This window comes from Callorhinchus milii, unplaced genomic scaffold, assembly GCF_018977255.1.
Source record: "Callorhinchus milii isolate IMCB2004 unplaced genomic scaffold, IMCB_Cmil_1.0 Scaffold2, whole genome shotgun sequence".
NCBI lineage: Eukaryota > Metazoa > Chordata > Chondrichthyes > Chimaeriformes > Callorhinchidae > Callorhinchus > Callorhinchus milii.
The window spans coordinates 82,615,385-82,669,735 of NW_024704743.1; the positions used below are offsets into that span (position 1 = coordinate 82,615,385).

The following is a 54,351-nucleotide window of genomic DNA, read 5'->3' on the forward strand; positions in this document are numbered from 1 at the left end:
GCTAATCATCTCCTCAAGATTGTGTCCCAAAGTGCCAAGGATGAGAGCAGCTCATTAATAAATGCTGTGATCACTGTATGTTGGGTTGGGACTGGGAAAGTTGAGTTCTCATGAACAGGAGACTTGTATTTCATTGTTCTGCTTTAGGTTTGATTGCAAATGTTTGTGTGCTGGCTGACTGCACCACAATCCACACCAGGCAATTGAATCAATCAGAGGTTTTCCACTGAATTTTTCATTAACAGAATCCAGAGATAATCACAGAGAAGTAGTTTTTATATTGCATCTTTGATGTGCTTGAATAAAAAACAACTGTTACAAGTAAATATATGGTTACTTCAGCTCTTTGTTAACTCTACACTCTGAAAGGTCGAGGCTAGAGCCTCTCTCAGTTCCCAGAGCAGAATGACCAACCAGTTCTCTCTCCAGCCTGCTCCTCCCTTGTTTTTCCAATCTCCTCTCACTCCCACCCCTCTCCCGACTTTAACCAGAGTGTGTTTAGACCATTGTGAGACAGGTTAGTTTCACCCTACTGATGATGGACCCGATTTATTTGGGTCTCACGTCAATACACTCCAAACACACCCCAATAACTTGATCCATTGCTTCTTTCCCAGGGTCCTTTTCTACTTCTGGAATCTTTCCTTTAGGTTGTCCATTAATTGTCATTATTACTAAAGTGATCTTTCCACAAAGCGGTCATTCTTCATGTCTGTGATTGTATAGTGAGTGTCAGCAACGTATTTGCCTGTGGGAGCTTCCAGCTTAACCTGATCTTGTCTTCACCTTCCAGCAGAGGTCACTGGATAGTAATTGTGAGTAGACACACAGCTGGTTTCACACACTTCCCCCACCATCCCCCTCCCCCATACTTTTAGTCTAAGGATGCAGAGGTGAATTATAACATCTTTACTCCGCATGTTTCCAAGGCATCAAATACTTTCATCCCCAGATACAGTCATCAAAGAAACATGTATTGCAACAATGCCATTATTAATGTGTGGTCATGTCCCTCACGCAATCTAGCAATCAGGAGCAGTGAAACAGTATAGTTGACTTAAAAAACACTTTGACAAAGTTTGAACACAGGAAGAAGAGTTAAGTATATGATTTCTATTACATTTATGTCAGAAGCAAAACCTGTCCTGAGAGACTGTTTTGGAAATCAGAATCATTGCAGCTTGGACATCAGCTACTTTCCTCTCACATGACACTGTTGTGTTCTGGACAGTGTTAGGTTGAACTAAAAATAACCTGGGCTGTAAATTGAGAAGCCAACCTAGTGATCAGTCGTCATTCAAGCTGCCTTAATCTCACATTTATAAATAAATTTATGAAGCTGGTTAAAAAATACATCTCATGTCATTTACCACTGTTTCCTTTTTGCATGTTTGCCTATTCTATGGGATTCAGTTTTGAAGTTCAGAAATTCTGGCATGAAAAATAAATGCTTGCATTTGATACAGCATCTTATCATGTCTCAAATACTTCACATAATGTTGCTTTTGAAGGCACTTGATTAGAATCGTAGAATCATGAAATTTTAAAGCACAGAGGAGGCTACTCAGCCCATCATGGGTGGTCTGGCTCTCTGAAATAACAATACAGTTAGTCCAACTCCCTTGCCCTTTTCCCATATGCTTTAATACTTTTCATTTGATTTAAAAGCAAGTGTGGTAGCTGAGGTGTGCCAGTAGTGTCCCCAAGCCAGAAATGAGATATATTAGCTGTTAAATAAATCTGTGGCTGGGGTGGGGGAAATTGGTCAATTTAGATGAAAGAAAATTTAAAAAAAAATCTTTTTGGTTAGCCGAGTGTCTGACACATGCGGAAACCCACCACAATTCTTAAGAGTATCCAAACCAGACTGAGGATTCCATGCATCCCACCTACACGTGGAAATCCCAGAGATAGATTGTAGGAATGGAATACACATTCTTTCCCAGGAGGGACACATCCTGCTTACATAATTCTGGAAAATATTAGATGCAGGTTGGTAAGAGTCAAGGCTTGGGGACCCCAGAGTGTTCATTGGATACTGCTGGAGTCTAACCAGATAAATCCGCATAGCTTGCCATTGATACAGTACATAGATACATAGATACAGTAGAATCGATATCGATTTCACTGGGAAGTGCACTGAGCCTCTACACAACCCCAACTATTTCAAAGTTACATCTCTTTTGTCTTTCTAACTCCACCTCCCCTTGTCACAGAGACAGCCCCCACCCTTCGCAGGCTGCTTTGCACAGAGAGAGATATGGACAACTTCTTCCCAGGAAAACATGAAATGTAATCAGAAGCTAACCACAGCCCGTCCAGCAAAGCTACATTTAACCATTCAACTATCAAACCTTCTGGATCATTCGGTTGATGTTTGAAATATACCAAGGCACCCTGAGATGATCGTCGGTATATTTCAACACAGGAAAAATATAGACCAGGACATAGAGGAAACTCCTTTCTCTTTGAAATAGTGCCATGGGATCTTTATCCTCCTATCCTCTATCCTATCTCCACCGCTTGTCCTCCCACCTCAACCTTCAAGGCCCTGTCCTTGAGTGGTTTAGGTTGTACTTCTCCCACCGTCTTCATTTTGTTTCCACAAACGGCTTTTCCTCCAGCCCCCGCATCGTCTCATGTGGTGTCCCTCAGGACTCTGTCCTCGGTCCCCTCCTCTTCACCCTCTATATGCTCCCCCCTTGGTGACATCATCCGCAGACATGGGGTTAACTTCCACATGTATGCGGATGACACCCAACTCTACCTTTCCTCCTCTACCCTCAACTCCACAACCACCGATGTCCTGACAGCCTGCCTGTCCGACATCGAGTCCTGGACGAGAGACAACTTTCTTCAGCTCAAAGTGCGCAAAACTGAGGCCCTCCTGATTGGATCGCCTCCACTGGCTCCCCATCCCCCAGAGGATCGAATTCAAGATCCTCATCCTCACCTACAAGGCCATTCATGGCCTTGCTCCCTCCTACCTCTCCCACCTACTATCCCCCTACTTACCTGCCCGTACCCTCCGTTCCTCTGGCTCCGGTCTGCTCCACATCCCCCGCCCCAACCGCCCTACCACCGGTGACCGGGCCTTCAGCCTCTCAGCCCCTAGGCTCTGGAACTCCATCCCCCAGTGCCTTCGCCGCTTCCTCCCTTTCCTCCTTCAAGGCCGGTCTCAAGACCTTTCTCTTTGACCATGCCTTCAGCTCCCCTCTCGACTCACTACCCCCTCCTCGCTCCCTCCCGTCCCTCCCCTCACCCTGACCATTTCCCCCCTGCTCGGGTCCTGACCCAACTGTCCAGCGCCTTGGGATGTCCTCCCGATGTGAAAGGCACTCTATAAATGAAATCTTGTTGTTGTTGTTGTTAATGTCTACCCGAACCGGCAGAACAGCCAGGCAGAACCTCTGTTTAATCTTTCTTCCAAATAGAGCATTCAGCCTCGATATCAGCTGGCTTCTTGGATCTGGCACTCAGTTCCATAGACTTCTGATCCAGGTTAAAGAATTCTATCAACTGAGATATCAAGTGACTCTGAAGCTGTAGTGTTAATTCACACATAGATTAACAGCCATCAGATCATATCACATCCTCCCCTCCCCTGACAAATCAGCATGTCAGTATCTTACAGGGACAACAGATATCCAGAAAGGATGGGATAGGACTGACAGGAATTGGATTATTTCCCCCCCTTAGAATCTGGACCATCATCAGTTGGGTAACCTTGTTCACTAGTCCATGCATATAAGAAAAACAAATACATATATCCAAACACCTTTGTTTGTTGTTGCAGTGGCAAAAAGAAAATGAGAGTGTACAAACTGAGAAACTTTCTGCACATGTGCATTGTATCATTTTTTTAAAAAGTGGCAGTCCCTCTTCCCTCATATTCTTTTTTAAGTGTCAGCCTGACTTGACTCAGTTGATAGCACTCTCGCCTCTGAGTCAGAAAGTCACCCTGGCACGATGAACCCACAATCTGGGTTGACAATCCATTTCAGTGCTGGATTGCACTGAACTGTTGGAGGTCCCATCCTTCGGATGAGATGTTAAACTGAAGTCCCATCTGCTTGTTCAGGTGGCCATTAAAAATCCCATGACACTATTTCAAAAGAGAAAGGAAGTTTCTGGCCAACAATCTCCCAGATAAAATTGGTCATTCACTTCATGACTGTTTGTGCAAATTGGCTACTGTGTTCATCTACCACTACACAGTCATTATACTTCATAGTGATTCACTTCTGATGTGAAAGGTGCTATATCAACTGTAAGGATTATTATTATTAGTTGAGCAGAAAATGACCTGAACTGAGCTTTAAATTAACTTTAAATGTTTTTGAATTCCATAATGGGCTGCCCCAGCCCCAGAGACAGTGCAGAGGAGAGCAATGGGGATGATCCCCAGTGTTAGAGTCAGAATGTTAGTGTTAGAGCTATGACAACAGTTAGACAAGCTAGAGATCTTCAGTCTTGAGAGAAGATGATGCAGATGGGACCTCAGAAGTGTATAAATATTTAAATGGGATTGAAAAAGTAAACCCAGAACAATACTTTATCCAGATGCATCAAAACAGTAGAACAAGGGGACACAAGTTTAGAGCTGTAAAGGCAATTTCAGGACAGGAAGGTTTTCTTTACGCAGAAGGTTATTTAATAACTGGATCAGGCTGCTAGGAAAGATGGTAGAGGTCAGGACACTAGACTCATTTAAAAAGCAGATTGATGCCATAATGGGAAGGAGAGCAGGCAAATGATAGGGTGAATGTTCTGGAGGGTGGAGGGATGAGATTGGATAGGCTGAAGGGCCTTCTTCAACTAAAACAATCTTGTGATCTTTTGATCCAAAATATTTTTAAGTGAATTGAGGTTATTGCAGTCTGACTCCCACTGAGCAGCGTTTAATGAAGACAAGACAAATTGCAATTTAATCAAACAAAAAAACCTTTATTGTTACTAAGTTACAGCAAAGTAAGAAATGTTTGCATACAGAAGTATCATTTCCTATGGCCCTTACAATATCAAAGCTGTTTTTACTTGAAATACAAAAACAAATTATAAACATAATATAAAGAAAGTGACACTGAGAATAAAAACTGAATAGTTTTAATAGAAACTTAAAAAATACAAATATTCTTGACAAGATTATCTGTACATTTATATATAAACATCAAACTGCTTAGGTTTTCCTATGTGCATTTGCCACCAATTGTGCTTTGTAAGTCAATGGTGAAAGAATAGTATGGTTCACCACATATGCTCCTGGAATATAACCTTTAGAAGCTTGAAAAGGTGTGTGGGCTTGGTTGGGCATGGGATTGAAAGTACATCTCCTCTGAGAACAAGTGGGTCGAATGGCCTCCTTCTGCGCTGTAAAGTTTTATGATTGTGGGAAGGGCAAAGAGGGAATTAAGATGGATATAATTAAATAGAATTAAGATGGATCCAAGATCGCACGTTTAGCAAAGGAATGTCAGAGATCCGTCAGCTCTCAGTGGTGGGTTGCATAGTCTGTTTTCCGAGCCAGGTATGAGTCAGGGCACTACTGATGACAAGCAGACAGCCTGGCTCATCATCATCATCAGGGTAGACCAGTCACTGGAAGCAGGGATTCTTCCTACTCAACTTCTGATACCCTGCAAGTTCCCAGACATCTGATTTGTGATGATCTTGTGCTGCTGAAAGTTGTGTACTGGTGGAGTCAGCACACTGATCATAGAGCAAACCTACTCAGAAACATAACCTAACTTTGCTGCACTGGAAACTGTAACCCAACAATGTCAACATACAGCTGATGTAATGCTGAATGACACAGTAGCTGGGTGACATTGCATGTGGGTATATATGGGGCATACTGGGGTTTTAAGAGATTGCCCTCTCCACTAGACAAATCTCAGAGTTGGTTGGAGCAAAGTCCAGAGTTGGTGCTGAAGCCAGGCTGCATTCCAACAATTACTGTTCTGAATTCCAAATAACCAGAAGCATATGTTTCATGGTAACACATTGCTTGTTACTCAGGGAACAGTTTCCTGTCTTCTTTTATCCCACAGGTCCAGCAGAGTTGTAAGTATGCTCCCAGTATGTTTAACTTAAAAATGACTGAGAAAGTACATATCTAGATGAGTGTTGTACACCTTGGGACAAAATTTACATTATTCCCCACCCTCAGTTTGGGTGCCCATCCAGCTTTGTCAAACGCTTTGAGAAGTACTCCAGATGTTGAAGGTGCTACAGTATATAAATATAAATGTTATTATTCCTTAAAGTGATCACCGTGCTAATTAAGACAAGAAACACATAGAGGATTAATCATGCGTGCACTTTTAGTCCCCACTGGCCCCGTACTTAGAATCTTTTATCATCGCCTTACATAGTGCTTACAGAGTATGTGGTTTGTAAGAAACACTTTGCAGTGTAAGGCACCCATGGTCAAACAGCTTGTGTGGAAGGCTTCCTTTGGATGTCCAGGTATCCAGCTCAGGGTCATAACAATCAAATGAGTCACTGTCTTCGATGCTGTTGCCAGTAGTAATATAGCGGCCCCCAGTGACGTAGATCTTGTTGTTTATAACAGTGGCTCCATGGTGCATCCTCCGTTCCTTCATACCCGCACATTTAAGAAATTTGCTTGTCTTTGTGTCAAAGGCAATCATTCTTCTTGTGTACCCTGAGGGCAACAGATAACATAAAAAACAATCAAGAACAACAACAAAAATTGCATTATATAGTACCTTTCATGTCGGGAGGAAGTCCCAAAGTGCTGGACAGTCAAGGGTTTGCACTTGAGCTATGGGTTGGATTTGGGTGGTGACCAAGAGAAGTCGGGGTGTGGGGATGAAAGGAGACAGAAGGCATGGTCAAAGAGGAAGGTCTTGAGACAGTCCCTTTATAATTAATTTTTAAAAATTCACTGTTTTGCTTTATTTTTTACGAACATTAGAGCAAGCCTTCAGATAGCTTACTCCTAACTACTCTTTATATAGTGCCTAGGTTGCACAAAAAGCAATATATTAACATATTCAAGTTGCTGAACTGTAGGCATTGTCATTAGTTAATTAGCACATAGATCATTAGTTAATTAGCACAGAACTAGGTGAACAAACACCTCAAAATTGTTGCTATTAAAGTATTGCCGTTGTTCCTCTATCAACACTTCCCTGTTCTCAGGGTGCTGCTCCAGCCTCTGATCTCCTGAAACCCTTCAACAAGGTTGTCAGTGAGATATAAACCCAGGAAACCAACTTTATCCTTGTCCTTATGGTCTATCGTACCTCCAGCAATAATTATCTTGTCACCAATCACAGCTGCAGGAGCACAGATGTTTTTCACCATCCTGGTCTCCATTCTGAACCACATATTCCTAGATATGTTGTAAATCTAAATAAAAACACAGATTTATTATACTTCAAACAAAAAAAGTCATGATTTTACAGTATCTTAACTTTGTTGTTAACATTGCTAAGGCTATTAGCTGCTGTCAGCAGCAAGCCTGCTATTGGAGTTATAATGGCTTATTTTGTTTGCTGCCAAAAGCAGGTCAGGTTGTCTCAATCTGTAACTACAACCAAGATAATGTGTAGGAATGGGCACTTGGCTAAGCAGTCAAGAGAAGACTGGATATAAAATATTAACGTCTTTTAACAATCTCATTTCCCAATTCCTTTCTGCTGAAGCCATAACTAGTCCTAACAAAAGCAGTCAATAAACTGCTTCAGGAATAAAAATGGATGGGTGTTGCAGGATAAAGGGTTAGGTCAGGCCCAATGGAGCACTGTGCTGCAGGGATGGGGAAAGGGGAATATAATTTGTGAAGGGAAGGAGGCTCAGGTAGGAATAGCAGAGATGCGGGAGTGAAAGATTATTTCGTTTGGTTGGCTTTTGGCCCAGGAAGTCTCTAAGTGGAGCTTTCCCCATGCACTTGGAATGAAGTCCACGACAGGACGGGTTTACAGTTGGCGATGGATGGGTCGAATGGCCTTTTCTCGTCTCATCATTACCTGTGTGCAAAAGTCCCATGTGCAAAATACCCGTGTGCAAAAGTAGAACATTCAGCTGTTATTAAACCAGCTCAGCAGCAAGATCACTAATTTCTGCTCTGGTCACTGGTTCATTTTGCAATAAGCAAAACCAGGAGCAAATATCCTCATTCCAACTACATAGGTTTTAAACTCTTATCACTGGAATGGTAAACTAATTAAAAAATGATCCAACATGCAAGCTTAACCCATTTTAAAATGAGACCCAGCTTCCTCTTGAATCAAACCCATAAAAAGTGCATTCTTTCTTATGGTAAAAATAATATTCCAATGGAGTCCAATGCTGAAACAAGAGTCCCGAAAGTTGATTAAGCATGATAGACAATTGAGTGCTTTAATGATCTCAAAGTCCTAATTCCAGCATAAAGTTATTGTGTTCACTAGTACCAGTTATACATGAAACAAAATACAACAACAATTTACATTTATATCGTGTCTTTCATTTCAGGAAGAGTGTTTCACACAGCCTACTGGGCAAGTAGGGGAGGGGTGGAAGGGAGTGAGGGGTTTCTGTGGGTGTGAGGTGGAGGGAATTGACCCACAGATAGCTCTTAAGGCCTAAGTGATTATATAACAAAGTACTAAACAGAAATAACTGATATGTTTTACATTGAAATGTATCATGTCCACAACAGTGGCAAAGTTAGAGTTACAGGCATGTGTTTCTGAAAATCATCTACACTTAACTGCTGGTCTCTTAGTCATGGAAATTACAGCGAGCAGGAAGGCAGTCTGGCCTATCAAGCCCATGCTGGTCCTGGCTCCTCCTCTAAGCTGACTACTCTAGTCACAGTTACAATAATAATAACAATCCTTGCATTTGATAGAGTGCTTTTGACTTCTCAACGCGCTTCACAGAATATACTGCAAAGTATAAACATGTCTCAGGTGCTCTGAGATGCTGCCCGGCATGGAGGGCGCTACATATGTGCAAGTTATTGTTGTTGTTATTGAATTGACTGTATATTTTGTGGGCGAAACGCAGCAGCCAATTTCACACAGCAGTGTCCCACAAACAGTTGTGGATTGAGCGACCAAATTATTATTTTTTTAAAAAAAAATTCAGGCGTGTGAAGTAAGGAAAATTGCTCAAGGTTTCGCCCTGCCAGGAATCGAACCCAGGTCACTCTTGCGAGGCGAGTGCTCTAACCACTGAGCTACAGTTCCTTGTTAACTCTTCATTTTATTTTGTTGTTCCTCTTCAAACTTATTCAGTTCAAATTTAAATATTTTTATGGTCTCAGCCCCAAGGGCAAATCATTTGAAACTCTTCCTTAACACTTCCAATGACAAACCTGAGTTTATAATATATAAATGTTACAAACATAGATTTATGTGACACCTCCCCCCTCCCCTCCGACATGTTTACCAATTCATTAACCGGCAGAGATAATCTTTCACTACTTAACCTCTCAAAACCTATTTTAGGAGTATCAAATATAGGTGGGATGTACTAAATTCTCAGTTTGGTTTGGGTAGTCTTGCGTATAATAGATTTCCACATGTGTCAGACACCTGGCTGACCCCCAAAATATCTTTCTGATAAATACTTGGAGTTATTAAAAAAAATCTGCTGAGATTATGTGTATTGGACCATGTTTAAGGTTTGAGTTCTGAGTTGCAAAGCAGGAACTGTTTTGGGGAATAAACTCCTCATTGAACACGAAAGATCAGTGCACAAAGGGGCTGGTGATTACATACCTGTATAAGGCGAACAGGATTCTGCATGATGTCTTCTCCGCCAAAAACATAAAGCCTTTGATCTTTGGCGGCAATGGCTGGGTGCAGCACTGCCACAGGCATGGGTGCCATGTTTTCCCAGATGCTGAAAATACTGTCATATCTTTGTAACGTGTTCAGCATCATCTGATTTGAACTAACTCCTCCCAGTGAGAAGATACAGTTTTTATGAGCTATACTCTGATGAGAGTAGCATGGCACCAACATTTCTTCTGCAGTCCTCCATGCATTCGTTTTCAAAGAGAAGCAGTAGACACTGGCACTTAGGCTTCTTTTCTTATTATTGATGAGGAGCCCTCCGAGGACATAAACATTACTGTGTAAGCTCGCTGAAGAAGCTTTGTAGAGGCGCACGGGAAGTTTGGCCAGTCCCAGCCACTGCTGGCTGCTCTGGTCATACAATAGGGTCTCCCTCATTTGCTGGTTATCCTTCCTCCCTCCAACAATGATGAGAAACTCCTGGGAAGCATATCTACGTGGGACGTACCACATGGGCTTGATGTCAGGAGTGTCCGCAGGGCTCAAAGAAAACAGCAACCTGCTGGCTGATTCCAGGATACTTCTGCAAACAGGTGAGGACTGAATCAAAGGGTTATTGAGCATGAAGTGAAAGAGGTACGTGGGATGGACATATTGGAGCCGGACTTTCTGGAAGAGCTTATGGATGCACCCCTGCCTGGTCTTTGGATCGTGGTTGATCCAGACTGTCAATGTCTCGAAAACTTGCTCTTCCTCAGCACATAGTTCATCAGCACCCAGGTAGCCAGCCAGCTCACTACAGGAGAGCTCTTTCATGTCCTCAGATGCAGATGCTTGGGGGAAATTTTGCAAGGTAACAGCCCTCGCCTGTTTATAAAGACTTTCACAGTTGAATACTTCCCCTAGCCTTGCCATGCTGAAGCAGTTTTCAGGAGTTAAGTGATTTTGCAAGTACAAGGAGCAGGCTTCCAGCACCTTCGGATATTGGTAAATGTCTGCCGCTTCCATCAAAGACAAAACATTTCCCCCATTTATAATAATCTCACCAGTATAAGCGTAATCCACAATTTGGCCCAGAACATCCACACAGATGCCCAGTAGATGGATCCGTGACTGCAAGCGTTCCTTAAAGTTGCTGCAAAACATAGCCCTGAAGTAAGGGCTGCTCGATGCCAGGACGTTTCGATGACAGGGGATTTCCTTGCCACCAGCACAAAGAAGGACGTCTGTCAGAGAACTTTCTTGCCTTAAACTGTTGAGTTGTTCTAGTAAGTCACATGACAGGTCTTCTTTGAAGTGGAAATAGTCATGAAGATCAGTGTATTGACCATCTTCATCCATGCTGAAAAAATGAACAATTTTTTTTCAGATTATGGACTTTCACAAGATAATCTTATTTTTTGCAACAGAAAACATATTGGGGAGAAATTGCACCTGGGTCTAGATTTATTCTATTAACATAACATTTAATAGCTATGTAATAATCCTTGCATTTGATATAGGACCTTATTCCTATGTCAAGCGCTTCACAGAATTTGTCAAATTCTTAAATACAGTCTTTGGTTTTGAAGTCGCTTTTTTAAAGAACTTTTAAGGAACTGCAGAAAGCAGGATAGAAAGTTGAAACTGAATTAAACAATTTTTCTAATTCTGCACTCTCTGAAATGCTACATGAATAGAATTAATCCGGACCCTGGTGGAATTTTACAATTTTAATGAAATGGAATTTTATAATTTGTTGCTTTAAATTTTCAAATGCAGAAAAAAACATTTTGGTGTGTGGAAATTTTTGCCACAAATCGTAACTGAAGCAGAGTCCATTATTTGTTTTTAAAAGAGAATTTTATAAAGCTAAATGTTTGAAAAATAAAAAAAGGAGTGAATATTGGGAGTGAACAGGAAAGTGGATTAGATGAGATGGCGTTTCGTCCATAAAATACACAGTCAATCCACTTTACACTATATCCTGTGAAGCTCTTTGAGACATCTCAATGATGTGATAAGGCGCTATATCAAATGCAAGGATTATTATTAATTATTGTTAAGAAAAACATTTAAAACATATATTTCCCGTCCCTCGGCAGCCTGATTCATGCCCGCAGCCCTACCCACCCTACCCACAGCAGTCAGGCTATCATCCTGGGGTGAATTCCTTCAACTCTCACCGTCCCTCACATCTTTCAAGGTCCATCTTCAGATCTATCTCTTTGACCTTTGGTCATCTTTCCCCATTCATCCCCCTTGGCTCCCAGCTCAGGTGCAAGGCAAGATTGTCAAGCCCCTTAACACATCCTCTCAACATGATTGTAAATGTAAATTTATATTGTGTATTTATTTTTGTCATTAGAATAAAGGGTAAAGACCAGACTACCCATGAATTTCCTGAGCTTTGGAAGTGCCTTTATTTGTCTGGGCAATGTTGGACTAGTTTTGTTGCTTCAATATTAATTCTAGAGCTGCTACCACTATATGAAGTGGAATCCCGTAGCTCAGTGGTTAGAGCACTCACTTTGCCAGGGAGAGACCTGGATTTGATTCCCGGGAGGGCAAAATGTTGGGCAAGTTTCCTTAATCCATACAAGCCTCTGTTTACCTAGCAATAAGTAGGAATCTGGTTGTTAGTCGATTTGTGGATCACTTTTCCGGGGGTAATAATTCCTTCCAAAAAAAAATAACAAACTGGTTACTTCAATCCACGACTGTTTGTGGGACACTTCTGTGCGCAATTGGCTGCCGCGTTTCGCCCACAAAATATACAGTCAATTCACTTTACAGTATATTTTGTGAAGCGCTTTGAGATGTCTCAAAGACATGATAAGGCGTTATATCAGATGCAACGATTATTATTATTAAACCATGTATTTTAAATGAAAATATTATTAAGAAAACATGGAGAATACAATACAATGTTGTACCCGAAATCCTGTGATGTCAGGGAGAGGAATGCCCCCTTATGGGCTCAGGGGCCGATCAGCAAAAAGGTAATATCTGTCCGGGGAGAGGATGGTTTCAGTCCCTCTTCAGCAGATCAACCCTAGGAAATCAATAATATTACACACAAAAAGTTATACTGTGCTCTAAGGTATGCAATTTACAATAATGACAAGTAAGATGGTAACAATGTGGTCTAAAAGAGGGGGAATTGCGCTGCCACCTAGTGGTTGTTTGCATTCGAGATAGTTAACAAAATGCAGCTTTAACAAAATCCAACTTTATCCCTATAGTTTTGGCTGGTTTACAACCAGTCTCACAAGTATTAAATCCTAGTGTGTGCATTTTTTTCAAATTGTAAAAATAGTTTCAATAGACATTTGGGTGCTGACCTTTAGCTTTGTAAATGCCAAACATTTTTACATTTGCTTTATAACATGCCATTCATTTAATTTTTTTTGTAAAAAAACGTATTTAATTCCCCTTACCCAACATATCTGTCATTTGGATGAGACATTAAAAAGAGGTCCCGTCTCCCATTTCAGGTGAATGTTAAAGATACAGTAGCACTATTTGAAAAGAGAAGGGAGTTTCTCCCAATGTCTTGGCCAATAATCCCCCAAATAAAATTGGTCACTCATTTTATGGCTGTTTGTGGGACATTGCTGTGCACAACTTGGCTGCTGTGTTTCCCTGCAAAATGCACAGTTACTACACTTCACAGAAAATCCTGTGAAGTGGTTTGAAAAGTGAAAAGTGATACATCAAATGCAAGGATTATTATTTATTTATTATTATTATTCTACCACAGACTCCCCAGCCCAGCAGACTTGCTGGAGATCTACTTGTAGGCCCTGATAATGACAAAGAAGTGTGAGCTGTTTGTAGATGTACAAAGGTAACCCAAGAATTTCACATGAGCGGTTTGAATGGAGAAGACATTTAATCTTATCCTACCAAAATACCCATTTTACTGTCTTCCCATCACAGCATCAAGTCATTTCCTAAAGAAGCTCTATCACAGAATCATAGAAATTTACCTCACAGAATGAGATCATTTGGCTCATTGTGTCTGCAGTGGCACTCAGAGCAAGCTGTCCATTCAGTTCCACTGCCATACATTATCATCATACCAATTAAAGCCTTTTTATTTAATATACCTTTTCTGCTGCCCTCTTGAAACCTACAATGGACTCTGATTCTGCCACCTTACTTGATAGGTCATTCCACATCCCCATAACTCTTTGCTCTAATGAAACCAGACCCAATTTCTCCAGTCTCTCTTCATAACCACAGCCTCTCATTCTTGGTATGTTCCTCGTAAATCTCCTCTGCACCCCTTCCAAGGCCTTAACATCCAGTGAGGCCTATGTCCAACGTTTATTCCAAAAATACCCTTCCACATTCTGAACCCGTGCACTCTACTCCTCCTACCCTGACACAATTGAATGTATTGTTCATTTACATTTCAGTGTCGCATTTTCACATTTTAGATACTTCTGTAAAGTCCTCACTGAGATTTCTATGTTCAAGTCTGAAGTGCTGTATCTTACCTAATTGTTTCTTGCAACTCAACCCTCTTATCATGGGGTTGAGCTTCATTACTCTCCACTGCACCTTGTACTTATTGCTCCAGGTAGGTTATAGCTAGAGCAATGACTGGTGTTACCTGATTTTTCCCACGCTCACTTTGGGGAAGTGTCTGACCTCTGCTGGGTGCCTTACCCACAATGGAACATGTGAGAGAGGAAAGCACTGCGTGCTATCATCATCCTATCGTTTCGCCCACAAAATACACAGTATATTCTGTGAAGTGCTTTGAGACACCTCAATGATGTGATAAGGCGCTGTATCAAATGCAATGATTATTACTATCATTATTATCCCTTTTGCAGAACGGATCAATTTCATGATCCTCTCACTTACAATTCATGCCTGAACTCCTCCCTACCTCTCTGACCTGCTTACACTCTGCTCCAGGACCAGCCCACTTCGCTCAGCTAGCTCCGGCCTTCTACACATCTCTCATCTCCTCTGCTCCACCATCGGCGGCCATGTTTTCAGCCACTACGGCCCAAAGCTCTGGAACTCTCAGCCTCAGTCCCTTCACCTTGGCCCCTCCTTGCCTGTCTTCAGATTACATCTGAAAACCTTACACTTTGACCGTGTCTACGATTACCTCTCGCCTCTCCCTGGCTCACATCAAGCTCTGCCACTATTAAGTACTCTGAGACACAGCCCACCCGAATAGCGCTATATAAATACAAGTTAGTGTTACAGTGGGTTGCAATTGCTCTCTGTGCCAAACACCTTTTGCTATTCAAATTTTGTAGCAAAATGCATAACCAGAGTACTCAAATCTTTAACAATACATCATTTACCTGGTACTCTTCTGAAACATTAATATTCCTGTAATTTGATGCAATGGATTTCATATAAAACAACAATTTCAAGCATCAATTATTGATATAATTCATGCAAGATATTCCATTAACTGCAGTAAGCTTGATTTTTCTCTTATAAAACGTATGAAATACATTAACAGTAATCATTATTTCAACATATACAGTATAGTACGTATGACAGATGACCCAGTTCTTCACTCTCAACACATGTCTGACACCAGTTACCTACCTATATGAATCCAAGTGGCTCACTTGCTTATAGTCAGCAGCAGGCTTCTGTTCTGTGCTGCACTCTTTCTCGGACCTTCTTAACTGAACCAATGTCTTCAGCAATTGTCAGCAACAAACACATACACACACAGACACTCAAATGCACACACACACAAAAAAGAAAACTAACAGCCTTTATTTAGCTGTGGTGAAGGATATTTCTAGATAATGTTTTCAGGGGGTAGTTTGTAAGCAAGTAACCTTGATGGTGCTTGTATTTAGCTGAACGCTCAGACACAGGACATTGTATTCATTCCATGGATATTAATAGAACCACATGTACTTTCAGATCACTGCACTTGTGACTTCACTTGCCTCCTGCTCAGGGGGTAAGATGAACCATACACCACTTGACGCAGCCACTCGGGATGTTGTTTTGACTCTGTTTACAGACAAAAATAGACACCAACATGCACCTTAGCCTACATAAAGCAGAGGGGAAGTCCAATGGAAACAGGCAGATGCCCAGCTGCCCACTGTTGCTAAGTCTAATAATGTCTCCAAAGCACTGCTGTTTGTACCAGCACATTCAAACTCCAACCTGTTGTTGTTTATGCGTTGTGTTTCTCTTGTGTGAGAAATGCTGTCAGCAGTTTGTACCGTTTGTGAGGAGACTGTTCTTGCAGTTTGTAAATACGTTTATGCAATTTCACCTCTCGGAGTTCTGAAACTACAATATGTTGTTCTGCACTTTCATTGGAACATTCATAGATATCTAAAGAGGAGTTATTTGCTTGCAGGGATATAGTGTTGGTTGACAGTGAAGAATTGGGTCATCTGTCATACATATATGTTGAGATAATGATTCCCATTAATGTACTTATATAAGGGAAAAATCAAAGCAACCAAACGGGATTTAACAGATTGCTTTTCAAAGAGTCAGCGCACACAAAATGGGACAAAACTATGCTGTAATTTTTTATGACTCTTATTCAAAAGAACATTGATACGTCCTGGTTCTGTATTTAAGATGTCTCTAGTAATACCTCGTATTGTTCTTCTGAATTGCAGATGTTTCCAGAGATACCTCTAATCCATTCAGAGAAAGAAACAGAGCATTTGCAGTGGGGTATCACTGTAAGCCATGAGATCTCTTTACAGTTATAATGGAGATCTCTGATGGCTTGATGGGTTTATATAGTGAATAGCTGACCTCAGCTAATCAAAGGCACCAAGTCAGAGTCTAACCTCTACTCTGCACAACTTGTTGCTTCATGTTCAGAAAATCCGAACAGGTTTGGTAAAAACATTTATTTTGAAAACAAAAGAAACCCCTTGGTCTTATCATAGAATTACATAGATTGTACAGCACAAAATCAGGCCATTCAGCCCAACTTAATGTTGATGGTGTTTATACATCACATTATCTCCACCTTCCTATCAGCCTCTTCTATATTCTTCTATCCCCTTTTCCCTCATGTATGCATCAACCTCATATTTTCCAGAATACCAACCACACTGCCTTTCCATCACAGCATCAAACTATTTCTTAAATAAGTTCAGGTACTGACCTCCACTACCCTTCCTGGTAACCAGCTCCAGCTGTTAATCACCCTTTGTACACAGGTCTGAGGATCTTGAAATCGATCCATTCTACAAAGGGGAGCCAGTGTAGTTTGGCAAGAATTGTGATGATGGGGTGCAGAGGTTAATATGGGTGAGGATGAGAGCGCTGGTGTTTTGAATTGAATTAATTGGTTAATTCGATTTTATTGGTGGAGCTGGGGAGACCTGGGAGGTGGCATTGGAAAAATTGAGGTGGAAGGTGACGAATGCGTGGAGAAGGGTTAAAGCTGCGTGAGGTGTATGGTATGATCGGAGGTTGGCGAGCTGGTGGAGGCTTATAATACAAAGATTATTAATATTACTGTATTTAGTAAATTAGTTTGATGGAATATAATAGGATATTTCACTGATAAAACTCATAGCATGATTTCAATTTAAAAATTGGAATTAAGAAAGTCACTTAAATTTCTCTTTCATTGTCATTTTGAAATCGTACCTGTGGAAATATGAGTTTAATTTCCACTGTTACTGAATAATTCAAGGTTTCATCTCAAATAACTATTTAAAAAATTTACATTAAACTTTTTCTTTCATCTTTTTTCTGTATATTTCTCTTTCTTGCTCCCTCATTAATGGTCTGTTTGTATTTGTAAGGCTCAAAGTAAGGCTAGTATATTACCTGTCATCCCTGTGGTCATTATTTTCTATCTAAAGAAGCAAGTTGTGACAAATTTGGATTCTTTCATGTAATGGAGAAAGGGCAGGAGATAGACTACAGCCTTAACTGCTTGGCTGGATTCTCTGCTGTGCAGTATCCTCCTCTGTGGAACAGAATGTGTTTCTGTCTGCAAATTTGACTTCCACTGTTGCTGACCTCTGTTTCAACCTTGCTTTGAAATACGAAATATTGAGAGTGTTACAGTTCATGTCAAACATGTCATTGATAAATTTAACAGTTTATCATAGTTCAGTTTAGTTTTTCATAACTGCTGAAGAGCGTGTGATGTTCCTTTAACCTTGTCTCCAATGGAGCCATCGTTATTTGTGTCTCCATGAAGCTCAGCTCTATCTGGCGAGGGTCAAAGCCCTGATGTTTGGCATTGTCATGTATTGCAGTCAATACTGGGGAAGTATGTTTGTAATGGGATCATTTCTTTCAGATCCAAATTTAAATCCTTATATAAATGACAGCTCACCAATGCAATCAATTAAAAGCAAAATATTTGCTTAAAGTTTTATTTTCACAGATAACTTAATTTATTTAGGCTGTTGTTTTCAGTGATAATGGTTCAGTCACCGTTCTTAATGACAAGCTATGTGGTTTTAATATTAATTCTTGCATTTGGTATGGTGCCTTTCGTGTCAGGAGGATGGCCCAAAGCCTGATGTATTGTGAAGTGGAGTCACTGTGTATTTGGAGGTAAAGGTGGGAGCCCAATTGCGTAAAGTTATGTCCCACGAACAACCATAAAACAACTAACTAATTTTATTTGGAGGTTTGTTGGCAGGAAACCAGAAGAAATTGACATGCATGAAATTTAAGGTTGGATATACTCTTAAGCATAGTGATTGGTTTCCCGATATGTCAAATACCCAGCTGACCAAAACAAATCAGTGATATACAGTGTTTAAGGAGTAATTTCATTTGCCTGATTGGGAAAAGTATCAGGAAAAATATTCATAGATTTTTGGTGCTGCCTACTTAGAGGCTTTTTGTTAACATAGAGTTTCCCTTACATAAGCTATAAATATAGGACTTGATGGTCAATAGCTCTGCCCCATCTGTCCTATAATGAGATCTAGGTTTTCTAAGAATGTTTTAAAGCGATTCAGTAAACCTGTAAACCAATCAGGGTAAGTTTGATGAAATGTGTTGTGAAATTCACTGTTGATTCTGAGCTATCACTGATGTAAATAACAAGTGTTTTTACATTTTATATAAATTTCCCCCTTGGGAGGATGTCTCAAAGTGTTTCACAGGATTCACTGTAAAACGCAATAACTGTGTATTTGTAAGGAAATGCGGCAGCCAATTTGCACACAACACTGTCCCCAAATAGATTACCAGAATAAAATAAACTTCACACATATTGCAAACAAGTTTAGAATGGATTTTTCATTGAAGTAGGGCCCCTAAACGGGACAAGAGAAGCTCAAATTAACTTTCAAAGCAAAACAGCGCCAACTTTATACTTCTGTTTTTGCACCTCACAACAATCAAGGTAGAACATCCACACAATATACTTTTGAGGTTATGCAAAATATTTATAGGATTTGGAATAAAGAAAGAGCAGTAGTAGGGGGAATGGGTGGAGAAGGGAAGAGTGGTGGGATGGGGGGCTGGTGGAGAGACTTACTGAAGAGTATAACTTGTGGCAAAGCAGCTAAACAATTATGTCAAGGAGCTAGTGGCATTTTTTTGACTCTGTTTCCAATAAAAACATTAAATGATGGGAAAACATCCAAATTATGAAAGCTGAGAGGGTCAAACAGGACTGAAAAAGTTAAAATGCTCTTGGACATGTTTCTGTTAAGATCATAAGATCACCTTTGCGTTGTTTTGAAAAAATAGAAATTGGGGAGGGGAAAATCATAGTCAATTATTTTCATATCTAATTTCTAATAAGAGGTACCCATTCGATAATCCCAGTTGGTCACTTGGTAAACTGTCAATCATTTCAGGGACTCAGCTCTATGTGTGTGCATCGAGTGCCAGGAAAATTATTTGACTTGGCTCAGACGAAGCATAGCAGAGGAGACATGGAAAATAAAATCAATCACTGTGTACCTGCACTGTAATTGACCTGCATACAGAGTGGCTGACAGCAACAGAGCCCTATGGCACTGGCCCACATAATACTTTACAGTGTGCAGTCAACAACACATGTTGGCACACATTGACAATAGTTATATCAGAATGATCATTCAGCTCGCAGCCACCAGCAGAGGGAGCTTCGTTGTTAATCACACCAAATGGGAACGCTTCCGATAGCGCAAAGGGGCATCAGTTATGCCCCTCATCCGCGTGCTGTAGGATTGCGATCATGTCAGTATTGCAACAACCTGCAGATGAGTCATCAATCCGAGGTCTCTGTTCAGTTAGAAGTTAAAGATACAGTGACACTATTTGTGAAGAGCAGGGAGTTTCTCCCAGTGTCCTTGCTAACAATCCCCCAGATAAAATTGGTCATTCACTTCATGGCTGTTGGTGGAGCATTTCGGTGTTCATATTGGCTGCTGCATTTGCTTACAAAATGCAATCACTACCGTTTATTGTATTTTCTGTAAAGTGCTTTGAGATGTCCTCCTGAATGAAAGACAGACATTGTATCAAATGTAAGGATTATTATTATGATTAATGATAACACATCATTGGAGAGGTAAAAGTAATCTATCTCATAACAGTCTAAAATATTGATTATTATCAGGATTATTATTATAATTTGTGTACTGCATAAGGCTGTTGAGAAAAACATTGATTAGTTTTCCAGCAAACCACTAGAGAGCGCTGTGAGTATTGCTGTGTTTGTTACTTTCTGTATTGTTAGAGCAGATAATAATAATCCTTGCATTTGCTATAGTGTCTTATCACATGGTTGAGATGTCTCAAAGCGTTTCATAGAATATATTGTAAAGTGGATTATTTGTGTATTTTGTGGGCGAAATGCGGCAGCCAATTGCACACAGCAGTGTCCCACAAACCGTGATTTTTTTTTGGTGGGGGTGGTGGGAGGATTATTACCACCATAAAGCAATCCGGAAATTGACTAACAAATGGGTTCCTACTTATTGCTAGGTAAATAGAGGTGTGTGGAATAAGGAAACTGGCCTAAGGTTTTGTCCTGCCTGGGAATCAAATCCAGGTCCTCTCTATTGTGAGGCGAGTGCTCTAATCACTAAGTTATGGGACTCCACTTGTTGATACAATGTTTTTTTTAAAAAATTTCAGCACTTGCTTTCTTTATACCAGGAGTGGGCAATTATTTTGGCTGGCGGGCCACTTCAACGAGTTTTGGTAAGCTTTGCAGGCCACAAACTTAATATCGATGCAAATGCTTAATAATAGCTCAAAATCAAGTCTTACACTTGTACATGCATAAAATAAAGTCTATATAATTGACATTCATTAAAATTAGATTAGATTAAAAAAACTCATTGAGAAGACATTCATTCGATATTTATTCATTCATTCACATTTTGATGAGAATGTGAGAAGCTCAGTCAATGGGAAGAATGAAAGCGCTGATGTGTGTTAACCAGACAATTGAAGTCAGGTAACATTGCCTTTGTTGCAATGCGGAGTACTGCTGCAAGGTGGTCGTCAGTCAGCACAGATCTATGTTTTGATTTATTGAATTTCATCACAGAAAATGTCTCCTTGCATATGTATGTTGATCCAAACAGCACAAACATCTCCTGGGCATGAGCCTTTATTTTTGGAAAAGTATATTCATTAAGAGAAGCATAAAACAGGGAAATGGCACTGATTTGAATTGCTCCGCAAGCAATGGATCACATTGCAGGTCAATAAGCTCAAATTGGAGGTCAAATGGAGCTTTGTCAACATCAAATGAGAAAGGTGAAGTGACCAAAGACAGGTCATTTTTGATCAAATTGAAATCCTGAAATCGCCGAGAAAATGCGGCATGGAAGTCAAGTTGTGACAAAATATATTTCTTAAGGCTTTGATCGCAAACAGTAATCTGCTACAAAATTGGAAAGTGGGCAAACTGCCTGTTTCCTATCTGATGCCATAAAATAAATAATTTTGTCATAAATGACTTGACCCTGCAATACAAATCGTGCGCAAAGGCCACCTTCTGTTGCAGTTTTGAATTCAGTTCATTCATGTGGCCCATGATATCAACGGCAAATGCAAAATCAGAGAGCCAATTTGCATTATTCAGTTGTGGGAAATCCGAAACTTTTTGTTTCATGCCCCAAAATAAATCAATCTCTGTTCTCAGTTCCCACACTCTTTTCAAGACCTTTCCTAAACTAAGCCATCGAACATTTGTGTGATACATCCGTGTGCTCGGATTCCAATTCCTCAAGCAGAGTTACAAATTGCCTGTGGTTTAATCCTCTTGCTCAAATGTAGTTGACCACTTTCATGACTGTGTCCACGACATTGCTTAGTTTTAGAACACTCTTACAGAGGACCTCTTGGTGGATAATGCAGTGTAGAAAAACAATATTTTGTTCTGGATTTGTTTCTTTGACTTGATCTTGAATTCTTTTCAGTAACCCAAGATTTTTGCCTCTCAGATTTGGGCTTCCATCAATGGTCACATTCATCAATTTGTTCCACTCCACTCCTAATTTTAAGATACACTTATTTACTGCCTCCAAAAAGGTCTTCTCCAGTTGTCGTATCTTTCATTGACTGCATTGATGCAAATTCTTCTGTGAGCTCAAAATGTTTGGTGATACCACGAATAAAATTTATCAACTGGGCTGTGTCTTTGACATCACAACTCTCATCGAGTGCCAGTGATAAACATGCAAAATTGCTTACTTTATTTTGTAACTGCAGATACAGGTTCTCAGAGATATCCTCGACACGTCTCACAATAGTTCGCCTTGACTAGCTAATGTTCTCGAACGTTTTTTTCTTGTCTGGGCATAAAATCGAAGCAGAGTCAACCATACATTCCTTTATAAATTCTCCTTCAGTGAATGGTTTGCTGTTCTTGGCGATTTCGTGTGCAATCACGTAACTTACTCTTGTAATCTCATCCTGGGATGCAAATTGTTTTGTGAAAATGCTTTGCTCTTTTTGCATTCGAACAACCATCTCATCAACATTTTTTCCTTTGTGTTCAGCAGAAACATTCTTATATTTGCAAGCATATTTACTCTCAAAATAGTGATTCAAGTAGTAGTCTTTGAACACTACTATACTTTCTTTGCAAATTAAGCACACAGCTTTTCCACCCACACTGGTAAAAAAAAATGTAGAAGTCCATTCTTTGTTGAATATTCGGCCTTCAGCATCCACTTTCCGCTTTTTTGATAAACTCATTTTGAGTTAACTTCCTCTTCAGTGAAAAATATTGCTGCGGTTGCCGTGCATGTGTTTGAAAGTTTGCCGATCCGTACATTTCTGACGTCAGCCTGATTCAACACTTAAGGGAGCGTGCGCACAACTAAGCAGTGTGATTGGCTGATGTTTCCGGTCTGATTCAAATGCGAAATTTGTGGGACTTTCTGGGACTGAACAAACTATAATTTTTCCTATTGCTAGACACAACGACGGGACGGACAGAATCATTTGGCAGGCCAGATATGGGCCGCGGGTCGTATTTTGCCCACCCCTGCTGTTTTTGCTGTTACTAAATTCTGCAAGCTATTCTCCGAACACAGTATTTTCTATTCGACAAACAAAGTATGAAGTATTCACTTGGCTTTGAATATGTTTTTGTTTGGCTGCTTGTTTCTTTCGCCCTCTCCCTCGTATGCAGTGTAAAGAGACCATAAAACAGAAAGTGGTAATTATTAGAGAGAAACTCTGAGATTCAGTGTTTTGTTTTGGTTGTAGTCTGCGTGTCACTGCTGCTTTGGAAATCTGTATGCATATCTGGACAGTCAGTGTACGTATGGCTTCGCCTCTAAAATAAGGGACTTCTAATAATAATAATCCTTGCATTTGATAAAGTGCCTGATCTCAAAGCGCTTCATAGAATATCCTGTAAAGTGAATTGACTGTATATTTTTGTGGGTGAAATAAACAGTCGTGGATTGAGTGACCAAATAATATTGTTTTTTTGAAGGGATTATTACTCCCGGAAAGTGAAATCCCAATCGCCTAATAACCAGGCTTGATTCCGACATTCTGTTGCCAAGCATGTCCAGTTCAGACATGTCTAGTTCAGACATGCTTGGCAACAGAATGTCAGAATATCAAGCTAATTCATCTCCAAGAAGACCCCGCTTCCCCGACCCCAGGAGGATAGTCAAAGTAGAAGGGGGGTGAGGGGATCAGGTGGGATCTCTTTATCCCGATAGTCAGAGTGGGCCTGGGACAACAACAACAAGATTGCATTTATGGAGCGCCTTTCACGTCGGGAGGGCATCCCAAGGCGCTGGCGGGACATGGAGGTGCACCGAGAGTAATCAGACTTCCAGGGCTCTTTCTTTCTCTCAATCCCCCCTCCTTCCCTCTCTCCCTCCCTTTCTCTCTGTTTTCTCTCTCACTCGCTCTCTCTATTTTTCTTTCCTTTCATACTCTCTGTTTTTCTCAATCCGCCGCTCTTTCTCCCCCTATTTCTACTTTTTCTCTCTCACTCTTTCTCCCTCTCTCTATTTTTCTTTCCTCTCTCACACTCCATCCCTCTATTTTCCACTCTTCTACTCTCTCTCTCTTTTCTTTCCTCTCTCATACACTCTTTCTCCCTCTGTTTTTCTCTCTCCTCCCACTCTTTTTTTTCTTGCCTCTCTCACTCTTTCTCTCCCTCTCTCTATTTTTCTTTTCTCCCTCCCTCAAGCGCTCTGGGATGCTGTCCCACGTAAGGTATGCTATATAAATGCAAGTTGTTGTTGTTTTTCTTTTCTCTCTCACTCTGGATTCTCCCTCTCTTTTTCTTTTCTCTCTATTTTTCTTTTCTCCATCCCTCGTTGTTTCCCCCCCACTCTCACACTCTTAACTCCCTCCCTGTTTCTTTCTTCTCTCAAACTCTTTCTCTCCCTTCATCTCTGTTTTTCTCTATCTCCCTCTCTGTTTTTCTTTCCTTCTCTCTCTCTCTGCTTTTCTTTTACTCTCTCTATTTTTCTTTCCCCCCTCTCTCTATCTCCCTCCCTCCCACTCTATTTTATTTCCTCTCTCTCTCTCTCTCATTCTTTCTCTCTCTCATTCTCTCTCTCTCTCTCTTTGAAATTACAACCGGATCTCCTTGAGAGTCAGTTTCAATTCCAGGCAGATGATGATAGGAAATCAAAACTCTAGCTATATCTCATACTCACTCCACTAGTTGTAGTGGGAGGAGAGAAAGAGAAAGTGAGTTTGTTTTGCATTGTCAGTTGCCCGGAATTGAAACTGTTTCTTCCACGTTCGCCCACAAATATACAGTCAATTCACTTTACAGTATATTCTGTGAAGCTTTTTGGGACATCTAGAAGACGTGAAAAGAGCTATATCAAATGCAAGGATTATTATTATAAGGAGATTTTGTTATTGATCAGTGAGAGAGACAGAGAGAAAGAGGAAAAAGAGATCCAGAGAGGGGGCAGTGGGATTGGGGTAAGAGAGTAATTGAGAGCGAGTGTGTCAGAGAGAAAGTGATTGAGAGAGGGAAAGCAAGAGTCATTAACAGAGGTGGAGAGAAAGAGAAGGAGAGAGGGAGGCTGACAGACAGAGGGAGAGAGAGATAGAGGAAGTGAGTGAGGGAGAGCAGAACAATCGGAGCCTCCCTCGGCCGTCTCTGGGGGATCCGAGGACAGACAGCAAGTGTTGTGCGCTGCCACCAGGGATACAACAACAGCAGGACATCCCAAGGGGAGACCTTGAAACTTGCGCTGTGGGTTTGAGCCCAGTTGGCCTGACACGATGGGGTGCTGTGGCAGCAGGAAGGTGGGCAACTATGAAGCTCTGAAAACGGTTGAGATGAACAATCAGAGTTTGGGCCGATTTGGGAAATGGCATCAAAACGAGAAGAAGTTTTTCTGCATCTTCTTCTCAGCGATGGACAATAAGCCCGGCTTCCAGGGGATCCTGAGGCGCTGGCAGAGGGCAGATCAAGAGACCGAGCACATGGTAAATTGGCACAAGGTCTGGCAGAAACCGTTCGGCTACATCGAGACTTTGGAGAGGATCCAGAGCCTGGTGAACGACAAGCAATTGCAGAGCACTCTGAGGCAGTGGTCGAAGCTGGTGGTGAGGCAAAGGAAGAAGAATTACACACTCGCTCAGGAAAGGGGCACAGCTGACCCTGGTCATCGCATGGCTTTAGAGACTTGGCAAAAACTGGACAGAGCACTGCAGGGCTGGGGGTAGGGGAGGGGAGACACTCATCCCCTCCCCCAACCCACCCCCAGGGAAGACCGACCCCTCCCCCAAACCACCCCCAGGGGAGACCGACCACTCCCCCAAACCACCCCCAGGGGAGACCGATCCTGAGAGAGGAAAGAGCTCATCACGTGGAGAGTGAAGGGGACCCTTGACCGCGTATGTACTTACTGGTGTTGAAGCAGCGTACACAGTGCTCCTAAGTCCCATGCTGTCACGTGCGCTTACCGGCTGCAATACTGAAGGACCACATGCGCAGTACACAACAGTGAACAAGCACAGAAGACAAGGTTTTGACCAGCCATCATGACATCAGGCAATGCAGATCGCCCAACTAAACACAACTTAGTGATAAGGACCTAACAGAAGAAATTCAAGATTCTCCAATTTTGCCAGGCAAATCCTGAAATGAAAAAGATGGACATCGCTTCCAAATTTGATTTAAAACCACAGACTTTGAATGGGGGAGATCAGGCAGAGTGAATTAAGGGTTTATGCCTGACCTAACATTTTCTTAAAAAGTGATTGATAATTCAGCTGTAATGTTAATATTGTAGTTCTCTGTATGAGTTTATATTCTATGAAAACAGTTCTGTTTTGAAATCTGTTTGATTGTGTTATTCATTGTACAGTTCATGTTTTCTGCACACAAAATACAGCACTGTGCAGGGAGAGAATGGGCTACCATAGCTTTAATGTGCATGGGTTAAACATGGTACAGACACCTTGCCTTAATATCACCAGCCATTTCAGTACTTGTGTATTTGTGATGTGTAAGTCATATAAGATGCCATTTTTGTCTCACTGCCTATGCTGCTTCTCAGTTGGTAAGTGCACATGTGATGAAGGGTCTCTTTCGCTCTCCGCATGATAAGACATTCCCCATCCCCTCCACGTGATGAAGTACCCAGTAGGAGTATTTGAGAAAGATACTGTTGCACATTTTGCGATTTTAAAACTACAGAACTAAGTCTCAGTAAGAAACGAAATGTACATGTGGAAAATAGAGGACATTGGAGCTGTGGTTCAAGAGAAACATTAGGGCTATTCAATTATGTGCATTTTTCACCCACAAATCAATCCACTTTCATAACATATTCTGTGAAGCTCTTTCAACAATGTATCAAATAATAATAATCCTTGCATTTATAGAACTGAATCACTTAATTATTAATTTCACTTTCATTGATCACTCTGGATTTAATGATTATTCTTCCATATATCTACTCTATTGATAAAAGTATATTGTTGTTTTAAAATGTGTTTGTGTTTGAAAATGTGTATGAATTTTTACATTGCCTATCTAAAGTTTGCATTGCAATTAAAATATAGTGAAATTAAATAAAACAGTCACACAATTTAGAAACAGGATTTCTATATGATTTTACGGGTTATGTTTCTGGAAGGGAAACACACAAATATTGCTAATGTAGACAGAGGATGTCTCTCAAATCCGACATCCAGCCCTCAGGGTCAAATGGTTGGACCACCCTGGTCTAAGCTGACAGTCCAATGCAGTGTTGGGGTAGCGCTGCATTGCCGGAGGCGCAGTCCTTTGGATGTGACGTTAAACCGAGGTTCGTTTGCATGTTCAGGTGGACATTAAATTTCTTTGCGGCATTATTTGAAAAGAGAAGGGATTTTCTCTCTCTCTCCCCTGGTGTCCTGACTGACAATTCCCACAGATAAAATTGGTCACATGCTCCGTGGCTGTTGTGGGACATCGCTGCATGCAAATTGGGTGCCGCGATTTGCCTGAAAAATACAGTCACTCCTCTTTACAGTATATCCTGTGAAGGTTTGCTTATTGATTATGTGTGTAATTCAGGTGAAAAAATGGCAGATCGCAAAAGGAAAACATGTTTGTTCACTAAATAATACGTGCAAGCCTCTATGTGAAGTGCATTGACATGTATTGTGTGAGTGCGTGTCAGCTGTTTGCTGCTAAAGTCAGTGTCTATTGGGGAACACTCTGGGGTAGAGCTCAAGCCTCAGCTCTTGCAAGCTGCTCCTCACACTGTCTGGAATGGGGCATTATGAACAACGTGTTCTTGACGTAAGAAAGAGGGATTGTGCGAATGTGCTTCTGCTGTGCTGCATTGCTGTAAGCAACTGCAAATTTGCCAATCACGGTGTTCCTCCGGAAGAGCAGAGTGCGGTTTGTATTTGCCTGAAACACTTATAGTTTTCTAAATGTGCTTCCTCTTCCGGCCGTGTAGAGAGGCAAGGTGTAACCAGATGCTCTGTGTGTGCAGAGTAAGGCAAGGAAACGGTTCTGGGGGTGTGATAATCAAATGATTGTGTGGCTATGGATAGGCGAGGAATGTAGTCAGCAAATACCTATATTCAATACATGAATATAGTCAGCAAATTGACAGAATCGATTGATTCTTTAAAACACAGATTAGTTTGTTTTCTTTTTGGAAATAACATTATGGGATATAGTACATAAGTAGCTTGGGACATATGTGCGTGCGTGCGACCGCCAGGAAGGTGGAAGGCAAACTAGATGGACCTTGGTCTTTTTTTGGCTAACATTTCTTATGTTCTTATGTTGTAAGCACCTTTCTTTAATAATTTCTTTAAAAAAAATTGGTTACTTCAATCCACAACTGTTTGTGGGCCATTGCTGTGCGCAATTGGCTACTGCGTTTCATCCACAAAATAAACAGTCAATTCACTTTACAGTATATTCTATCATGCGCTTTGACACATCTCGAAGACGTTATAAGGCACTATATCAAATGCAAAGATTATTATTATCCTCGGGGGTTTGGGGAGTCATTGGAGCTGGGCGCAAGTGGCGGTGATAGGGTCACGGACCTTGTAGAGTCCTGTAGCTCAGTGGTTAGAGCACTCGCTTTGCAAGTGAATTCAATTCCAGGCAGGGCGAAACCTTGGGCAAGTTTCCTTACTCCACACGCCTACTAATAATCCCTCCAAAACCAAAAAAACAATAATAAAATTGGTCATTTCAATCTACGACTGTTTGTGGGACATTGCTGTGCGCAATTGGCTGCCGCGTTCGCCCACAAATATACAGTCAATTCACTTTACAGTGTGTTCTGTGAAGCGCTTTGGGACGTCCTCCCGACGTGAAAAGCGCTATATCAAATGCAAGGATTATTATTATTATTATTATGTGTGAGAGACACGAGCTGCAATGTTTTGAATGAGTTTGAATGGACACTTTGTACATATCACAGAACCAAGTGCCTCAAACTGAAGTGATGAGTGATGTTTATTTCATACTTTGACAGCAGCACAATTCATATGTTTGATAGTTTAGCCAATGGCTTAATCACAGAGCTGCTGACCAATGTCGTTCTGCAATAACTAATGCATCCTGACCTGATCTGAAGAAGGGTATTTTTGGTACGATAAACAGAACATAGGGACAAAGGAATGTACAGGACCAAGGCAGACCCATTGTAGTCCATCTGACTGATCTTATTTGTTTGTTTGAAATGAGAAGTGTTCAAGTTAAAATACTGCACACGTTTGATAATAACCGACAGCTCCTGGTTTAAGGAGGGGAAATAATCCAAAAATACAGAAAAAGCCAAAGATAGTTTCATTCCTTCCAAAGAACACAACTTAACCCTAAAATAAATATTAGATTTTTTTTCAGTAATTGATTTCTTGATGGTGAAGGATATCAATGGCATTTGTGTGCTTGTGTGTGTTTGTATGTGGGTGGATGGGGGGAAGAGAGGGAGGAATCTGCTCTAATTTTGGTCGCTCAGAGATAATACTAAGCATTCCTTTGTCAGCTCTGGCAGAATAATGTTTTGTTTATGCAAAGTAATAATGCTCTGAGTTACATGCAACTCAACGCACTATAGCTAAGCTCCATTAACCAGTGAGCTGCACACACGATTTGTTAAAAAAGTACAGAATGCACTCCGGTGAGAAAATATGCAAAATTCCAATAAAACTAAGCATTGTATTCAGGGTTACATTTTGCCCAAGATACATTTTGTACATTTTTTTTTGTGAGATATATACACAGCTTTAAAACAAAAATATCAAAAGTATCATATTGTGATTAACATCAATTGGGATAGATTGTATTCTAAAATTAGTTTCCATGTAAACGTAATCTATGTAACAGTGCTTTATTTCTTTCAATAGCTTCCTATATATTAAAATAATATTAGAGATTTTTTAAAATGAATGTGAACAGACAGTCTGGGAGTAGAAGCTTCACCTGGATCTAGATTTACTCTAAACACGTCGAGACCCTGTGTGAAGGATACTATATAAATCCAGATTGTTGTATTTTCGGAGTGACCACGATCTGGCAAATTTCCAAATACAGTTGCAATTCTGAAGATAGTTTTCTGTGTTTCTTTTAAGAAATACAGAAAACTAGCTTCAGAGTCCAACAACAACAACCAATTGCATTTGTATAGGGCCTTTCACCTCGGCAGGACATCCCAAGGCATTGTCCCAAACTCAATTCAACAATTTGCCAAATTTTACGCAATAGAGTACATAAAGACCCATTGTGGAATTTCTGCTACCAGATTTGTGAGTATGTCAAATACTACAACAGAGATAGGTTCACATGTTGCAAGTAACTTGAACGTGTTGTCACATGGTCTGTATCGAGATGCACAAGTGGATGGTTTGAAAAGCTCCTCGTATTCGGACGCCTTTCACTGAAGTAAGGCCAGCAGCAACTTCTGGAAATCACCTGAAGTCTCAGATTTGACTGCCTCAGCCAGAGACTTCTTGTTCAACTCCTTATACTTCTCCTTGATAAAGACAAGATCAACCTATTTAAAGAAAGAACATGGTTCAGCTCTGAGTGGCATTAAAGAGGGCACTGTCATGAGCTACTCCCATCTACAGCAGTTCATGCTCGATATTTCTGCTGCATTTGCTTTTCAGGTGGAAATGCTGTAAAAGAGGCTTGTGAAGGGAGAGAACAACTTTGATCCATTATCCATTCTTTCTCCTGAGATTTTTCCGTCCCTCTCCCCTTTCATTAGGGTTATGCTGTATAAAGCTGTATAAAGCTGGAGCAGAGAGCCCAGCAGTGTGGGGAGGGAACTGAGTGAGGTGGAGAATTCTGTCAAAGAATTTGATAAGAGTGGGAATTTGGTGCAGAGGGGAAAAGAGGTGTATAATTATAATATATATAAATTATATTAAAATAATATAAAACAGGTCTGGGAATATGGCAGGGCAGCTGCGACCAGTTGCATGCACAATGTGTGCCATGTGGGAACTCCAGGATGCTTTGTGTGCCCTGGACAGACACGTGTGTAGGAAGTGCCTCCAGCTGCTCGAGCTTGAGCTCAGGGTTTCTGTGCTTGAGGAGAGGCTGGTGTCACTACATAGCATATGGGAGGCTGAAGAGTTCATGGATCAAACGTTTCAAGAGAGGGTCACCCCACAGCCACATAGGGTTCACAAGGAGAATGAGTGAGTGACAACCCGGCATAGTAGGAAGAGGGGACAGGCAGTGCAGAAATCCCCTGAGGGGGATTAGTATTCAGTGCAGTGAATCAGTCAGGGTGATGACCCCACTGGAGAGGGGAGTCAAAAGCAAATGGATGCACAGGGGGACACAGGGAAGAGCGTTAATACAATTGTCTTTGGAGACACAATGGTGAAAGGAGTAGACAGACGTTTCTGCAACCAAAGATGTGACTCTCGCATGGTATGTTGCCTCTTCTGCCAGGGTTGAAGATATCAAGGAACGAGTGCAAAACATTCTACAGGGGGAAATGGAACATCCAGAAGTTGTGGTCCATATTGGGATCCATGACGTAGAGAAAAAAAGGTCTGAAATCCTACAGGGAGAGTATCAGAGCTAGGGAAAAAACTAAAGAGTAGGACCTCAAAGGTGGTGATCTTTGAATTACTCCCAGCGCCTCATGCGAGTGAGTATCAAAACAGCAGGATCAAACACATGAATGCATGGCTGGAGAATAAGTGCAGAAAGGAGGGCTTCAGGTTCCTGGATCACTGGGACCAGTTTAGGGACCTGTACAAGGTGTATGGGTTAAATCTGACTAACGTCCTCGCAGAGAGGTTAATTCATGCTGTGGGGAAGGTTTAAACTAATTTTAGGTCCAATTAAGGACCAAAGAGGAATCTTCTTGTAGAGGCAGAGGGCATGGCTGATGTACTGAATGAGTACTTTGCGTCTGTCTTCACAAAAGAAGAGGATGCAGCCAATGCCACAGTATCAGAGGAGAGGGTACAGAAATTGGATAAGATGAGAATAAACTGAGAGAGGTTTTAAAAAGGTTGTCGGTGCTCAAGGTAAATAAGTCACCCGGTCCAGACGGTATGCATCCTAGGGTACTGAGAGAAGTAAGGATGGAAATAACGGAGGCTCTGGCTACAATCTTTCAATTCTCCTTGGACACCGGGGTGGTGGCAAAGGACTGGAGGGTTGCAAATGTTACTCCTCTGTACAAAAAGGGGCAGAAGAATAAACCCGGGAACTAGAGGCCAGTCAGCCTAACATCAGTAGTGGGGAAACTTCTAGAGACTAAATGCGGGAAAAAATAAATTTTCACTTAGAAAAATATGGGTTAATAAAGGACAGCCAACATGGATTTGTTAAAGGCAAATCATGTTTAACAAACCTGATAGAGTTTTTTGATGAAGTAATGGAGAGGGTGGATAAACAAACGGGATACTAGGAAGTTATGATGAACCTTTATAAAACACTGGTTAGGCCTCAGCTAGTGTACTGTGTTTAATTCTGGGCACCACACTTTAGGAAGGATGTCAAGGCATTGGAGAAGGTGCAAAGGAGATTTACCAGGATGGTACCAGGAATGAGGGACTTCAGTTATGAGGAGAGGCTAGAGAAGCTAGGATTATTCTCCTTGGAGCAGAAAAGGTTAAGACGAGACTTAATAGAAGTTTTCAAAATTATGAGGGTATTCGATAGGGGGAACAAGGAGAAACTATTTCCACTGGCGGGTGGGTCGGTAACCCGAGGACACCGATTTTAAATAGTTGTTAAAAGAAAGAGAGGGGAGGTGAGGAGAAATTTTTTTACACAGCGAGTTCGAATCTGGGATGCAATGCCTGAAAGGGTGGTGGAAGCTGATTCGATAACAACTTTTAAGAGAGAAGTAGATAATTATTTGGGGAGTACAAGTTTGCAGGGCTATGGGGAGAGCGCGGGGGAGTGGGATTGGATTGGATAGCTCTTTTCATAGAGCCAGCACAGACACAGTGGGCCAAATGGTCTCCTTTTGTGCTGTATAATTCTATGGTGCCTGATGGCTCCTGTGGTACCTTTGCCCAAGTGGCTATTACTCATGTTTGAGCCTTGACAGTGCGTGTTGGCAACCCACTCCTGTCATCACCCACAGGCATCTCTACATAGCAAGCAGGACCAGGATTATTGGCTTATTTTCCCTTCCCCTAAAGACGGTCACGAAGACCCATTGTAGCACTCCTACCTCTGCCTCAGCTGAGATTGGGCTGACATGTGAACATAGATTTACACTCGGCCCAACAGTCCTCCATGTAAGTCTCCAACCACTCCTTACTCCCTCCCGAACACTTCTCTTTCCTTCTTCCTTATGTGTATGTCTCGCTTCCTCTTCTATACATCTGTACTATCTGATTCAACTACTGCTTCATCCAGTGAGTTCCACATTCTTCAGCCTTCCAATTTGCAAGGGCGAGTGCTGTTTCCAGCAGGGCCTTTAACCACTACACTATTAGGGAAACTCACCAACCCCATTTTATGACATAATGTTTTCGTAGTCAGATTCAAGTTTCGGAAGGCAGGCAAACGGCCAGTCCTGGGGTGATGCAAATTATCTTCATCTTCATCAGTTTTTCTAATCTCTTTTTGCGAATATCAGAACTGAACTGCCACTGAAGAATTAAAACTTTTTCACACATGTCTCACAGTATTGCAGGATTATAGTTTTACCTCTGCATGGGCTACTATGATGCGAATCAGGGTGTCCTCTTTGGTTCCTGAACCTTTCATCGCCTCATGCAACTGCTTCGCAAAGTAACTGTGGGAATCTCTGGTACATTGAACTGCAAGATAAAAACACACAGCTGAGTTTTAGATTGAGTTATCAGGAGAAAGGGTCTCATATTTAATACTGTTTCTATGGCTTCACCATTCCATTCTAATCCTCAGTCTGTGTGTCAGTGAGGAATGAAACCCTTCCGGGCTCACAGTCATGAAGAATTGAGTGGTGAGGCTCACTCTAAAAACAAACATAGCGTGGCACTTCAATCAGCAGAACCAATTGGTAAACCATTCTCCTGGTCGGGAAGGGGGGTGTTCAGTCCTAAAACTATTATTAAAGACAGATTTTAAGAACAAGTGTAAATTATTCTCTGCTCTTGTCATTGACCACATAATATATATTGTTATATATTATTATATTCCCTCTCTCCTGGTTATGTAACAGCAGCAAGAACAAGAGGTGAGGTCAACTGCAACTGCTGGTTCAAGACCATGAAGAGCAAGTTTAGGACACCAGAAGTATTTCTTCTTCAAACAGAGGGCAATTAATAGCTGGAATTGTTTACCAGAAATTGAGATTCATATTCAGATGCTGGACTAATTTAGGAAACAGCTTGAGGCCTGAAATTCCACCTAGTTTTAGCCTGTAAGACCATTTTGTCTTAAAATTTAAGATTGGCGTAATTGTGGAAATGATCAAATTCAATTTTAATTTAGAAGCCGGTTTGATTTAAGGACTGACTGCAGAAAATTGGCTTCCAAATCAAGACAGGTGGAACCTCATAGGCTAAGACTCAGGAGACTTGAGGCCACTGATAATGTAATGAGAGGGGAGTAGGATGAAATGGCCCTTCTTTATCTGAGCCTTGCTTGTGAACTTGTGAAATAACTAATTTCAGAATTCCTAAATAATAATTTTCTTTGTAAGTGTTTGACATGTGCAGCACATTAGAGCTGGTGAAAAACTCTTTTTACTTTACCAATAGTCAGGTAAGCCTTCTCTACATCGCCCGATGTTTCGCTTTCAATCACTTCCTCAATGTCTTTACCATGGAGCTGTGCAGAAAAGAGAAGGGCAAAAGTTCATATGACAGCCACCATCACCACAAGTGTTACAATTCTTAGGCCCTTCACTGCTGTCACTTCTGGGTACAGACCAGCACCAGTTCTCACAAGCAGAACTTTATTCTTTGCATCTTGGAACCTGTGCTTATGTTAATGTTTCTGATGCAAGGATTCCTAAAGACATACTCGAACATAAGAACATGATTAGACCGTTTAGCCCATCAAACCTGCTCTGCCATTGGCAATTCTCTAAACCCATTTCCCCAGCTATTCTCCATATTCCTTAACATTCTTATTTACCAAATTCTTGTATCTAGGTGTCTGAAGAAGACCTGCAGCCACCATTGGGCTGGTTTGCACTGCAAGCTGAGCTTTAAGTTGAGTTTAGTTACGACCTTGGAGTTGAGTTCATGTTACCAGAAGTCCTACTCACGTTGTATATTGCTGTGGTTGGGCTTTGAATCAGGTATTATCTGAGATATTGAGAATGGAATTTTTGCCAATGTGATAATATCTCCTGTGATAATTATAATACCATGTCACATTTTTCAACCTGATATTATAGAAAATATCCAATAGCCAGCATGTAGTTTCAAGCAGTGTTTCAATCTAAGGCCTCTATGGATGAAATTCATTTTTGCAGAACCATCTGATTGGAATAATTGGTTAAGGGCTACTAGACCAATATTTTACTGTACCAATATTTTACTCAAATAGAGGCTCCCATTAATTTAGTGGGAGGGGAATCACACTCACAGAAAGAAATAATAAACTGACTCAAGTCCAAATTTTGCCTGGTCATAAATGTCACCCCCCACCTTTTCTGGCTCGGCGTCAAGATACACCGCAGCTAATCACTCCGTGACGCTATCTGTGTAAAGAGCGCTGTACAAATGTAAGTTGTTGTTGTAATTTTCACCCTTATGTTGTTATTGAACACAATGATTGAAAGGTATGTGCTATTTCGATGTAATTGTCCTGTGAGTGAAGTGCAGACCACTTAGTAAGTGTCAAGACATTGGCTGCCATACAGCACGTGAGGTGTCAGAAATACTCACGATTGAATAAGCTTTGAAAGTAGCCCTGAGCTGCATCCAGTTTCTTTTAGCTAGGACAGTATTAAATGGCAGCTCATCAGTGCCCCAGCGGTTCTCTCCAGCCTGTGAAGACAACCATTTGCTCAGTTTGAAAATGACTGCTGAATATTTAGCTTTTTTAATCTATGGAAAAAATAGCACCATGATAAATGTTTGGACCAAATCCTGTTTCAGTTACCTTGTACAATTCTTTTGCATCCAGTTCAGCCAGGTTTTCGTTTATATCATTTTCCTCGTCTCGATCAGCCTAGATTTAGACAATAATTATCAATGAGGCTAATAGTAATAATAATAATCCTTGCATTTGATATAGCGCTTTTCACGTCGGGAGGACGTCCCAAAGCGCTTCACAGAACACACTGTAAAGTGAATTGACTGTATATTTGTGGGCGAACGCGGCAGCCAATTGCGCATAGCAATGTCCCACAAACAGTCGTAGATTGAAAATGACTAATTTATTATTGTTTTTGGTTTTGGAGGGATTATTATTAGGCGTGTGGAGTAAGGAAACTTGCCCAAGGTTTCGCCCTGCCTGGAATTGAACTCAGGTCTCTCGCTTGAAAAGCGAGTGCTCTAACCACTGAGCTACAGGACTCCACTAAATAAGACTGAGAGATTTCTTTAGCTATCTAAATCAGGGATGGCCAACTTGTGGGCTGCATTACGAATGCTTAAAATAGTTGTCCATTCCCTGTTCTAAATAAATATCTTAATCTTAAGTGAACATTGGGGGGGTGCCAAGGCAATTGGTAGAGAATAGGGAGACCAGAGAGAAGGGAAGAAGAGAGGCAGAAAAATGAGTATAGTTTCTGTTAGGATTTTCACCTGAGTTAAAATGATTGTAGCAATGTCTAGATTACAGGATGAGTGTCCAAAAACAACTTGGAGGGAGATGTGGGGCAATGGGGGAGGGGGTGGAAAACCTACAGAGTGCAGGACTGTGTGTATAACTGCACTGTTGTAAAGATATGCTATTTACAGTATTTTTAAAATTAGATTGATGTCACTCCTTTGAATCTCAGTACTAGCATGTATCCAAATTATCAGTTTCATATTCCAAACTCTTGTGCTTTTGGTCATGAATGTATTTGGCTCCTGCCTCAGGATTAAAACTCCTAACTCTGATGCCCCCTTTGGTTCATCACTATCGGTGACGCTCAAGCAAGCACCGTACATGTCCAGCAAGTACTGCGCTACCAATAAGGGCCTTGACTCATATTTCCACACCAACAAGTGCCCTTAATGAGCTGATTACTATTCACAATGTATCTTCACAATGTGATTTTGCTGCTGAGGTTGAGGGAGTCTTTATTGTGAAGCTTTCCCCCAGGATATGGAGTGTGTGCAGTTGAAGTCCATGTTAGGATAGGTTTGTTATCAGCCTATGGAGGAATGCATACCTGGAGCAATAAAACCAGTAGATTTTTCAGAGTGCCTTTCGTGTCACTCCGAACCTCACTTTCGAGATCCTTTTCAAAAACTGTGCAGAAACAGAAATGACAGATTTACTGTGAGCAATGGCCATGTTCTGGGGTGAAAATTGCGACTTGGGATTTATTCATTACTATTTGTGATAATTATCACACTGTTAAACTATTCCACCCAGTTGATAACTAAGCGTGTCAGTCTTGGTCAGTTGGTAGCATTGTCTCCTGCTCTAAGTCAAAAGTTGTGGGTTCAAACCCCACAATGGGACTTTGAACTCATAGACTAGACTGACACTTTGAGCCTCGATAGGCTAGGAAGAATAAATTTAAAAAAGTCTAACCAGAGTCACTGATTATAATGTTTTGTGTATTAAATTAAAATGTTATCATTCAATCCACTGCTATTCATAATTGGCTGATGCATTTCATCCACAAAATATACTCAATACACTTTACAATTCATTCTGTAAAGAGTTTTGAGGCATTTCAACGATGTGATAAGGCACTATATCAGATACAAGGCTTACTATTATTATTATATAAACTGAGGTCCTGTCTGCCTGTTGAGGTGGATGTTAAAGTAGATGGCATGATTTAAACAGAGAAGGGAGTTTCTCCTGTTGTCCTGGTCACTTGGTCATTCTGTTTGTGAGACATTGCCAACAAAATGCAGTCACTACACTTTATAGTAAATCTTGTGAAGTGCTTTGAGATGTTCCCCTGACGAGAAAGGTGCTATCTCAAATGTGAGGATAATTATTATTATGTTTGTATAATGACTGTTTGTAGTTGTGTTCCTACCACGCTTGACTCCAACAGATTAGTTGGACCTCTAGCTACTCTCTTGACTTGCCGACCAAACCTCACAGGTCTGCAGTGCTGGATAACGGAGTTAAGTTCAGTATCCTGTTAACCAACACACCACCAAGTTCACTCTCTGTGACAAATTCACACAGAGGTAACAACACAGCCTGCCTTGTGTACTGAGGAAGGAGAGGTGAGAGGAATTTGAATTGTGTTCAATAATAATTCCAGTGGAGGTAACAAATAAATGATAAAATTTAAGAATAATTCTCAAAAGACTTACTTTTCTGATATGCTTCCTTAATGGCCATCATTTGCTGAAAAACATAATTGTAATTATAAATATTAGTACACAATGTTTTATTTGCACAGGGAAGATTTCCTGCACAGGTTTACAGAGGATCAGCTAGTCTTAGGTCTGACATCCTACATAAACAACAAGTGGTTCTAACCTAACTTCCTTCAACTGGTTATCAACAAAACCAATGCCATCCTGCTTTGCTCCCATCTGTACCTCCTCAACTTCAGCTCTTACTGTATACAACTCCCTACTGTGCACTCCAGCTAATGGCTCCAGGAGAAACTCCCTTCTCTTTTGAATAGTGCCATGGGATGTTTAACATCTATCTGAACAGTCAGACAGGACCTCATTCAATGGCTTGTCTGAATGACATACTTATGACAATGCAGCTCACCCCCAGAGATGGCCTGCATTGTAGGCTATGAGCTCAACGTCCTGACATGAGGCTTAAACCCACATCTCTCTGACTCAGGTGAGAGTGCTAGCAACTGAACCAGGCTGACAAATTCCAAATAGAATTAAGTAATTCTAGAAAAATACATCCAGATACACCAAGGCAGCAGGACAAGATGGTTCAGAATCAAGATTGTGAATGGCAATTTTAGGACAGACACTAGTATTTCTTCATATGGAAGGTAGTCAACAGATATAACGGGTTATGATTATTTCTTTATATAGAGGATTGTCAACAGGTAGACAGGTCACTTTGAGGCATCTTTCTGAGACTGTAAAAGAAACTGTATAAATGTAAATTGTGTTGTATTGTATTTATTAACGTATTATCTTGAGGAGTTTTAACGTGTCTACTTTTGGTGCTTTGGTGTGAGGCAGCGTGTCCCCAACTCACACGGTGCAGCGCTCTATCCACCTCACCTCTGCGGAGTCCACACCTATTTTTTATAAAGTCACCTTTGTGCAGCTTACTGTTGTCGAGCTATATTTGTAGCACTGGTTTCAATATTCAGTTGTGAAATAAGCAGCTTTTGTTTATCACTGCTATGGTGTAATTCCCATTCATTTTGGATTGAACAGAGGAAGTCAAAATTACTGGGCGAAATAATAATAATAATAATCCTTGCATTTGATATAGCGCTTTTCATGTCAGGAGGACATCCCAAAGCGCTTCACAGAACACACTGTAAAGTGAATTGACTGTATATTTCTGGGCGAACGCTGCAGCCAATTGCGCACAGCAGTGTCCCACAAACAGTCGTAGATTGAAAATGACCAATTTATTATTATTTTTGGTTTTGGAGGGATTATTATTAGGCGTGTGGAGTAAGGAAACTTGCCCAAGGTTTCGCCCTCTGCCTGGAATTGAACTCAGGTCTCTCACCTGCAAGGCGAGTGCTCTAACCACTGAGCTACAGGACTCCACAAAAAGTGTGTAACAGATATGAGGCAATGCGATGAACAAACAATGACTGCTAAATTTTAGTTTGTATCTGAGAAAGATCGAGCTCAGTTTAAAAGGGCACCATCTTTATCCAAAGATACATAGCAAAACTGTTTTTGTGTGTTAAGGCACATGATACTTTGGAACATTGGATTGTGCAGGGCTATATAGTAGGGCTGTCAAGCCAATGATAAAATCATGCACTATTCTATCTCTCATATCTCTCAATCGATTTATTTGTCATTTTGCTATCCAATTCCCTTTTAAATTTGCCATCACCCTCTCCCCCAAACCTGGTTCACCTGGTTTGAGTGTATTTGAATATACACGTATATCTGTGTAAAGTCATTAAACTCATCATCCCTCTTTTATGCTTGAGTAAATGATCACCTTGTTGTAGAGTTTATCTGTGCCCTGTAGGACCTTCAATACTTCAATAACACTTATACATTGATGATTGAAATGTATCACATTGCATAGCACATATCAAGTGCAAGGATTATTATTATTATCATCATTATTGTAATTGCATGGACTATTCTCCTTTCCTAGGCGAAAAAAAGTTTGCTTAACACTTTTTCATATTTGGTAGCCCTTTAAGGGATTGAAGAGAAATACCTTATTAGATTGTGTGCAGAGGATCTCGATAAGAACATCTTCATCAGTTCCAGCCCCTTTCAATGCTTTGTGAAGTGACTTGGCATTAACCTCACAGGGTGGCTCCAGCAAGCCCATTATTGCTTTTTCAAAGTTCCCGCTGAGTTCGTTTTTAAGCACTTTTTCCAGCTCCTAGAAAAATTAATCAAAGCAACTCAGATACTGGTGGGAAGGAGGTGGGGGGCGGGAGTGATGGAGCGGGAGGAGAGGAGGGTAGGTGACAGTGGGGAGATGGTTGAGGAGGTGGGAAGGATAGAAAGGGCAGAAGGAATGGGGAAAGTGGGAAGGGGGGGAGGGGAAAGGAGAAGCAGAAATTAAGGATTTTATTGGGTTTATCATTAAGTGAGGCACCTTCACAGCAAAACAATGACAGTCATCATCCCAGTCTGCTCCTCCACATCCTGCTAATGAGCCAGACTGGCAGGTATGTTTTCACAAATATCACATAAAATGCACACTGTATACATATGTACTGTTGTTTCAATGTACATATGTGTGTTTTATGCATGTATTTATGTGACTATATTAGTATGTGGGTGCGTTGTGTAGATCTGTGCATGAGCTTTTGCGTGTGTGTGTATGAATGGGTGAATATGTATACGAATGCGTGTGCTTGTTTAAAACACAGCTTGGAAAACCTGATGTTGAACCTGAGGAGATTTGATGAGAATGTATTAAATCCCAGTTTTCATGTTGGATTTTTATTCACAACCCCCAATGTGCTCAAACATATTGCGAACTTTATGCAATCCTTACTGTCAATGTACTCACTTTTCCATACAGAGCCAGATACTTCTCTTTATCTTTTGTCTCTGTTCCATTGTCCGACGTGCTAGGATTTTAATAATAGCAGTTTCATCTGTGCCTGGAAGATTCAGTGATATGGTAGATCAGATAAATAGCAACACTTGTCACAAACACCTTTCTATCCTTATATAGCTGGTCAACTGAATGTGTAAAATCCCTTCCTTCCCGTACTTGTCTCCACTTCCAGTTATTAAGAACTCACAGAGGCAGAGTTTGCTTGTTCTGGAGTGTGCAATCCCTCATCATCACAACCAGCAGCCACTTATCCATACTGTCTCCTTTGAGACAAAGTGTGTAAATTGGGATGAAACACAATGTCTGCTTCAATGCAACAGCTGCAACTGATACAATGCAACAGAATCAGCTGACAGTGTCCTAACACCCATGGGAACTGCCCTCTGCCTACACTGGGCACTTTGGTTGCCCTGAAACTCACAGTGTCTCTGCACATCTGCAGGCAAACAAGCAATGCTTGACTCAATGAGAATACAAATGGGCAATAGTACTCTGAAATTTGGGTTGCACGGAATTCTCAGTTTGATTTGGATACTCTAATCCATGGTGATGGGTTTCTGCATCTATCAGTTGCCAAAAAAATTAAAGTAAGGCAAAGTATTATCTGAGTGAGGTGGAGTCATTTATATGCTTGCCTTGTGATACCAGGTTGGTTCAATGGTAATGTGGCTGTAAATAAATCCTCAGAATACAGAACTCATGATGGAGGGAACACTGAGGGATCACCACCTCGTGCCCAATATTGTAGTCATAGCATTTTCTGCAGCGGAAGCAGTTCAGGTTTAACTCGACTTAGTTCTCAATGCTAAACCCTTCCAATTAAAGGACTTTCCACTTTGCTGGTAAAATAATTGTTCACAGATGAATAGGTAATCAACCTACAGTTAATTTGATTGGTCTAAACATTGAATTGTTCTCATGATTTGTGGACATAAGGACTGTTAAAATGCAAACACAAATACATTCAAACAAACCCAATCACAACACATACACACAAATGCACATACATAAACACAATACACAAAAACAAGAACACAACTCTTCAGGTCAGTAAGTTTATCAATCAGCAAAGAATCACTGGGTGGTTTTGCACATCTTCTTGGAGCTAGTTTAACTCTCTGATCACTTCTCCCCTCCACTATAATAAAATATAATAATAATCCTTGATTTGTTATAGCGTGTCATGTCTTCTAGACATCTCAAAATGCTTCACAGAATATACTGTAAAGTGAACTGACTGTATATTTGTGGGCAAAACGCGGCAGCCAATTCCGCACAGCAATGTCCCACAAACAGTCGAAGATTGAAGTGACCAATTTATTATTGTTTTTTTTTCTTGAGGGATTATTATCAGGTATGTGGAATAAGGAATCTTGCCCAAGGTTTCGCCCTGCCGGGAATTGAACCCAGGTTCCGAGGTGAATGCTCTTACCACTGAGCTACAGGATTACCACAGGATAATCGCTTATAGACCTTGAAAAGGAGAAGGAAAAGTTGATGGGGCCCACACTTAATTGCCAGGGTGTGAATGTGATTATTGGCTATGAGACCTTCACAATTTATAGGCATCTGAGACATAATTAAGATACTCTCTCTGTCTTATAAATTAACCAGTGTTCAACTGTGTCATTTATCCACCATTATAATTGAATATGATTACAGAATGGAAGTCAGTTGAGATAACATCTCAGTTTGCTCACCTGCTCCTTTGCAGGCCTTTTTGATCCTCTTGGCATCTTCGTCTTCACTGAAGTGAATGTGATAGTGAACTGCGGGCTGTAAAATACAGTGCAATTGTTAGCATTCATACTCCAAGTACTTGCAGTACTACAAGATTGACAAGGCAACAAATAGGTGAGTAGTTCAGAGAAGTAACAACATAGATTTCAGATTAAAAGGTTGGTCCTTGCTGTCTTGTATGGCTCAGAACCTAAGACATGCCTGAGTTGGACAGGATAGGCTTGTCACCCATTTCCAATAAGTAGGGCCTGGTTGACCTTTGCTTGGTGTATCTCTCTGGTTGTATGAGAAAATCCCAGACTTGATTTCACCTTCATCCAACTACAGCATGGCATAATGTATCACACCCTAGACATTGGGTAATTTACTCAATGAGTCATTTAAAGGAGCTACGACTGTTCCTTTGAAATATTTACCAGGATTTACAATGGAGTAGAGGGAGATGTCCTGGTGTCCAGCCTGACCAAGTCATCGTGTTCAGCGCTAATGCCATTAGAGAACCTGGAGAAACAATGTAGCTAAATATATCTACTGAACAATCTGTTAACACTTTGATATTGAAGTAAAGACCAACTGGTATGAACATCAACCAGTAAAAGGTAACATCACAATATCTGGGACTCACTCGTGCATACAGATAGAACAGTCATCTGTAATAAACCAGATATCATTATCACTTTTTGAGATTTTTTTTAAGCAGTGGGTTGTTAGGATTGGAATACACTGCCTAAAAAGGTGGTGGAAGAGGATTTAATAATAACTTATTAACAGTATCAATGATGTGGCCATTCCAAGTGAGTAGAATGTACAAAATAAGGAACTAGAGAAGATCAGGTAGTATGTTGAAATACAAATAGACCTAAATGTGGCAATACAAGACATGCATAGCTCCTATAATCATTGGTGTAATTGGGACTGTTAATCGACAATTCAGAAATGGTTTGACAAGATACCCTCGCACAAAATGTCCATCTGATGCAGAAAGTAGTTTTTTTGGCAAATTCAAATATAACATCCATTGAAGTGTAACGTGTAATGTGTCTGGCTGACACAACACTGAAAACTTCTTAGAAACTACCTCCATGGAATGATCTAAACTGAAATAACATAGTAATAATAATCTTTGCATTTGATATAGTGCCTTATCATGTCAAGATGTCTCAAAGTGCTTCATAGAGTTTTCTGTAAAATGCGGTGACTATCTTTGTAGGCGAATGTAACAAGTAACACGATAGATATGTCAACCAACCTCTTTCCATTGGAAATAGGTAAGGAGCTGATCTTGTCTCACTCATAAATGCCTCCTGTTCCCTTAGTAGCAATGTAGGATTGCAGCAATGTGGAAGCAATAGGTTGCCTGCTTCACCTGCAATGTTCTTATTGGGGAAATGGAGAGAACAGCTAAGTGTCACATCAGGAAGATGATTGTTCCATCTTTTTACAGTCAAACAGCCTGCCAACACTCACTGTGATGATTACTTTATAAATTAATTGATTAGTGTGAAGATGATGGCTCACAACATGAATAATGGCAACTTGGGCAAAGAAGCAGAGGGTGTCTGGCACCTATGGAACTGTATCCCAGTTGAAGGAGATAGGAGTTGAAGATCTTCAAGAGAGAAGCCAAGGGAAATAGGAAGAGAAACATTATTGTAGGATGTTAGCTGCTTGACACTGACATAAACTCCAGGATGTAAAACTCAGTTAATCCTTTATAGAAATGGTAGTTATACAAAGCGGGAGACCCTCTCCTTTGATGTTGATTAGTTTGATTAGTCACAATGCAAGGTGTGCTTCATTGCAAGATAGTCACTTTGCTCTGTATGTGATATGTGATCTGCATATAAATATGACTAAACACACCACGAAACTCTACCAGTCATTGATAACACTTCTCTCCCTCAGGGCAACAATGGCATGTTTGCTAAATTGTCTTGCTGCTTGGTATCAGGATGCAAAGCACACAAAATAATTCAGTCCTGATAACCGTAGGAAATGATTAACTTTTAGGAATGTCTGTCTCAGCCATATGGATCAGATGGGTGAAATGCCAACAATTTGAAAACCCATGTTTGTTGCATTGTCCAAATCAAAAGCAAAAAGTTTTACTTTAAAAAAAGGTATAAGAGTAGTGATTTCCACTTGCTGAACAGAGGTATGAGGAAAGCCAGATAAATTGGACTGAAAACATTGCTCTTAAAAGAACCAGCACAGACACGATGGGGCAAAAAGCCTTCTTCTGTGCTGTAATTTTCTATGGTTCGAGGGGAACAAAATAAATTGGTCTTCAGCTATATAGAGCTCTTCAGAGAGCTCTATATTGGGTGTGGTCAAATACATGGTGCAGTGAAGGAAAAAGATCTCCTGACTCGATATTACAAGGATATCTCGAAGCACCAGGATTCACTGTAAAGTGTATCGACTGTACTTTTATAACAACAACTTGCATTTATATAGCGCCCCTCACGTAGGATAGTATCCCAGTGCGCTTGACTGTGGCAGAGCATGACGCCTAGCTGGGGGAAGGGGGAGGTAACCGTGGGCATGGTCAAATAGGAAGGTCTTCAGGCATGACCTGAAGATGGGGAAGGAAGGGGCAAGCTGGAGTGATAGAGGAAGAATGTACCAGCATTTCAGTGTGGAGTGGCTGAAAGTGCGGCCTCCAATAGTGAAACGGAGGGTACAAAGGATATGCAGAAGGCTGAATCCAGTCGAGTGGAGGCAGTGGGTTGGGGGGTTAGCAAGTCGGAGAGATAAGGAGGTGCCAGGGCATGAAGGGATTTGAAAATGGGTGTGAGGATCTTGAAATCGATGTGTTCAGCGATAGGGAGCCAGTGGAGCCTGGCTAGAACTGGTGTGATGGGGCTACGGAGTATAGTGCGGGTGAGTATATGGGTGGCGGAGTTTTGGATCAGCTGGATCCTGTGCATGGTGGAGCTGGGGAGATTGGCAAAGAGGGCATTTGAGAAATCGAGTCAGGTAGTGACGAACGCATATTCTGTATTCTCAGGGAGGGAGGGGGAGTTAGTGGATCACAGCCAAGTCTGATCCTATCCTCACTCAATAAAAACAAATACTTTTCAGCAAGTGTCACTGGATATCGAGCACTGAGCTCCACAGCATTGAGATCAATTTTTCGTATGACTACTATAGATACTATGAATACTATGAATAACTAATATGCCTAGTTGACATCAGTTAACTTAACATAGATAAAGAATCAAACCTGATTTTGATCACACTTGAAACTAATTGGTTTTGAATGCCTTTACCAGTATATAAATGCAAGTTGTTGTTGTTGTACTAGGCAGTGATTCTACCAACTGAGACGTGGAAAGGGCCCACAGTTTAAATTTGAAGAGAACTGTTTCTTTCAGTCACTTAGGAACAGCAATAAAACATTCAGTGCTTATCTCACTTATTAACAAACAGCAAATATTTCCCAACACATCCATGGACACCAATGCGCAGGATAATTAAACAAACCAATTAAACTGGTCTACCCATTGATAGACAGGATAACCCCCATAGACCATTATTTGTGTGTTTGAGAGATGTCAAGTGCCCATTGCCTCTATTTGTGGTAAATTTGTATACATTTTGTTGCTATTTACTTTTATTACAAATTAATCTCATTATTATTTTCCATTCATGTAAATGGAAAGTTTTTTTTCTCTCCTGTAGGCACTGAGTCACGGGCATAAACTCAGGATTGTCACTTGAAAACTTAAGGGGAAGGTTAGAGAATAACAATAGTTTGGATGTGATGTTAAACCAAGATCCCATTTGCCTGTTCAGGTGAATGTTAAAGATCCCATGACACTGTTCGAAACGAGAAGGGAGTTTCTGCCAGTGATCTAGCTAACAAATCCCCCAAATCAAATTGGTCATTGACTCCGTGGCTGTTTGTGAGACACTGCTGTCTGCAACTGGCTGCCCCATTTTTCCCGCAAAATACATTCCATTTTACAGTATATCCTGTGAAGTACTTTGAAACTTCTCAAATGACACGATAAGGCGCTATACCAAATGCAAGGATTATTATTAGAACATAGAATGATTTGCTTCAAAAGAGCCTGAGACCACAGCAACATAAGTAAGGGAACTTGATGGTCTGTATGGCTTCATGAATATGCTATGATTTGCTGACAGGGAGGAGTAGGGTCATTGACTTTAACTTAATCTTCCACTGACAGCCAATGTTTACTCAGACTATCTTCAGCAAATCCTGGGTTAACAATGGGGTAAACTGCAAATTTGACTGTAACAGTAAACACTGGCTATCACCAAGTGGAAGATTGAATTAAAGACAGTGGCCCCTCTTCCCTGATATCGAATCACAGACAAATTCATGACCCTGATATTAGTGCTCTGATTGAACAAAATAAGTTTTCAAAATATTTCCCGTCACATAAATTTCACAGAGTGGATTGTTTGCGTGGATGGATTGCTGCTGTGGGCAATTGGCTGCTTCTTTTCGCCCACCAAGTATAAGGTCAAATTCACTTTACATTACATTATGCAAAGCACTTTGAGACGTCTCAACAACTCTCGCCTTCAAACCTCTTCATGCCCTGTCCTATATCTCCGATCTGTTTACACCCCACTCCTCTACCCACCACCTTCGCTCAGCTAGCACAGGTTCCTTGTCCCCTACGCTTCACAGTTGTGACTGAATTTCTGGAACTCCTGCCTCAATCCCTTCAGCTTGTTCCCTCCTCCCCTCCTTCGAATCACGCCTGAAGACTTTCCTCTTCGACCATGCCTCGGTAACCCCACACCTCCTTTCCAGCTGGTCATTAAAAAAAACACTGAAGTTAAGCATTCTGAGACACTACCTGCCTGAAGGACACTAAATAAATAAGTTGTTGTTGTACCTAAATCCTGCTGCACCACTATTGGAGCTTTGAGCCCAATGTTTGATTCCAATGAAGATTAAAAAGTTCAAAGAATGGATTTCCAAATCTATTCAACCTACCCAAGGAATGAGCCACAATTATTTTAACCTTAAATATGTTGACAAATTACAGCTGCTTTCAGTAATTTGGCGACTATCACTGTTGGGAGTATTTAACAGCTTATATTGATCAGTCTACAAATCAAATGTATTTTGCCTAGGACTTACGTGAGTGTTGCCCATCTTGTCCAGTGACTAGTATCCTTTCCTGAAGCTCTGACAAGTAATTGTGGTGGGATTTTTTTTATACACTGAGATTTAAAACCGATGCAAACCGTTGCTGGGCGTGACTTTATTGCAATGGAAACGGGTGATAAAAGGTTCAATAGCAATATCTAACACAACAATGTAACATATTAACTTGACTGCAATTGGTGTGAGTGTACAGAGGGTAGGCATCAGATTATTCAGGCAGAATTTTTAAAGCAAAAATAACATTGTTTTACTCATAGGGCGGGGGAAATGCAATCATTACCCTGTACTTCAATTATTATCTCTAATTCAAGATCTTTGTCGTCATGTTTAAATCCTCCTGTGGCCTCGTCCCACCCTACCATTATGATCGCTTCTAACTCTACTACCTGATGACTTGCCCACTGATGGCATGTCAGTTGGGTGGTGTTCATGAGTGTTTCATGAACCCCACCAACCTGACATACCATCAGTGGGCAAGCTTTCAGCAATTCAGCCACTGCTCTCTGGTACTCCATCCCAGAGTCCATCCACCTTGCCCCACCCCCCCACCGAAAACCTTTAACTGTTTTGCTTTCAATTGTGATTTTGATCACCTTTTCCCTCTACCTTACTCAGCTTCCCCCAACCCCAGAGTGGACTCCCAGTCAGCTCTGTGAAGTACATCGAGATCTCCTCCCGCAATAAAAGCAATACATAAATGTGTTTGTTGTCTACTTGGTTTCAGTGTCGTCATTAAAATAAAACAAAATGTTTAAAGATATAAGAGACAATTAATGTAGAACACTATATAATATGTCCTGTTGACTGCACACAGTGCACTGTTATGCTGTTCTCTCTCTGAAATCCTGCAGTCCTACTACCTCACCCTGCCATTCAGGTATGATCCGTGTGCCCTGCCCCTTCACCCCAGCATAGCCTCCAGCCACCGTGGCCCCACTCTCTGGAACCCTCTCCCTAAATATCTCCACCTTGCACCATCCCTCTCTGCTTTCAAATCCCTTTTAAAAATCTACCTCATTTCCCTCTTCTTCTCTTCCCCATCTTCCACCCTGCGCAAGCTACCACTCTATCTCTGTAAAGATTTTTGAGACTTTTAACTGGGTGAAAGGCGCTATATAAGTGCAAGTTGTTTTTCTGTTAAGTCTCATCTTACAAAGCAAGTCATATCTATTTGCAAGAATCATAGTATGGCTTCAAGATTGATGATCCTTTTTACAATATTACCTGACTATTAAAAACAGTGAAACTGAATAACCTCATGCACTGTCAGGCAATTGTATGCAGTTATTCAATCACTGGCTTCAGATAATGAGCTTTAGTTTCTCAATTAGATTATTGCAATTTACTGATAGCCATTCAGTTTCTTTTAAATATAAGTGGGTGAAAAATGAGACATTCAATGTCATAAACATCAGAGTATAATACGTTCCAAAATTAAGTTTAGCTATTGACAAGTTTGGGAGTGACCACCACTGATTTTGGGCCCAATGGTTTGGTCTGAATTCTAATTTCCAAAAACAAATTGGAATCCCTCTTGGATCCACTTTAACATTCTTAAACCTTGAAAAGAAAATCTCAAAGGGGACCCCATCGAAGCACATAGATTCTAAATGAGATCAAAAAAGGAAACCTAGAACAATAGTTCGAGATACATCAAGGCAGGAGGGCAAGGGTTTGGGGTTGCAAAGGGCAATTTCAGCACAGATACCAGGATTTATTTCTTTACACAGGGTAGAATTGATGACAGAAATGGGGTACCAGGATAAGTGTTTGAGGCGCAGATGGCAGACTCATTTAAGAAACAACTTAATGCTGCAATGGGGTGATGATTGGATGATGGGATCTAGAAGAATGAGGCCAAATAGAACAAAGAACATTCGACCAAACCTCTCTTGCTTCAGATGATGAATCCCAAGTTAGCAAAGTCTGGAAACATTGGACTTGCTTGTTTCTTTTCAAACGTTATCAACTTGTGTGCCGACTTGGCTGGTATTCTTTTGTCTCTGATTCAGATGCTGGTATTTTCAAGACCCACGTTGGGACTTTGAACTTACAATCCAGGCTGTGGGAACATTGAGTTGTTGGAGGTGTCATTCTTTAGATGAGACATTAAATGAAAGGTCGCATCGGCCTGTTCGGATGGATGTTACAAATTCAGTGATATTATTTGAAAAGAAAAGAGAGTTTCTCTGTTTCACCGGATACCTGAGATAAGCCAATATCATAAGAACATAAGAACATAAGAATTAGGAGCAGGAGTAGGCCATTCGGCCCTTCATGCCTGCTCTGCCATTCAATAAGATCATGGCTGATCTTCTCACCTAACTCTGATTACCTGCCCTATCCCCATATCCCCTAATCCCTCTATTTTTCAAGAATCTATCAGTCTCAGCCTTGAAAATGTTCAAGGACTGAGCATCTATAGCCTTCTGGGATAGTGAATTCCATAATTTCACTACCCTCTGAGTGAAGAAATGTTTCCTCAACTCTGTTCTAAGAGGCTGACCCTTAATTTTAAGACTGTGACCCCTGGTTATAGATTCTCCTACCAGGGGAAACAGTCCCTCTGTGTCTACTTTATCCAGCCCTTTAAGAATCTTATAAGTTTCAATAAGATCCCCCCTAATTCTTCTGTACTCTAGAGAATACAGCCCTAGTTTATTCAGCATAGAACCATGAAAATCTACAGCACAGAAGAAAGCCATTCAACCTCTTGTGTTTGTTTGTGCTGACTTTTTGAACATGTAATCCATTCAGTCCCATTTACCTGGGATAAGAGTTTTTTCTCCCAGGGTGCTGGCCAACAATACCCCTAGATAAAATTGATTATTCACTTCATAGCTATTTGTGGGACATTGCTGTGCACAAAATGACTGCCGCATTTGCCTACAGAAAATACACAGTCACTTCACTTTACAGCAAATCCTATGAAGGGCTTTGAGACATCCTCCTGATGTGTAAGGAACTATATCAAATGCAATGTTTATTATTTTCCCCAAATCCCTGTATATCACTCCTTTTAGGTATCTATCTAATTCCCCCTCGAAAGCTAATATTGATTCTGCCTCAATCATTGTCCCCAGCAGGGCTTTCTACATCCTAACAACTCTGTCTAAAAAAATCCTCCCAATCTCCTCCTTTGAAAATTATCTCAATTTATTTTGATTTTTTCTTAATTATTTGGATTTCAAGAACCTCACAATGGTGTAAAACTCACTTAATTTCCTAGCAGCTCCCTACCTCTATGACCTGCTTACATCTCACTCCACTACCCTGTTGTTTCTCAACAGATTTAATGTCACAATTATCACACATAATCTGGTTTGAAACATCACATTTTTCGCTCTTTATTTCAATAGTATTTAAACAGAAGAAAGCCATTCAACCCCTTGTGTTTTTTTGTGCTGACTTTTTGAAAGACTAATCAATTCAGTCCCATTTGCCTGGGATAAGAGGTTTTTCTCCCAGGGTGCTGGCCAGGGAATTAAAGAGCTCATTAACTATGTAAGTGCACATTGAGGTTAGGGTGAACCTCTTTTTCTATATTTCTTTTTATTTTATATGCTCGTAGCATAGAGCCCAGTGATGGAGCAGAGCCAGAAACTCCTTGATGGCCTGGATGCTTTGCGTAATGTGCAGTAACACCCTGTGTCTTCTCCTCAGAGAAACAATGCTGTCACTCTGGTGTAATATTTGCGTAATGTGTACTTCACTTCCTCTTTGGAGGCTTCTCGGGGACAGATTGCTGAAATAATAATCAGCGTGCAATTGGGTGTGAGTGTACTTCTGCACTATGCTAAATATATTTTGTTTTAATGAGGGCAAATATTTTTATTGCAAGCAATTTTAAACAGCACCACTCCTTCCAGTTGATAGACTTAACCATTAGACTCTCATAACAGGATAATATTCTACTAGGGTCAAGGGAGTTGCCAAAGGCATGCATGCAACACCCACTTTATCTGTGAGCCATAGAAAACTAGCAAGGAACAATTCATTATCTGCATATTTGTCATACATATAAAAGGACGGGGAATTCCTAGGTTTACTGGTACTGCTTTTTTCAATTAAGAGTTCTCATTCTAATGTTAGACAGTCCAGGTAGTTCAATTTGCCGACCACGAAACTTGGAACTAATAGGTTCTGTGCTTGAAGCTGATGCATGACCTCAGCCCTTTACACTTTGAGGTTGATAAAATGAGCACCACTTCCAAAATGCTTCTCCCATGGAAGGGTGGGGTTACCATGGGAATGAGTTGAAATAGAGGAGATTTACCAAAGTCAGGCACCTCTGACATCTCTGCTGCTTTAAAGACCAGCTTGTGAGGTGAAAAAATTACGGGATTCGCTTGTTTTTTGACATTTGATTGGTTGGTTTTGCTAGCGTTTCATCCACAAATACAATCAATCCACTTTACCATATTCAAATCTTGTGAAGCGAGTGACCAAACCACCAAGGCTCAAACTTGAGTACTGGAGGCCAACCAACTCCGTGAAACCGCACCCCAGCAATTGGGCAATCCAGGGCAGTATACACCAGCAAGTGGACAATTGAGGGCAGAACACCCCAGCAAGTAGACAAGTGGAGCTGGTTCGGGAAGCGGAGAGCCATATTCTAATGGGAAGAAAATTAGAAAAATAATTGGACATAAACTTAGACATTAAAAAAGGTCATTCATTTCATAACTATTTGTGCGACAATGACTATGCAAATTGCTGCCGCATTCAACTATCAATACAGGCATCCCATCTGTGAAGCACTTTGAGGCATTTTCACATAAGGTACTATATCAAATGCAGTTATTATTGTGTGACACTCACTACCCAGTTCACACATGAAGAATTGCCACTAAGGTGAGGTGCTGGAGAGCTATCATTTACTGTGGTCATGTATCCAAGTCTGAGTCACCTCTTTTAAACAGGAGACAAGAGGCCAGGGAAAGGGATCATAATCATGTTTGTTTCTATTTACTGGTTGTTTATCAGTTTAATTTGATATGACTAAGATGCAAATAGATTGATTCCATTGTGGCTAAGATCATTTTCCATAGTCATATGCAGTGACTATTCAAGGTATTAAACTCAATTTAATTTGAAAAAAAATGGTATAATACGCTATTGACAAGTAATGGAAAGATTGATACTTTTAACAATTAGTATATAAGTTTCGATAGCTGAGTTTTTCTGATGATTGATTTCCTCAAATGCAGTGGCACATATTTATCTTTACATGTTCATTACCTTACTACTCCTGTATGATAAATTGGGTCTTGCCTTGGCAATTATAGGAAAGAGCAGTTGTTTTGAATGTGAAAGCAAGTGTGCTTTGATGGTCATTTGCAAGAGAGAAAGAACATCTGGCACCCAGGGTCCCTGCTGAAGTGCTCTGTTTATTTGAGGTAGTTGTAAGGGGGTTAAAATAGCTGTATTCAAAGACAGATAAGTGTGTGTGTGGTGGTGGGGGGGGGGGGGGGGGGGGGGGGGGCGCCAGGGGCGGTGGGGGCACGGCAGAAGGGAAGGAGAGTGTGTGTACCAGACGTTAGAGGGAGGTGTAACAGAAGGCTCAACCATCAATGATAGTGTGAAGTGGGGGGTAAGCATTACAGAAACAAATTAGCTCAGTGGAGGGATGAGCAGAGGAATTGGAGAAGGAGTAGATCAACAACAACTTGCATTTATATAGCGCCCTTCACGCTGGAAGGGGTGAAAGGGAAGAGGACTGGGTGTTTGGCGTACGCCTAAATTGATGGACATGCTGAGGGAAGGCCACATGCATGAAAGAAACAAGATCAGAAGAACAACTTAACTTGTCGATGAAGGCCTTCAAGGTCAGAAGTCCAGTTAGCTACAAAGATTTCAATAATGCGTCCATTGTTCAAGGATCATTAAAGTTTGCTGTAACTAAGGATGAAATTGATTTGTGGCATTGTTGATAGAGGTTAACCAGAAACTGAATCAAAGGATCCTTCTTGTGTAGGGGGGGCAAAAGGATGGAGGAGTGACTTTGATTTATGTGATGAGTGTAATTTAAAAAAAGTTATATTTTC

The 54,351-nt window shown here is 40.9% G+C and overlaps 2 protein-coding genes and 1 non-coding gene across 5 annotated transcripts; all 3 read right to left on the minus strand.

Moving 5' to 3' along the window:
- Nucleotides 1–4,926: 4,926 nt before the first annotated feature.
- Nucleotides 4,927–15,620, minus strand: LOC103183215 (kelch-like protein 38). Of its 3 annotated transcripts, none has more exons than XM_007900562.2 (5): nucleotides 15,321–15,620; nucleotides 12,671–12,789; nucleotides 9,738–11,097; nucleotides 7,272–7,377; nucleotides 4,927–6,667 (listed from the first exon to the last, which is right to left on the minus strand). In XM_007900562.2, exons 3-5 carry the CDS (start codon nucleotides 11,094–11,096, stop codon nucleotides 6,378–6,380), a joined length of 1,755 nt encoding a protein of 584 aa, XP_007898753.1. In that variant the 5' UTR covers nucleotide 11,097; nucleotides 12,671–12,789; nucleotides 15,321–15,620; the 3' UTR covers nucleotides 4,927–6,377. The 3 variants fall into 3 exon arrangements, with proteins under 3 accessions (XP_007898753.1, XP_042188488.1, XP_007898754.1); XM_042332554.1 differs by having other exon boundaries at nucleotides 12,661–12,789; XM_007900563.2 differs by lacking the exons at nucleotides 12,671–12,789; nucleotides 15,321–15,620 and adding an exon at nucleotides 12,349–12,369.
- Nucleotides 15,621–29,101: 13,481 nt separating this feature from the next.
- On the minus strand, nucleotides 29,102–48,353 carry LOC103183216 (annexin A13). Its single transcript, XM_007900564.2, is given in 12 exon segments — nucleotides 29,102–30,652; nucleotides 33,793–33,905; nucleotides 34,824–34,899; nucleotides 35,967–36,068; nucleotides 36,184–36,252; nucleotides 37,406–37,485; nucleotides 38,520–38,553; nucleotides 40,552–40,722; nucleotides 41,362–41,387; nucleotides 41,390–41,455; nucleotides 43,113–43,188; nucleotides 48,278–48,353. Coding segments are annotated over 12 exon segments (948 nt in total). The 5' UTR covers nucleotides 48,293–48,353; the 3' UTR covers nucleotides 29,102–30,532.
- Nucleotides 36,529–36,600, minus strand: trnae-uuc. The gene has a single exon. It is a non-coding gene; the product is annotated as a tRNA-Glu (tRNA).
- Nucleotides 48,354–54,351: the final 5,998 nt, after the last annotated feature.

Excerpts from the sequence above, each read along its gene's own strand:
- LOC103183215 (XM_007900562.2), bottom strand. The coding sequence starts at position 11,096 with ATGGATGAAGATGGTCAATACACTGATCTTCATGACTATTTCCACTTC. Across the intron at positions 7,378-9,737 it reads ATCCTGTTCGCCTTATACAG|ATTTACAACATATCTAGGAA; the intron begins GTATGTAATCAC and ends GTTTTTATTTAG. Across the intron at positions 6,668-7,271 it reads CAAGATAATTATTGCTGGAG|GGTACACAAGAAGAATGATT; the intron begins GTACGATAGACC and ends TGTTGCCCTCAG.